The sequence below is a fragment of the Sander lucioperca genome, chromosome 4 (assembly GCF_008315115.2).
Source record: "Sander lucioperca isolate FBNREF2018 chromosome 4, SLUC_FBN_1.2, whole genome shotgun sequence".
Classification (NCBI taxonomy): Eukaryota; Metazoa; Chordata; class Actinopteri; order Perciformes; family Percidae; genus Sander; species Sander lucioperca.
This window is the reverse complement of record NC_050176.1, coordinates 26,083,294-26,155,382: the sequence shown is the minus strand read 5'-3', so window position 1 is coordinate 26,155,382 and position 72,089 is coordinate 26,083,294. Positions and strand designations below refer to the sequence as shown.

The 72,089-nt window shown below is 40.8% G+C and overlaps 3 protein-coding genes across 4 annotated transcripts in view; all 3 read right to left on the bottom strand.

Annotated features, from left to right (window-relative positions):
• The window catches only part of fam114a1 (family with sequence similarity 114 member A1), a 29,785-nt gene extending 25,563 nt beyond the window's left edge, over positions 1–4,222 (bottom strand). The window contains exon 1 of the mRNA XM_035999918.1: positions 4,217–4,222. The gene's annotated coding sequence lies outside the window, so the exon portion shown is untranslated. The remainder of the gene's footprint in view (positions 1–4,216) is intronic.
• The window catches only part of klf3 (Kruppel-like factor 3 (basic)), a 16,406-nt gene extending 10,043 nt beyond the window's left edge, over positions 1–6,363 (bottom strand). Inside the window, exon 1 of the mRNA XM_031285808.2 lies at positions 5,995–6,363. The gene's annotated coding sequence lies outside the window, so the exon portion shown is untranslated. The remainder of the gene's footprint in view (positions 1–5,994) is intronic.
• A 19,138-nt stretch (positions 6,364–25,501) lies between these two features.
• Positions 25,502–66,949, bottom strand: tbc1d1 (TBC1 (tre-2/USP6, BUB2, cdc16) domain family, member 1). Of its 2 annotated transcripts, XM_031285804.2 has the most exons (21): positions 66,337–66,949; positions 64,562–64,651; positions 64,351–64,455; positions 61,221–61,353; positions 60,415–60,506; positions 59,480–59,596; positions 59,087–59,209; positions 58,721–58,869; positions 57,970–58,227; positions 54,423–54,539; positions 53,980–54,102; positions 53,605–53,738; positions 46,049–46,249; positions 39,570–39,731; positions 38,688–38,846; positions 36,881–36,981; positions 36,565–36,708; positions 34,878–35,037; positions 33,752–33,921; positions 27,373–27,549; positions 25,502–27,269 (listed from the first exon to the last, which is right to left on the bottom strand). In XM_031285804.2, exons 1-21 carry the CDS (start codon positions 66,790–66,792, stop codon positions 27,081–27,083), a joined length of 3,360 nt encoding a protein of 1,119 aa, XP_031141664.1. In that variant the 5' UTR covers positions 66,793–66,949; the 3' UTR covers positions 25,502–27,080. The 2 variants fall into 2 exon arrangements, with proteins under 2 accessions (XP_031141664.1, XP_035855809.1); XM_035999916.1 differs by lacking the exon at positions 54,423–54,539.
• Positions 66,950–72,089: the final 5,140 nt, after the last annotated feature.

Below are 72,089 nucleotides of genomic sequence, written 5' to 3'. Positions count from 1 at the left end.
GACACACAAAAAATGGGTTTGAGAAATCAGTGGCCATTGTGGAGGACCCCAGACCTTGTGTCTATCTTGTTTTAATATCTAAATGTTTCCTCTCTGTGACTGAAACAGCAATGCAGCAAGTACTGGAATTGATAAAATACTGCAAGAAACACATCTCTGACTCACAACTAATCACATTTGCAAACAAGGGGACACACTGTCACGGATGGAAAGCACCAGGAAACAGGCCCAATCACAGCTTCAGGCCCAACATTTAACATGTTTGGCTGCTAATAACCATTATTATTGATTAACCTGTCGATATATCGTTTTCAATTAAGTGTAAATGTCAGAAAATAGTAAGAAATGTCCATCACAAAATCCCACAGTCCAAGGTGATGTCTTCAGATACTTGTTTTGTCTGAGCCACAGTCAAAAACCCAAAGATGTTAAGTAACACTTTACTTTAAGTCCCCCTAATTGGCATTTAGAAAATGTTTATTTCATATATTTAATAAAAAGTGTAGAACACATTGTAATGTAGGCTAGTTGTACGTTTATTAATGTATTTATTAACATCTATAATTTTTCCTGTGGGCAACAATAACTGGATGCTGGAGTATAAACAGATAATGAATGACAGAGTAAAACACAGTCGTAATAATAGAAAATATGTTAGTTATAAGTTCACATGCTCAAGAAAATGCCATAACTAGCTCTATCAGTTCAGAGTTCATCTGTGATGAAAACTGTAACAAACCCCTGCAGCACTCAGCATACAATTAATTCCTTTAAAGAACACAAGAACATACCATTCCTCTTCCAGTTCACCTATGTGATCCCTCTCACAGGCTTCACAAGTGTGAAGTTGAATCATGCAGTCTGAGACACAAATACTTATAGATTAGTGGGCTAAATCTGCTTGTCATTGGGTGACGGTTACAGAGATCTTGGTCACATAGTAGCAGCAGCAGATCATTTATGTTATTGTGTTTTAATCTGCGTGGAGGTGTGTATGCCAGGTGGTTAGGGTTTACCACACAGGGAAATTAACAGAGGTTATCAACATGTGACAGCAGGATGGTGAGAGGGGAGATGTCCTTGTGAAAAAGACAAACTTTCCCTCTGGGTGTATCATAACAATAAATACAATGAAACACAAAGTTTAGACAATCACAGGAAATAAATTTAATTTAGCGGCGCAGCGTCTGCCTCAGTACACCTCCACAACCATAAGGCCTCAGGAGACAAAAGACATAGCAACAACTATTTGGATATATTGTTTAAGTCCTTTTTCAAGCCAAAATACCAAACATTCCCTCGTTTAAGTGCCTCAATTATGATGATTTGCTGCTTATTTTGTCTTGTCAAAACAAGACATCTGAAGACATTACAAGAAATTGTAATGGCCATTGTGGCTGGTGAGCTCAGTTGGTAGAGCAGGCGCACATTTATAGAGGTTTATTCATCAATGCAGAAGGTCCAGAGTCCGACCTGTGACAGTTTTCCTGCATGTCTTCTGCCTGTATCTCCCCTTTCATGTCTGAGCTGTCCTATCATTAAAGGCGGAAATGCCCATAAAAAAATAAAAAAAAAATAAAAAAGAAATTGTAATGGCCATTTCCTTTTTACTATTTCGGACATTTCATAGACCAAATTAATAATAGATTAATCAAGAAAATGATCTACAGATTGATTGATAATTAAAATAATCGTTAGTTGCAGCCCTAGTTGCATTGATTCTCCAACAGATTGAGTTTTTTTAATGGGTCAAACTGATCTGACAGAGGACAACAACCTCTTTTAGACAGCTGTTGCACCTCTGCTTCATCAGAGCATTTCCAGGTACTGTAGCTCCCTCAGATGTAAAATCACAGGGCTCACAGTGTGACGTGAAAAAAGCAGTGTGTGCTGCACCTTTTTGGTAAAGTAGCAGTAAAGTAGTAGTTTTTGGTTAAGTAGCCCTACCTGGAGTTGTTGACGAGTATTTTCTCCCACTGCGCTCTACATGTGGGTGTGTGTTTGTGCATGTCAAGTGTGGTCTGCAAATATTGTCCTTCTGGGTCAGTAGAGCTACTGTGTACTCAACCCCAACCAACTCTGCAAACACTTCCTACACCCCTCTCTCTCTCCACCCTTGGACTCACCCTCCAGATCTTCTTCTCTCTCTCCACCCTTGGACTCACCCTCCAGATCTTCTTCTACACCTCTTCTTCATTCGCTCCTCAGCAATCACCCATGTCTATACTAGTGTATTTATCTGAACCACACACCACACTCTTTTTTTCTCTCCCTCTCTATGAATGATATAAAACAACATGACTGAAGGGGAAAATATTGTGGCTTGGAGTCCCTGGCTACTGACTCAACCACACACGAGCACACACACACACACGCATAAGCACACACACACGCACCCCAAGTTTCTGCTAGCTCAACAGAATACACACACTAAATCACTAAATTATTACACACACACACACACACACACACACACACACACACACACACACACACACACACACACACACACACACACACACACACACACACACACACACACACACACACACACACACACACACACACACACACACACACACACACACACGTCTAATGGCAACAGGCTGGAGATGATGAGATCACCAGAGAGACCAGAAACCTCCAGACAACAGCTTTGTCCAAGAACACGCTGCAATAGACACACACACACTTACAGCCTTCAGTTCCCTGCTTCTTTTTCTTTACCACCTCTTTTACCTTGTCAGTCTCACCTCATGTCAGTCCTGTGCTGTCTCATACCATGACTTGTCTTACACTGTCACTTTGAATACAAATCGCCTGGTTCACACAGCACTCGAGCATTGACGCACTCCATCACTTACAGTGTAAAACTTCATGTACATACTGTAGCTTAACTATTTACATTACACCCCTCGGGGAATGCACTGATTTTTCTAAACTTAAGATCCCAATTACATGACTCAGCAAGATGACGAGCTAATACTCCAGCGTTTAACATTTCCTTTTTCTGAGCTCACCTCTGATGTAGTTTCTTCTTGCTCCACGCTCCTTCTGCTGCCCTTGACTTACTTGAATTTACTCCTTCTTTCAAACCTTCACCCTCTACTGTACTTCCCTGCTTCCTAATTTCAACCCCTTACCTCACTTCCTACTCATGACCCCCCTGATTACGCCTCATACGCTCTGACTTTGACTCTTCTCACGTTAAGGGCCCCTACTGAAGTAACATATCCTCTTATTTTGGCTTCTTATATTTCTGCTTATATTCCCTCATCTAAGCTGGCTCGCCCACTCCTCTCATCCTTTTACCCCCACAAACACACAAATGCACACATACACACATGCATGGGCACGTAGCCACTCTCCGCTGCTCTCCAGCAGACTGTGGGGCTGCAGGCCTGCAGACCTCGGGGGAAGTCAAAAGGGGGCCGTAAGCAGGGGAGAGGAAACAGGATCCATCATCACACACACAAGCAAATGCACATTTAAAGACACACCGGAGTTGACATAAGGCTCAAACACTGACAAAGACACACACACACACATGCACGTACCTCAAGCCGCACTTGTCAAAGAGAGCAAAGTTTTGAGGCTTTCCAGACAACTGAGGACAGAGAGGACGAGAGAGGCTGCCAGAGAGAAAGAGAGAAGGAGAGGGAGAAGCGGAAGCCCTCAGAGTTTAGTCTGACTGTTATTATTTCCACACTGCGTGATGGGTCGGGGGGTGTAAAGAAGAGAAGGAGGAGGAGGAGGAGAGTGAAGCCAAATGGGGGGGGTGCTGCTGCAGGGGGCCTGCGGTTTCCTGTCTGACACCCCCCCTACATTGCACCTCCCTACCCGAAGAATGAGAGGAGAGAGGAGGGAATAGAAGGAGAGAAAGGGCAATGAAAACAGCCGCTCTGACCAAACTATGTCAAAATGGAAGTGGAAAGAACAAGGCATAGACAGAAACGAGGAAGAAAATGAAGTGGGTTTTGACCAAAATATGACAAAACTTCAATGAACCTCAAACATGGGGAGGGGGCCTGGGGGTAAGAAAGAGCTACACATACACAGTGGCTCAATCCAGCGGTTTAAGAGCAGTAACAGACACACTGCACAAGTGTGTGTCTGCGCTTTTACATAACTGTGTATGTGCGTGCGTGTGCTGGCACACATGTGAAGTTGTGTAACGAGTTACAGCTTTTTAAGTTTATGGCTGTCTGTTGACCACGGTGTCCTTATTCCCTTAACTTCTAATGGAGAATTTACCAACTCTTCAGCATCCAGGAGTTTAATGTTTAGCCCTAATGTTCCCTCGGACATGCCCTTTGAGCAGTGTGTGTATGTATGTACGCACTCTTGCGCATTTTGTTCCACCAGATAACATCAGCATGTTGATTTAGGAAAAAAGGTGAATAGGTGGGTGAGGTATTTCTCTAATGAGAAACAAATAAATTTGAAATGAATAAAAAAGAGAGGTTATCTTCTTCTTCTTTAAACTTTTCCAGAGAGATTGAAGAATGTAAAGTAAGACAAAGAGACAGAGAGAGAGCGAGCGAGCGAGCCCTCATTCCACCCCCCACATCCACATCCACATCTCTCTCTCTCTCTCTCTCTCTCTCTCTCTCTCTCTCTCTCTCTCTCTCTCTACAGGATAAGGGCTTCATATGCCAAGTGGAATGTGTGACGCAAGCCTCAGCCTTGAAACAAAGCACAGGAAACAAGGAGAGACAGAGACGGAGAAACACAGAGAGAGAAAGAGATGTGAGGTGTAGTATAAAGGATGTAGTGAAACCAGAGGTAAGACAAAGAAGCTCAGGTGTGACTGAATGTTTAAACACAAACACACACCTGCCACATATGCTCCTCTGTGTGTAACACTGCACTCAGCTCTGACACCACGCAGCAACACTGAGGGTCATCTCTCACAGAGCTTGCTTATGCTTGAGCATCATGTTCAGTCTTTACTGATGACTGGTCAATATGATCTACAGCCAAAGTAAAATATCAATCAATCAATAGATCCAGTGACAGAGAAGCAGCAACAGTTTTGACAATCAAGGAATTATTTCAGTTGTTTAATCAAGCAATTTAATTTAATTTGTTGTGTTATTTCAAAATTAAATATCTTTAGATATTTGGACAAAATAAGACACATAAATGTGTCACTGTGGACTCTCATAACCTGTAATAGGCAATCTTCACAATTTCTTTTGGAACTAATGAATCTCTTATTAAAAAAAACTCAAAACAGATCAACTGAGCCCTAACTGATCACACTGATATTTTTTATCTGTAGCCTACTAAATCTCTAAATCTAGATCCTTTTAAACAGATCAAAATCACACTATGGTCACACATTGTTATATGTCAATAACACTGAAAAAGAGGGGAGCCAACTGAACAGATGGAGAGAAAACACTCAAGAGTTTTTCTCCATCACTAGCCTGTATTTGACCACTAGTTTAATTTTATTAGGCTAGTAGTATACCACAATAGGCTACGTTCTATAAAAGTCTCTAAAAGCTATAAATAGCAGACTCTCTGCTGCCATAAGCTGTCGGGTTACACCAGTTATCAGCCACTGTTAAGATCGTTAGTCGTCATGCCAATACATTTTTTTTAAATAAAATTTTCATCTGTTTTAAAACATGAAATAGCCTATGCGAAAATGTTGATTTAACACACAAAATCAAGAAAGTGTCCTAAAAACGAACTTTGAGTAGGCTAATTAACTAATGAGGCAAATTAACCAGACACAAGCAGCTTGATCTCATTAACAAAAGACCCACAGCTTTGAATTTATGGACTTCTTTCCTTTCCCATAATAAAGTCTGCTTTAATACAACACATCTAACCTTTAAAAGACCACCCAGCAAATTACAGGCTTCACCACAGTAGAATAGTAGCCTACATCCGATAGAAAATCTTATTCCCTAAGGCCTAAGAACAGTGTGCCGGGGTCGCCGTATGAAACTGCCCGCAGTAACATAGGAAGGTCAAACTTACTTCTCAGATGGAGTATACAGTCTATTCCAGGAAGAGAGACGATAGTTTCACAGCTGCCTTGCTGAACGGCAAAGGCTGTCTCTTAGTGAGAAACTCAATTAGGCAACTCCGGTGAAAAAGTGACGCAGGCGACGATCAGCCCTCCGCTCTGTCTCTGACACCAAGCTCTGAAAAACACGACAAGTCCACTTATCGATGGCTCCACAAAACTTCCCGAAGTTACGAAACTCTCTCTCTCTCTCTGTCTCTGCGTGTTTGTGTGTGTGTGTGTGTGTGTGTGTGTGTGTGTGTGTCTCAGGTTGTCGTTTAGAAAGTGTTGCTGCTGGCACATGACTCGGTCTGTCTGTGTTCTCCATGGGGTCTGACCGCTGGGCGGGACCAGGGCGGGGCAGTCCAGTTCGTGTGTGTGTGTGTGTGTGTGTGTGTGTGTGCGCGCGCGCGCGCGCGCGCGCGTGCGTGTGAGTGGGTGTTGCAATTTTTCAAGTTTAGAGACAACATTGGTGGAACAAGTTGGCTATAGTCAAGTAGCCTAGTAATACCACAGTGCAGAAATACTATGTTACAAGTAGCCTAATAAGGGTCCTGCAATCAAAATGTTAGGCTACTTTAGTAAAAGTACAAAAGTATTAGCAACAATATTAAAGTAGGCTATATAGCCTACTCATTATGCAGAATGGCTCATTTCAGAAAAATATACATTATATTACTGGATTATAATTATTAATGCATTAATGTGTTTATCACTTTAATGTTGCAGCTGGTGAATGTGGACCTAATTTAATTACTTTAGCCTATATACTGCAGGTGCGTGTGAATTTCCTCCCACTGACCAATACATTTTTACCTTGTCTTTAACCTTTATAATAATAGGCTACATCATCACAAATCATTTTTTTATTATATTTATGATTATTCATCTCAATCTTCAAATTAGGCCTAAATTCTAGTAACTAAAATAATGTAGTGGGGTACAATATAGTATATATTATTCCAATATAGTATATTGTATAGTACAATATTTGCTTCGGAATTGTAGTGAAGTAGAAGTACTGTATTAAGTAGCAGAAAATGGAAATATTCAAGTAAAGTACAAGTACCTCAAAATTGTACCTAAGTACAGTACTTGAGTGAATGTACTTAGTTACCTTCCACCACGAAACAACAATTTGAAACGTTTTAAGCCATTATAATACTAATCTTTAACAACTGCAGAGACTTGTTATTGATAAAACATTGTAGGTATACTGTGTTTTTAATACTAATTAAAATGTTCAGTATGACAAATCTGTCACCCTGACCTGAATGGCGCATTGTTAGTGATGGAAAAAACATATTTGCATCTTTTTTACTCAGAAATAGCAATACCCCAGTGTACTATATACAATTTTACAAGTAAAAACCCTGAGGAAGAGGAGAATGTGCTGGGCGTGACAAGAAACAAGCTCTTCCCACAAGGAACTGCATACTCTTACGAGGGAGGGATAGATAATTATAGGGCACAGCGTAAAATCGGAGATTACTTAATTTCATGTGCAACACCTTTCAATCATCAATACAGGTAATACTTGTTTCTGGTTTACTGACAGGTGCACATTCAAATTTTGTTTCAGGACACCTCAAACAGTTTCTGTCAACAACTCGTGAACCCACTGAGAATCAATACCTCAACTCTACAGCTTATAGTCATGTTTTTTTGATAATTGTTTTGATTTTCCAGTGAGACTATGCAAGTGTGCATGTACACATTGTCACATTGTTTCCACATTAGAATACATATCAAAAGCTGCTAAGTTTAATACAATGAAGACTTTTTTTGCACCCTCATGCTCAAAAATCAGTCCATGCTGTTGTAATTCTCACTGGTGAAACTGACGTAACCATGGCTAAATATGACAAACTAACTTAAAAAAAAAAAAAAGAATTGCACACAGCCTTTGTATTTTACTAGGTCAGTGGCCATGGTATAAAGGTGATGATACACTCAGTTCTCCTGATATTGAAAATCTTCACCTATCTTCTCTGTCCATGTTTTTTCATACCGACTCCATGTTCACTTACATGTACAACATTCATACTGTAATGCAGTTTTATTTTGTAGCCACAGTAAATACTTGTTGATTGATCAGCTGACAGGTCTCCATTATGATCTTTCATCAATCAAACACAATTCCAGTGAACACTTATTCCTGTTCTATCTTTTGCAAGGGGCCATAGTACTCCTGCTCTAGGTATGATTTAGAACATAATGTAGTACACCTTGTTCATTCAATTCACTTTGCATTATCACTTACTTACTTACTAAACTAAACTATCACTTAATGTTCTTCTAACCTTATTCATCCCAAAATAGCTTTTTATGTCACATATGCCTAGTACAATATTCAGTTTGTTAGTTTTCTGTTACTGTTATATTGCTGTGGATGCTTTAGTAGCATATGCACGCACGCACGCACACACGCACACACACACGCACGTACACACACACACACACACACACACACACACACTCACTCTCATTATAGCCCTGTCCTCTATGCTCTTTGTGTAGCGAAGTGAGACAGTCCTGGGTGCTGCTGCAGAGCTGGCTGTTGAAACAAGGCAGCAATGATATGACAGCTGTTATTTCACGGCTGGTTTCTATATTAGTAGAGGTATAAGCCTTTCATGTCTGAATACACATCCACTTAGGCTTAGCCAGCTCCGTCAGTGAAGCATGAGACATGTCGATGTCTTACAGAGCAGGATGGGAGCATGATAGACGGCTGGTCGGGTCGGATAAGTCACTGTAACTGTGTTTCTGTGTCAAAAATGACTCAGAGAGAACTCAATGAGCCTGACTCCACAATACACTGTGAACCTTTAGACAGGAAGAAGAAGTAAGAATTTATATCACGCAGGTCACATACCAGGTGTGTGCTGGTACATATACTCAATTTATAATCTTTCTTTCTTGATCTTTGTCTTTCCATCACGATGATCAAAACCAAAACATCAAATTCCTATGTAGGTAGACACATATCAGGTTGACAAGAATAACAAACACCTGGCACAGTTTTCTGTTCCAAAGAAACTGTCCACAGTGAGGACTGTAAATTATCTGAAGTTACTATGACATTTTCTGTGGAAACATATTGGTTTGGAGTAGCTTTTTGCCACGCCTGTTTGTTGCTGCTGATGAGCTCTTACAGCCGCATTCTTCTTTTCTTTCGTTTTCTTTTTGCCTCTTGTCATGCGTTACTGCATACTTGCATGATGAGGGATTACTGATGGTGCTTTTCACACTATCTCAGGGTTATATGTACCCATGTGTATATCATACGTTCTATCTGGAAGTACACACGCACGCACACACACACACACACACACACACACACACACACACACACACACACACACACACACACACACACACACACACACACACACACACTTTGTATGCACATGCATGAGCCAGCATGTGCATACAGTGGCATACAATGCAGAGTTAACGCCCACTGGCTAAATCTGTAAAAGCTTTAACCTTTCAGCACATTGAGCTCAGCAGACAAAACGGTCAGAGCTCATCAGCTGTAAAGTGCTAACAACTTCACACATGCAAACTTTATAGTTAATTTGATGGCATTTAGACATTAAGGGTTCATGTGTTAAAATAAAACTGTGGCTGCTGGTGTAGACTCCTGTAGCTTACATGTAGCCTACAACAAAATTAATTTTTATGACGGGCTCTGCACTGCTAGCATCTCTGTGAGACTTTACTTAGGCACAGCGGTGCTTTGAGCTAAATGCTAATGTCAGCATGCTAACATGCTCACAGTGACAATGCTGATTTAATGTTTATTCCATCTTAGCATGTTAGCATGCTAACATTTGCTAATTAGCACAAAACACAAGTAGAGCTGACTCTGGTTTGGGTTAAAATAAGTTTGTTACTTAAATTAAGTTAAGCATATATATATATGTGTGTGTGTGTGTGTGTGTGTGTGTGTGTGTGTGTGTGTGTATGTATGTATGTATGTGTATGTACATACATGAGAGTATGCATGCCTGCAAGTGTTTGGTATTGGTGTATGCACAAGTGAAGTATTCAATTTTGGCCTAGGTGGCTTCTCATATTGTACCAACGGTCCAAAAGTCAAATCAGAATCAGAAATCAGAATCAGAATCAGAAATACTTTAATAATCCCAGGGGGAAATTATTTTTGTTACCACTCCAGGTATACAAACAACATATACAAACAACATATATTATCCAGACTTTTAACATATATAATAAAAACAAATATACAGTAATAATAAATAAAATATGAAATGTACAGTGTTAATGTTAATGTGCAAATAGTGCAATAAAAAAGATAAAAAGATATTCAGCTTATCACAAAAAAAAATGACACGAAAGCCAGACAACGACTGATTTGTTGTGCAGTGATTCTGCACCGAGAGGCAGCCTCTGCCCTCATTCATAACTGTAGTCATAACTGTAGGTTCTGACTGAGCATAACCCAACAAGAAATAAGGACTGTAAATAAAATAAGCCGTCATAATTAATATAGACACCGACAATACACCTTCAACTCCTTGAATATACAACTATGTCAAATGAGAACCAGAGCAGGGTAATGTTGGCCATACTCCAACAATAACCAATAAAAAATGTACAATATGCAGGGTGTGTATTGTATTTGGAAACATAGTTCTGTGGAAGGCAGATGGCAAGTAAGATTTCACTGGACCCACATGTCTCTTAACACTCAGGTAAAATGAAACATGATAGTGAAACATGATGATACTTGCATTCTTTACAGGAGCTGCTGCTGCACATGTAAATAATCAGATTCAACTTTTGCAAAATTTCAGTATAAAGAAGATTTGTTTCTCTCCCCTTTTTCTGGTTAATTTCTACTTAATCTTGGCACTCTGATTTTGATTCACAACCTTTGCATTGCAACCTTTGTGTGTGTGTGTGTGTGTGTGTGTGTGTGTGTGTGTGTGTTTGCAATGAATGTGTTGAGAAATGAGTTTTATATATATATATGTGTTACAATGATGATGCACTTTACTAGAGTGGCTCTACAATTTCATTGTACTTAAATGCAATGACAATAAAGGCATTCAATTCAATTCAATTCAATTCAATTGCAATAATTTCTGCTCACCGTCAAAACTCTTCTAATTTAGTGCATTTATTTCTTTCCAAGTTCTGGAAACCAACCACTTGTTAGATCTTTAAATATCGTACACATTTTGTCAATATACAGTACTTGTTTGAGATGAAAAATGTCTGCACAGAGTCAATCACTGGTGATCACGACACACTGCATGTTGGTTAAAATTGTCAGGTTTTCCCCTGATCTAGGGTTACAAACAGACCAAATGCAGCGACGCCTAGAGGTGCCACAGGCACACCTTTTCAGAGCAACAGAGACAGACGTCACAGAAGCTGCAAGTCAAAGGCAGGCTTCGACAGAGCAAAGGCAGAGGCGTCAGTTTCCGTGTCGTGCGGATGTTTGTGGCAATGTATATACATACGTGATCACGGTTCTGTTCCTTTTTTAAAATTAATGCACTGTCGATATCTTCTATAACCAAGGGGGTAAGCCTCTCCTCGGACTGCGAACCTCCTATGGCGCCATTTTAATGCTACAAAGCATTCACCCCCTGTTAGCATTCCATTGACTCCCATTCATTTTGGCGCCACTTTGACAGCGAATAACTTTACATCTGAAGCGTTTAAAGACTCTATTTGTCCATTGTTTATTTCTAAAGAAATACAACAATGTATAAAAGACTCCATTACCTTGTACCTCACGTTGTGGCTCCGTAGCAGACGTTTTTATAAAAATAGGCTAACAATTGTGTCATAACCACGCGACTTACTGTCACATAGCAGAGGATTTACCGTATAGTACAGGAGAAGCGCACAGGCAGTTTCGTCTCACATTAGCTGTTTAAGTGTAATTACTAACGTTAACTAGCATTTTAGATAGCAATAATTAGCCTGTGCCTATGTTATCTCCTTACATATACCTACGCTCTCCGTCTCTGCAAGATTGGAAATTATTTAGATTTCTCTTGGCACAGCTACCAGAAGACTTACAAGTTTCAGACATGTTGCTCACGGCACATTTACGTCGTCTCTCTCAGTTGGAGGCTGCGCAGTAACGCTCAGTGCTCACCGGAAAAGTGCTTCTAACGGCCTTCACTGGTCTCCGTCCAGAGCAACGGGATCTGTTGGTCCATTCTTATATACAGTCTATGTCTATAACAGACGTGATGGCAGCCATCTTTGTTGTAAACAAATTCAACCCAAGCGCTCTTTGGTGATTTGATTAGGTTACTGTTGATCATCTGTCCATCATCGTATAAAGCCCGCCCTGACAATTTGATTGGTCCGAACAGCTCTGGTTCAAGCATAGTTGCTCCACAACGGATCAAGTCCAGACCGAACTTCCCGACTACAGGCTCCACTTTTTGTCAAATTTAGAGAATATCTCCTCACGGTCACCTAGCTCTGCACTGAAAAAACCCTGGGATTCCTACACAGCCCTGACTGTGTAAATGGAAAACAAACAGAAAGGTGCGCAAGAGCCACAAAACACTATTCCAGCCAATCAGCAACAGGTGGCGCAAGTGATGGGGGCGGGGGGAGAGGGGGAAAGCAGCAGCTGGGGCCAGGAGTTATCAACAAGATTTGGCAGAGAAACAGTAAAAGAGGAAAAGGACTGAAGAATACAAATAACAAAATAAGTTGTATGACCGGGAAAGGAGGAAGAGCCTTGTTAACATCGGTGAGGCGTTTCAATGCTGCAGAAACCTCTGTGATTCCAAAGGATGGAAAACTGATGCTCAGGGCTCTCATTATGGACAAGTAAGTAATAACGTTAGCTTCACAGTTTCACTGTTTGCTGTTTTCAATAGGTCAGTTTGACCTCGTCCGTGTGCTATTGCTTGTGATAGCTGCTCCCAACTGGTTGGCTTCACAGCAGTAGCGACAGTTTGCTAATCCACAACCTAACGTGAGCTAATATCCACTCTGCCATATTTCATTTAGTCAGCAGAGACACTGTTAAAACATGTGCGTATGAAACATCCGAAAGAATACGAGTTGTGCATGAAGGAATCTACAGACAGCAGCCGAAATGCAGCAACTTCAGGTACGGCAAAGGAAGGACAGTCACAGCTAAAAACTTGTGTTAACCAGACAGTGCCTCTCCCGGGCTGTCAGCCATTCTCTCGGAGTCTCCCTACAGTGTGAGCGGAGCGACTGCTGCTTGTTAGCAAACGTTAGCTTTCTAATTTCACCAACCCAACATGCCTTCATCATACACTGGTTAGCGAAAATTTGCCAAACAAAATTGTCACTCATCTGGCGATAGCGATGTGCTTTCCTACGATGTGAAAAGAGTGTGTGAATTCAACATTAAGTTGTTACATTTAACTATTTTAGAGGCTGTGGACGTTGTTTACTTCATTAATGTGTTTACTGTGTTAAATGGACGGAGGATGGGAGTAGGATTCAGTATTCGGTTTTGGATTTGGCAGAATCTTAACCAGTGGATTCGGTATTCGGCCGAACCACGAAGTTTTACTTCTTTTATTTCTGACCCAAACTATTTTATATGTCTCGTGGTGGCGCTAGAGGTAGAGTCCGGGATCACAAAAGTCATTAGGATTCATCTTTGGGGGACCACAAATGTCTGTGTTAAATTTCGTGACAGCGCATCCAAAAGTTATAAGAGATATTTCAGTCTGGACCAAAGTGGTGGACTGATTTGTACTTCAGTCCACCTCTCACGTTCCATTTGTACTCGGAAGTTGGATTTTCCGAGGTCAAAGTCAGAAACGCCCCCTGACCTCAGATTTCCGAGCTCGGAACTCAGACAACCTCGCAGTACCCTAAGCTCAAAATCAACAACAACAGTTGTGAAAGCTGTAGTAACATACAGTTATGACCACTTCTGTCTTATTTTTGTCTCACAAAATCAGTCGTACACACAGTCCTGTCCAACTTTTATCTGTGGACATGTTGTTACGCTGTTTGTATGCACAAAAAAACAGCGTAATGCATTGTTATCAACTGGTATTACTAACAATGGCTGACCTAGAGCTCCCCCCACAATGAAAAATCCGACTTGTAAATGAAACACATTCAACTCCGGTTTGACCTCGTTCCTAGCTCCAGCTTCCGAGTTCCAAGGTAAATGGAACACACTATAACAGACCATTTATTGCTTATTGTTATGAATGCAGGTTCTCACACACGTTAAAGTTAGTGTATTTGTTTTTGAAGAGTTACTGCCATTGCAACCTTGACAGAATGACAAAAAGCGACAAGATAGTATCACTTTTCTTCAGACTCTTCGGAAATCACGTATAATCTTCTACTGCACAATGACAAAAAAATTATAAACTGCAGACAGGAGACACCTTTCTCTTTGTGCTTTAACAGTCTACATGTTTTATTAATTTTTAGTTCCAGTCTGATAAGGATAATTATGATGAATCATAAACGCAACAGGTCTGTTTCACTTGATCCTGTAAAATAATGCATAAATGCTATTTAACAGATTGAGTGATACTGTAAATAGAGATAATGAATTTTGGAGAATGGAACAACATGAGTGTGGACTCTGGAACTCTGGATGATTTCCAGATATCTGAGAGCTGAGATACAGTTAGGTGGAGCTCTGGCTACCATAAAAATGGCTAGAAAATATATGTGAGGGAGATTATGATCTGCCTTCAGTACGATCTCTATGTTTTCCAAAGTCACGTTAAATGAATACTGTGTGTGTTTGTGTAATAAAGACAGGTGACTCTGACTCTGAGCTATGTTATAGTATATTAATGTCTGGCTCCCTGGGGAACAAGCACATCTTTGTCTCTATATCCACCACAGGCACTATGGCATAACCGCACACATAACACTGTAAGAACAAACACTGGAATTCCAAACCCTGCTGGGCTTCGAAATTCCTCTGCCGTCCACATTCTCCCAGTACAGATGTACTGGGAGAATCAGGGAGAACAGGTTGTGTATGTGTATGTGTGTGTGTGTGTGTGTGTGTGTGTGTGTGTGTGTGTGTGTGTGTGTGTGTGTGTGTGTGTGTATGCGCCTGGCTTGTCATTGAGAGTAAGTTTGCCTTGTGGCAGCATTTACAGTAAAACATCACTAACTGAGACATGAAGTCAGCCTGAAGGGAAATCAATCTTTCCTAATAAAGAATGTCATAGTGTACACAGAACACACACAGAAAAAGCAGCTATTGTTGTTCACACTGTAATTAGAAATGACGCAGGGCGCAGTCGATCATGTGATCATAAGCTTAGTTTATAATTGATCTGTTTGACAACCTGAACCTGGTTAACCTTGATACAGAGCAACAACAGCAAGCTTGCCACTAATTCTTTATTTCTCCCCATGAAAGAGCACCTAACAAGTTTCTTTGAATGATGTGACCATGGAGGGAAGTTGAAAAAGATCAAGAAGAAAATCTGTCCATCCATCTACGCATGCATCCATTTTTTGCACTTACTTCCTATTTATTTATTTCCTGTATTTTGTTTGTATTTATATGTATTTTTATTGTAACTCATGTTTTTAACGTTTTATTGTTTTTATCAATTTACTTTTTACCATAAAATAGCTTCTTGACCTCTCCTGTTACATGTTTAACTTCAGTTTTTCACATCTGTTTTTAAGCTATTTGTAGCCTATAAGTGCAAAATAAAAATGTCTTTATTATTATTGTACAACTATTACAAGTGAGAAGTGAGCATTTTTCCAACTGAAAGGTACTCAGAAAGTGAAAATCCCCTGCCAGTGCCGAACAATGCAAAGACATTCCTTCACTTCAATCGTACGTCAAATTGCTTCATTAACCCAGAATTTATATTTACTATCAATATTGATTTCTGTTGGTTATGGAGACTGAAAAATGTCATGTAATTGAAGAAATCCCAGATCAACACTAAAACCTCTTCAATAAATTGGTCCTTGATCCAAAGCTAACATCAGCCAACAGACATGATAACTACCTCCTTGAGGAATATGTTCTGCAATTAGAAAATAAAGTCTTCTTTGGAAGAGAAATTAACTCAACGGCTCCTGGGAATTTGGCCATTTATGCTAAGTTAACTTAAAAGAATATTTGCAGAAGGTGAAGGAGATTGATTTGTGACTGCTCAGAGGCTGTCTGAGTGTATACTATAGTTAATTTCACTGCTTTCCCAGACAGAGCAGGACAGGTTAGCAGACTGTGAATCTACAGGTGCAACCAGTCCAGTCTAATGCAAATATTCCCACCTAAAAAACTGCCAGCTGTAAGTAACTGTTGTGTAGCTAGTTTGGTTAGCGGTAACACTCTGTAACCTTGGTTCCCTGAGTGAAGAGACTAGCTCTCCAAGGACCCCTCCGTATATGTGGAATATGTGTGGAGAGATAACCAACAAAACTAGAAGCAGCTTCCTAATGACTTGTTTAGAGTGAACAGGTAATATAAAATATAGTCAAAATATCTGACCTGAAACTTGATCATAATGCTTTAACAATGATGTGAACTTGGAAGATTTTAAATTACATTTCAAAATAACAACCACAAATTTCAAAACTTCATGATTATAATCTCAGACTAAATGACTTAGGTTAGAGAAATAGCATTGGTGACGTTAGTTTAATTGGAGATTTTCCACTCTAAAGTACTAACTCTGAAAGATGTATTTTTACATGTATGCATAAAAGATATAAAAGTCCCATTTATTTTTTCCTATAGACAATGTTACATGACTCACAGTTGGAGCACTTCTACAGCTATGATCAGCTTGAAACTCTCAAATCATCAGTGAAAAAGATTAAACAGTGTTAGAAAATATCAGAAGAGACATCCTGCTAGCAGCATAGCTCTGCAGACATCTTCCTACAGACAAATAAGACATTATAACATTTTCTTATGAAAACTATAAATAAAGCTAGCACCAATCTCATACATAACATCCTATTAAGTTGACCTGCAGTAATAGTAGTTGATCCAGAGTTTGTGAGCCGTGCAGCAGACAGAGCAGGCCTGAGGGAAGTCACTGAGTTATTTAGGGCGGAGCTGGAATAATGCCCGGCTTTATAATAGATGATTCCTTCCACTACACAATTACTGATTCTTGTACAAGAAGGGTGGGGCAAGACAGTGAAAGAGACTTTGGGCGCAAAGATAGCCAGTGTGTGTCTTGTGTGTCTCTGGATCAATGGGTGTCATCTCTGTGTGTGTGTGTGTGTGTGTGTGTGTGTGTGTGTGTGTGTGTGTGTGTGTGTGTGTGTGTGTGTGTATGTGTGTGTGTGTGAGCACCAGGCAGATACAGCAGGCAGGTTTTCTTGAACAATAAAGCTGTCTGTTGGTTATTTCTGAACCCTGGAGAGGAAGCAGCAACTCCCTGCAGGGTGGGGAGACGAATCATAGGGCCCCCACCCAACACACACACACACACACACACACACACACACACACACACACACACACACACACACACACACACACACACACACACACATACACAGAGACCCCCCTCTCCTTTTACAGATCAGAGTAACTGACAAGTAGAGTCTTGGTTACACCCTCACTCTGAGGAAGGAAGGAAGAAAAAGGGTGAGAGAGGGGAGGAAGAATGAGAGAGAGCAGGGGGTAAAGGGAGGGGTTTTGTGGACACTCGATGTGCTGACAGGACAGCGGTGGTCACACCCAAACTGCGGCGCCTGACCTTCTACAACAAACAGAAACACCCTTACACACATACAATGACACACACACACACACACACACACACACACACACACACACACACACACACACACACAAATCCTGTAACATCATCCTTCCCAATTTTCCAGTGAGGACGTCTTGTCTTTGCTCAGCCTGCTGGTCCATGTTAGCAGTTTGTGACTCAGCAGGACGACTACAATCTGCCTCTTTCATAATCTGGGCCTCTTTCACTCTGAGATCACTGCTAGAGACTCTGCAGCTCACTATGCTCATATGTCCTAAATTACTACTCACTAAATGAGGTATTTGTACTTTACTTGAGTAGGCTATTTTAATTTTACGCCACTTCATACTTCTACCAAGTTAGATTGGGAAATATGGTGACATTTTAAAATATGGCCTGCAAATGTACAGTGTAATTTTACATATTTAAATACGATACTTACCGGTTACTACTGATTCTTAAATGTAAGAAAAAGACTATGTGGAAACTAGGGAGTGACATCATAAATCATCCTCTATTTATTATTCTTTTTTGTAAATACTGGGTACCTTTTCATTACACACTAATATACATGGCGCTTGTAATTACATTATTATTATATTATTATTACTTACCTGATTAAATAAAGGTTTATTACCTTTATTTAACCAGGTAAGTTCCATTGAGATGACAAAATCTCCTTTTCAAGGGAGCCCTGGCCAAGATAGCAGCAACGCAGTGTTTTAAACAACATACCTGAAACATAAAACAAAACACACAGTATCAACTCACATAATCATTTGCCAAAGAAGACAGCCAGAAGGAAACGGATCTAGCTTAGGAATTACAAATTGGTCATGATTTGGTCAAGCTACATTTTTACCTTTCAAATTTTTCATAACCGCTGCCCAAACACGTGTCCAGGCATACAGTTGATTAGTGGTGATTCACAGTCAATCTTCTATGGTGATTAAAGTAACAGCAGATTGATGCATTTCCTATGCTATCATGTATTGGCAATAATAACTAACCTGTATTGTATTATTGAGGGTTTGGCCCAATACAGATGATCATATTTTATTGACCTTTGAATTTGTTAGTGTTATTCAGCTCAGATATCAGCAGTCATAAATCATTCTTTTAAAATGCCAGCTGCCTACTGTAACCTCAAACAAACTTTTATCATCACATATTTGATTTATAACACTGTTTACCATTTTAAACACTCACTGACTGTTTTACCTTCAAACCAACATGACATGCAGGACAAATTACAAATGGGGAAATCAATAGAAAAACCCTTTGTTCTTATGTTTACAAAATGCTTAATTGTGTTTATTTTAACAGCAGTTTGTCACTTTTATGGTTTCAAACACCACATGAGGAATTGACAGGAGTGCTGTTTCTGTTGATCATATAAGAAGGAGAAATATACAGAAGGGAGTGTTTTCTTTAATTTGCATAAATTGTGATGTGTCAAACAAATAACACTTAACACACATATACGTCATACAAATGCACACACACACACACGCACGCACGCATGCACACACAAACACAATGTAAGTTCAATTTAGTCAGAATACAGTTAGTGTTATCAACCACTGAACACATCCTTAGGCAACTTAACTAGCAGTTTAGACATGGGGAGCTGCAATGTCTGCTTGGTATGTTGAAACAATGGGACATATGTGCAATTTCCTTGCCAAGACGTTGACGTTTCTTTGAAAAATATCATTTTTTTCTCTTTACAATCAGTAGCTAGTAGCTAATGTACTGTAGCTGACTGACACACCCCACACAGAGTGTGTCGGCCAAAAAAATCAAAATCTTGAACAGAATTTGTGTGAAACTGATTGGATCTTTAAAAGGAAACAATTTAAGTGTTTTTTTCTGGAAAAACAAATGTGACAGGAGAGGCTTGTGCATGCTTAACAAAACAAAGGACTAATGTAAAGGTTTCATTTGCCACAGGCTCATGTGCAATGAAATGCACAGTGACAAACTCTGACAGTAAGAAAAATGGTGTGCAACAACAACAAACAAAATATTAATTAGAATTTGAGTGTAAAATAAGAAATACAAAGAATCAAAATTCAAAGCTAAAAAAATAAGTATTTCATGTCAAGCGTATATTGGCCTGGTGTCTAGGTGGGCTGTGCAATTTTTCTGTATTTAAAAATGTGTCAGTTAAAACAAATACGATTTTGTACTGCTTGAGTGCAAATATAGATATACAGTATGGGTGTTTGTGGTGGTAGAGGTTTCTAACATCGTCCATCAAACAGAAATAATTTAGTTATAATGCTAATAACAACATTGCAGATACTTTCATTTGTGGATTTGTTTGCTTCTTGTAAAAAAATACAACAGACAAAAAATATACAAAAGACACTTAATGTAGACTGCAGCTTCTACTGTTTACTAGTGTTTCTAATATGAAATGCAGTACCTGTACAGTAAAGGTTTTCCCCAAGATTGATAAGCCCAACCATAGGTTGAGTACAACCTAAAAAAAGCTTTCTTCATTTTGCTGTAAAATCACTACTGTTATCAAAACATACATTTATTCATTCTTATTTTAAAGAATCAACAGCTAAGCCTGATGTCAGACTGAAAGTACAGTGAAAAGGGCAGATCCAGTATAATCAGGAGTACTTTATGGCCTCCATCACTCTGAATTAGCCAGGTGCTTCAGGTAAAGTAGCTGCTCATCAAGATTTAGTGCAGCAGTAGTGTTTTATGAGCTGTTACTGACACTGCGACCTTTTGTACTAACCAGTGCACTCTCATCTTAGCGCTTAATGTGCTCTTACGTGTCTAAACACTGCATCATTCATGATTACACCCACCTGAATTACTTTATATACACCACATAAAATAGTTCATTGGTGTGTAAAGGTGAGCTGATAGAGACATCCTGCTAGCAGCATAGCTCTGGAGATGTCTGTCAGTCGGTCCACCACTGTGGTCCAGACTGAAATATCTCAACAACTACTGGATGGATTGCCATGCAATTTGGTTCAATGCAATTTGGTAAATTCATTTATGTTTCCCAGAGGATGAATGCTAGCCTGACATCACCAGACCAAATCACAAATGTGAGTTAGTCTGGACTGGAACTCAGTTCATTTTCAATTTAGTTGTAGACAAAAATGCCTCTGGACACCATTGGATATACCTACAACCAATCAGAGCAAAAAAATATGATTTAGCACTGAGCGATGGACAAATGTAAACAGACTACAGCGTGCAGAGATGGGGGGGCCTTTCTCAAACCGGACCATCCCCACCCCCACTCCGTCGCCGACTGTAACTCTGTTTGACGCATCCTTCATTAAGGTAAAGGGTATAAATACAGCGGGCAAGCTTCGGGGAGAACTTCCCTCTCTCTAGCGGAAACAGGAACTGAAGTAACTTTTCGTAACCATGGTTTCGTGTCAGCATCTTTCGGAAGAGGCAACTGTTGCCTATGGAGAAAAATAAAACTTACTCCCAAGCTTCTTTGGTGGCATTTCTTTTTTTAATTCTGTGTTTATAAGCTGCTTGGGTTTTGCAACACTGTTTTCTAGACAAGAGAAGGGTATATGTGAGTCTAAATACAATTTAACCTTTAAAGCTATAGTGCGTAGTTTCTGTCACCTCTATAAGGAATTCTAAGTAATGACAACACCACTGTTGTTGCATCCACATGACATAAGCCTTCTGTAATCGCGCACACGCCCCCACCCCTCCTCCACACAGTTGCTAGTAGCCAAGGAGGACACGGAGGATTAAAAAAACATTACGGACTCTTCCGAAGAGGTAATTATCTTGTAACAGACGTTCATTGATGTAAAAAAAGTTACGCACTAAAGCTTTAAAGCAATACTAGGTAACTTTTCCCGCTTCGGTCTCCCTACAGGTTGGAAGCGGAATTGTCCATTACATTACATTATGCAAGTTTGCCAGATCAGGTAGCGGATCTGTAGTTCGAATCAATGAACTGGACAATGTAATGTAGGGGGACCTAAGCGAGAAAAGTTACCTAGTGTTGCTTTAAGTTGATGATGTCTGTATGACAATATTAAATGTCTATCTTAGTTAGTCTGTTTTCCATGACAAACCCATGGGGTCAGTAAGTCAGCATCGCTGTAGATCGCTGTTGGAGGGTTGGAGGGCACTTAATATGGCAGCCCTTCCACGTGAATGCGCAATTGGAGTGGAAGTGGGTAGGTAGGGTGTGATTTGAGAAAAGCCCGAGCTGTGATAGTGTAGCATCAATAGGTCTGTGGATGAGTGCTGCTGTTGTTGCTATCACAATTTGAAAATAGTACTTCAACAGAAAGTTTCAAATCAGCTGCAGCCATCTTGTTTTTTTTTTCTCCTCTTTACAAAACTAGGAATTATGCTCGCTGTAGTGTACCCGCTGCAATGGTGTGCGATAACCTCTGATATATATGCCCTCAAACTACTTATTTATAATCAATATGTAATTATCACATCCCCAGCTTGAAATTCATCTCTCAGTCTGACTCAGAGTGTGTTGGATCATGGTTGTAGGAGGTTACAGGCATGTTGTACAGCTCGGTGCAGGGCAGGGCAGGCCTGAGGTGAAGTGTTGAAGGGTAAACAGATGCCAAGTCAAATAAAACTAAACTCTGGGTAGCGGCCTAACCCATGGCAGTCTGCTTGGCCTGGCAGAGAGAGACACATAAACACACACACACACACACACATACTGTAGACCCACACACTGTACTGTACACATATGCTCTGTTTACACACAGTGCACTCTAGACTACGGGTGATCCTGTTCCCTCTTGGTTCACTCAACCAGAGAATTAAGAAAATCTTTCCACAGATGCTGAGTTTTAACCAGTCATGCGAGAAGCTATCACTCTTGAATAGACAAGATATTTGTGCCCTTTTCAACCTGTACAGTAGGAGCTCTGATACAGCAGGTGCAGACACACACACACACACACACACACACACACACACACACACACACACACACACACACACACACACACACACACACATTTTACACTGCATGATACCTTAAGCTTTAAAGTCCCTGAACACCCACACAGGTGTTTTCATTTAACCTAGCCGATTAGACCTCTTCCCAGTACTGCGTGGGTGTGTATAGACTGATTGATTGACATCTCCCTTAACCGCTTATTAGCCTTGTTGCCCCTGTTAGGGCGGGAAAATGACACCATCATTTTTATTAGTAAAAAAAGATTTGTGACCTGATAAATACCCTTCTAAGTTCAGACCCTACTTCAACATGAGCAGAGTCTAATCAGCCACAATAACCTGTGTGGGTGTTCAGAGTCTTTAACAAAGGCACACACGAGAAGGGCAGGGCTGCTCCATCAAAGAGGGTTATGTAGTTTCAAAAATAAATCCACATAAGCATCTAAGAGATCATCACAGATTAGCTGCATCAAGCCTCCATGAAGCCGGTTATGGTTGTGATCTGCAGGGTGTAGCCACATATCAAGCAGTCATGCAGTTTATTCTCATTAGTAGAGGAGGTCGTGTTGGGCCTTTGGGTGTTATGTAAAGAACTTGACTCCTTTTGTTGCTGCTTCATGGAAATCTCCATTCAGCAGGAGTGTTTTGTTTGGATCAAGACTTTAGTTGTCTTTAAAGCAGTGATCTGTGCAAGAGTTCACTGACAGCTTGGATTATGGTTTATGGTTAATAACAATGCAATTATTTTGTTGATCCCTGTAGGCAAAGTCTTTCATTTTGCTCTCATCCATAGGGCAGAGCAGGGCAGGTTAAATGTCAATTATAGAGTAAAACATTTCTGGAGCTGTCAGGGAGTCAGTAGCTAACATACATTTTTTTTTTTTAATTACTTTTGCCTTTATTTGATTGTGACAGTAGATATGCAGACAGCAAATGTGCAACACTTGGTTTTTGAATATGTTGTTAAATGGACACTTTTGTCCCACAATGCAATGCATACAGTACAACGACGCATGCCCCAAGTGACTTGAGAGGTCAGAATATTGTCAGGCCAATCAGAGGCCGCCATACAGCACGTATCAGGGTATCACCGTCGACGTCACCGATGACATCAATGGATTAACTATGGTGGATTTAATTTGTAAAACAACAGAATCAACTGTACCCAAAACTACAGTTAAATAATTCCACAGACACGCCTCTTCCACCCTTACCCTTAACACCCCACGGCTGTGTTTTGAGTCCGCTGCTGTACTCCCTGTACACACACGACTGAACACCATAATCAAGTTTGCTGACGACATAACTGTGGTGGGCCTGATCACAGACAACAATAACAAGGCCTACTTGAAATAAGTACCTGACCTGCTGGTGCCAGGACAGTAACCTACTCATTAATATCAACAGGTCCTTGCGAAGAGTGTGGACAGCTTTAAGTACCTTGGTGTCCACATCACCGAGGGTCTGACCTGGGCGCTGCATACTGTACTGACTCAGTGGGGAGAGAAGCAAGGCAGAGACGGTTTCACCCCAGACGTCTTAGGAAATTCCAGGTATCCCCTCAAATACTGAGGAATTTCTAATCCTGCATCATCGAGAACGTCCTAATGGGGAACCTCACTGCCCGGTACGGAAATATCACTAAACAGGACTGCAAGGCCCTGCAAAGAGTGGTTTCTTCAGCTGAACTTACAATAGGCAGTGCCCTACCCTGTCTAAAGGATATTTACACCAGGCGCTGCAAGAAAATTCTAGGAGAATCATTAAAGATCCCAACCACCCTGGCAGCCTTTTCTCTCTGTTGAGGTCGTGAAGAAGGCACCGGATACACCAGGCCAGCACTGTGAGGCTCAGGAAGAGCTTCTACCCTCAGGCCACTAGGATCCTCTATGAGATCACAGTTCAAGACCCCAGACCAAAAAAACCCACTTAACTATAAAGATAAGTATGGAGTATAGAATTGGGATACAGCAGGGTGGAAATTAGCCAATAGAGAGGCTTTAACCCAATTGCTCTTGTTCAGACATAACCTCTTACAGCAACTGTGTGGAAACTTTTGTCTTTGTAAATGTCACCACTTTGTTTTGTTTTTAAAAATACAAGCTGGTTGATTTACCAGCACTGTAAACTGTATACAATATAATGGCCTTCATCATAGTTACTTTGGTTAGTTATGATTATGTGATCACAAAGAAACATCCTGATTTATAGGCGGCTCCACCTTGATCAGCTGGTTGACTAATGGATGCACTCAGAGGTCCTCAAACAGGTTTAGGAATGTGAGGAGAAAAAAAATCTTGCTGGTATCTGTGTGTGTAATCACATACTTCTGTTACTTTGAGCTGGACTTCAAGGAAACGCAGCCTTCCAAATAACAAAACAAAAAGACCAGTTCACCTTGAAAAACCTGGCCATTTAGCATTGGAAGTAAAAAAATCTCTTATTGCCAAATTCTGTTTCATTGTGTATTTTTTAGATTTTCTTTGGCTGAGGTGCTGTTGTTGCTTTTTTCTGTTGTGTACACACCCACATACATAGATACAAACAAAGCCCCAACTTGCCCCAACATGCCTTTTCCTCAACTTCAGGAGGAGTTTTTGGAAACAAATGCATGTCTGTGTTTTAAATACTGTGTATGGTATATTCCCATAACCTTATATCAAGCCTGTGGCATTCAAAGTGACTGGCGTGTTGTAGACAGGAGGTGGCACAATCTACACCGTCTTTAACAGCCTGACACACATGGGTCCAAACTGTATGCAGGTAAACACGCACGCACGCACACACACCAAAGTGTGACAGAACACAGAAGTGCTGAAAGGATATGAAATGTATTTTAAAGTACAGGATAACAATAATATCAATAATCAATTAAAACAAAACACATGTGCAAGGAGAGTCAGGAGTAAAAGCAAAATATCTTTACAGTGTAAATCAACAGATTTGTTGCCATCAGTGAAGTGCACAAGCACACAGACACACATTTAGAGACTTGCATCCAAACACACCAAGCTGCATCTCAGATTGAAGGAATTCAGTGTTGAATACAGTAAATGACTCATAGCTGACGGATTGTCTCAACAGCAGAGGTTTCCTGTTTGAAGTGTGTTTTGAACTTTAAATCAATTGATCTGTAGCATTCTGTACTTCCCCTCACTAGAAAAGCACAGCTAAAGTGTTCTTTTTTTAAAGATGATTTTTTGGGGCTTTTTCCCTTTATTTCAGAGTGACAGTGGATAGACAGGAAAGGTGGGAGAGAGATGAGGGATGACACGCAGCAAAGGGCTGCAGGTCGGATTCGAATCCGAGCCGCTGCAAAGGTCACCCCACAGCTAAAGTTTTCTGCTTAAACTGCATCTATTTCCCTTTCTACACAGACGGATCGACGTGTATTCAAAGGGGAAAAAACAGGATGTGAAATGGACTGGATTTATTGTGTTACTCTTCCTGCGAGCTACAGCAACTAAAGTTGAAAGTGTACAGGATCAGGAAACAAAACTATGGAAGCCTAGAAATAGGGAGGAGATATCAAAAATAGTTCCCCTTTGACCTCTGAATATGAGCACCACCATTTAAGATCTATCTGACATCATTTAGCTTATATAATAGAAAAAGAAAACAAAAAACACTTCACCCGTCCCTTCATCTCACTTTCTTCTTGCACCTTTTCTTTGGAAACATTTCATCTTTGTATTACCTTCTTGTTATGTCTAAGTGTGATCCATAACATGTTGTTTCAGGATCGGATTCTTTGTTCACGCTTGTTTTATATTGATGACATTCTTTGGCTATTTTAGCCTTGTTGCAGCCAACACAAGAGCATAAAACACATGAGTGAAGACACTCACAGACATTCAAAGACACAAACATACATATAAGTACAGGGGCAAATGTAACTGTTTTGTTTTTACATTAGGGACCCAGTGGGACAGTGCTACCTTTGGGGACTGTTGTTCAAATCACATTTTCTTTTTATATTTGTTAAAGAGCAGGAAGTGGGCAGTTGTGCTTTTTGGGATAATACTCAAGGGTGCCATCCATGTTTTTCTTTCTCTTTTATTTTTTTTTAAATCCCCATTTTTGTTATATTTCCATCCTTCTCCTTTCTGTTTTAGGTCCAACTACCTTAGGATTTCCTCTTTTTATTAAAACATTCTGGAGCTGGGAAGAGGATAAAGGTCGAGGTAGGGAGTCATTTTAACATCTCACTCGACCTTCTCTTCCTGGGCCTTCCACAAACGATTCCTCGTCTAGGTGACCTTACCATTTGGAAAAATGTATGTGCAGTTATGAACCCTCTGGAAGAACCAAAGAGTGGGGAAGGGAGTCAACAGTCCTGCTCGCCACCCCCTCTCTGTCTTCCATCTTTGCTGTCGCTGTGACTGTGTCTTTCAGAGCGTGTGTCCATCAGGGGTGGTGTGTATGCCGAGGCTGGTGAGGAGGTCCTGGAGGCGCGTGACGGTGCTAAACAACTGCTTCTTCTCTTCCTCCAGTGCCGAAACGTGCTCCCTCAGCTGGGCCTCCGACTGGGCCAAAGCATCCACTCGGCTCTCCAGGCTGCAGACGCGAGCGTGCGACACCTGAGGGAGAGTGATGGTTGAAAAATTATAGTAAAATAGAAGGTAACTTGCCTTTATTTGTGTGTGTGTGTGTGTGTGTGTGTGCGCACACGCGCATGTGTACCTGTAGCTCCTCAAGCAGGTCGAGGTTTTGCTGTCGGAGGCTCTGATTGGTCCTCTCCAGCTGTGCGGCTCGCTGCTGTTGGTTGAGGGTCGGGGGCATGTCCAGCAACTCATCCTGCAGGACATGGTACTCCACCTCGTAGGCTTGGAGCTGCTTGGACATGTCCATCTGACAAACCTAATTAACACAGAAAGTGTTTACAATGTGCAGTAACAATATAAAAATCTTGACATTTATATAAAACAAAACTTTTCTTATACTTACATATCAGAAATGTACTGTACTTTACTTACTGTCTCAACCACTAAAATGTGGCTGCATTACCTAATTAACGCCTTACATTTAGAGAAAATGTAATATACTTTAGAAAACCAAGTCATTAATCCTATCTAGACATCTCATCTAGACTCTTTCTTGCTTTTTTTCCCTGCCTCATTTTACATGTTGTTAACTTTTCCTTTTTTTCACTTACTAATTGATGATTGTATAACACATCCTTTGGATTTATAATCGTTAAATTGAGAAACAACTGAACCATTGTTTTCTAAATATGAACAAAAAAATATGTTTGGAACACAAGAACCTTTTTGCTTGTGATATATTGATGTTTAAAGGAAAACTCTGGATTATTAGAACGTATTATAATATATCTCTGTAGACTGGCCATCATTTCTATCCATTATGATAACATTTACCTCACCAAAATAATTGCTGGGATCTAAGAACGTGACAAAGCTACGATGAAGTCTGTCAGGGCAAGAAACAATCAGGATGTAAACAAGCAAACTGTTTAGGTAGATCCAAACAAGATTTAAAACAACGCGTTTTGGCTGAAAGTTTTTTGTCAGGGTTTTGGTTTATAGACAAAATGTGTTGGTGTCAGCTGGGCAATATTAAAGGCTTTTTATTATACTCAGGACTGAGTGCTTTACATTTTTCCTTTTTGTTTGCATTTATCATGGCCCTGGACTCCAGATACCTTTGTTGTTCTTTACTTTTTTAAGGACACTATTTGTTCATAAAGCATTTATTTTGGTATTTTAGCAAGATTATTTTCACCACTTTATATGGAAATAAAAGCCGACATGAGCGAACCAGAAATGTTGGTAACGATTCCTTATTGTACAACTATGGCAAGTACAAAAGGCCAAGGTATTCATACCAGACAGGTAATAATAATACCATGGTGGTATTATTATGATAAGCTTTCATTTTCGTTTTCTCTTCCAAGTAAATTTGGCTAATCTGTGGGTTTGTGTTTCTTTCCTCGTCCGACTTCCTTATACAGTACCAATGTCACCTTGCATTCCGATCTCAGCAATCTAACTTGGTGAGTACAATGTTATCATTACTGATAGGAATGATAGCCAAAACTATAAAGCTAACCCTAAAGTGTTTACTTCATGTCACAAATTACACAGATTTAGCAGATTGTTGTTGTCCTGTACTTACAAATTGCATATGATTGCATATTACAAAATAAACAGCGGAGACATGTATTGCATATAGCAGCGGTTTTACATAAAGATATTTCCATCATATTAATTCAGAAAACGGTAGAAATAAGGGCATAAAAATTCACCAGAATGCATGGAATGGTGTTTAATGCTCAAATTTTTCCGGGGGAGGACCCCCAGATCCCCCACATCATAAGTCACCACACAGATCTGGAAACAAAACCTTGACCTTTGGATTGCCAGGCACGTTTATGAATGCACTTTTTAAAAAGTTGTGGAAATAAAATCTCTTCAAATACAATATTAAAAATATTTACATTTTATCAGTTGTTACTGAAAACTCATTAAACACACAAAAGATGGCATTTACTGCAGAGGCGTGTGTGGGTTAGGGCAGGCGGACGGGATTTTGGGGAAGGGGGGCTCGGCTGTCCTTACCTACTCTAAGGGGAGGCTCATATTCACCCAGTTTGAAAACCCCTGGCATATAGTATAGCTCCAAACATCCTGTAAATACAATACTTGTTTTTTATTAATGTGAAACCTAGAGACAACCTGTTAGGATAACAAATAATTGTGCCATCTTGACATCACTTTACTTTACTTTACTGACTCAAAAACAAGTTTACACAAGTCTGATCATGACTGAGTCATTCAATATGTGTTCCTGATGTTAGTGACATATGGTAGTTTTCCTGTATTTTTTATTATTTTTTTTTAACCACAAACACTGACGCATGAGGTAAAGCTTAGATTACTCCACTGACACTCCACCCATCAGCTGCCATTATCACTGTTAAAAGAGAGGGTGTGGTTCACATTATTATCATCTGTCACTCAGGCGGAATATCAATTTCCATTTTTTTGTCATAAAGCAATTATATTGTCTTTTTATCACTGCCATAAGCTGTAAAATCTGATCTTAAGAGGAAACACATCTGTTTAGTGAACCGAGGTAAGTTTAATAGTTCACCGAGAACATTTAGTAACATCGCATATTTACACAAAGACATACGAGATTCAAGAGTCAGGTCACTGATCCACTAGTTACCGAAACAATGCAAATTCATTCAACCTCCCAAAGGTTGACAGCAGTGTGAAAATTGCTGCTGCATGTGAATGTTGAGCTAAATGATAAGTCTGATTATATTGTATATTTAATGAAAGATGCTGTCAAGTTTTGCTAGAGACAAACCAGAGACTAAAAGTCAGTATATAATTCAGTCTACGCTACTCATTCTCTTTTTAATCTGTTAGTCCCCTGACTTTATGGAAGTGCACTACTAAATCACTGGACTATCCCTTTAATCTTTGGCTGAAAACAGTCCCCAACAAATCCACCATTTACTCCTGTTTCAGTAATATTTGTCTAAAACTGCAATTGCAGTTTTAGGAAATGAAGTAGCATTTCTTAAAAATGAAATTATATATATACAGTGAGGAAAATAAGTATTTGAACACCCTGCTATTTTGCAAGTTCTCCCACTTAGAAATCATGGAGGGGTCTGAAATTGTCATCGTAGGTGCATGTCCACTGTGAGAGACATAATCTAAAAAAAAAATCCAGAAATCACAATATATGATTTTTTAACTATTTATTTGTATGATACAGCTGCAAATAAGTATTTGAACACCTGTCTATCAGCTAGAATTCTGACCCTCAAAGACCTGTTAGTCTGCCTTTAAAATGTCCACCTCCACTCCATTTATTATCCTAAATTAGATGCACCTGTTTGAGGTCGTTAGCTGCATAAAGACACCTGTCCACCCCATACAATCAGTAAGAATCCAACTACTAACATGGCCAAGACCAAAGAGCTGTCCAAAGACACTAGAGACAAAATTGTACACCTCCACAAGGCTGGAAAGGGCTACGGGGAAATTGCCAAGCAGCTTGGTGAAAAAAGGTCCACTGTTGGAGCAATCATTAGAAAATGGAAGAAGCTAAACATGACTGTCAATCTCCCTCGGACTGGGGCTCCATGCAAGATCTCACCTCGTGGGGTCTCAGTGATCCTAAGAAAGGTGAGAAATCAGCCCAGAACTACACGGGAGGAGCTGGTCAATGACCTGAAAAGAGCTGGGACCACCGTTTCCAAGGTTACTGTTGGTAATACACTAAGACGTCATGGTTTGAAATCATGCATGGCACGGAAGGTTCCCCTGCTTAAACCAGCACATGTCAAGGCCCGTCTTAAGTTTGCCAATGACCATTTGGATGATCCAGAGGAGTCATGGGAGAAAGTCATGTGGTCAGATGAGACCAAAATAGAACTTTTTGGTCATAATTCCACTAACCGTGTTTGGAGGAAGAAGAATGATGAGTACCATCCCAAGAACACCATCCCTACTGTGAAGCATGGGGGTGGTAGCATCATGCTTTGGGGGTGTTTTTCTGCACATGGGACAGGGCGACTGCACTGTATTAAGGAGAGGATGACCGGGGTCATGTATTGCGAGATTTTGGGAAACAACCTCCTTCCCTCAGTTAGAGCATTGAAGATGGGTCGAGGCTGGGTCTTCCAACATGACAATGACCCGAAGCACACAGCCAGGATAACCAAGGAGTGGCTCTGTAAGAAGCATATCAAGGTTCTGGCGTGGCCTAGCCAGTCTCCAGACCTGAACCCAATAGAGAATCTTTGGAGGGAGCTCAAACTCTGTGTTTCTCAGCGACAGCCCAGAAACCTGACTGATCTAGAGAAGATCTATGTGGAGGAGTGGGCCAAAATCCCTCCTGCAGTGTGTGCAAACCTGGTGAAAAACTACAGGAAACGTTTGACCTCTGTAATTGAAAACAAAGGCTACTGTACCAAATATTAACATTGATTTTCTCAGATGTTCAAATACTTATTTTCCTCACTGTATATATATGTGTGTGAGTATATATGTGTGTGTCTGTGTGTGTGTGTGTGTGTACATACATACATACATACATACAGTGCCTTGCGAAAGTATTCGGCCCCCTTGAACTTTTCGACCTTTTGCCACATTTCAGGCTTCAAACATAAAGATACAAAAATGTAATTTTTTGTGACAAATCAACAACAAGTGGGACACAATCATGAAGTGGAACGAAATTTATTGGATATTTCAAACGTTTTTAACAAATAAAAAACTGAAAAATTGGGCGTGCAAAATTATTCAGCCCCTTTACTTTCAGTGCAGCAAACACTCTCCAGAAGTTCAGTGAGGATCTCTGAATGATCCAATGTTGACCTAAATGACTAATGATGATAAATAGAATCCACCTGTGTGTAATCAAGTCTCCGTATAAATGCACCTGCTCTGTGATAGTCTCAGAGGTCCGTTTCAAGCGCAGAGAGCATCATGAAGAACAAGGAACACACCAGGCAGGTCTGAGATACTGTTGTGGAGAAGTTTAAAGCCGGATTTGGATACAAAAAGATTTCCCAAGCTTTAAACATCCCAAAGAGCACTGTGCAAGCGATAATATTGAAATGGAAGGAGTATCAGACCACTGCAAATCTACGAAGACCCGGCCGTCCCTCTAAACTTTCAGCTCATACAAGGAGAAGACTGATCAGAGATGCAGCCAAGAGGCCCATGATCACTCTGGATGAACTGCAGAGATCTACAGCTGAGGTGGGAGACTCTGTCCATAGGACAACAATCAGTCGTATCCTGCACAAATCTGGCCTTTATGGAAGAGTGGCAAGAAGAAAGCCATTTCTTAAAGATATCCATAAAAAGTGTTGTTTAAAGTTTGCCACAAGCCACCTGGGAGACACACCAAACGTGGAAGAAGGTGCTCTGGTCAGATGAAACCAAAATCAAACTTTTGGCAACAATGCAAAACGTTATGTTTGGCGTAAAAGCAACACAGCTCATCACCCTGAACACACCATCCCCACTGTCAAACATAGTGGTGGCAGCATCATGGTTTGGGCCTGCTTTTCTTCAGCAGGGACAGGGAAGATGGTTACAATTGATGGGAAGATGGATGGAGCCAAATACAGGACCATTCTGGAAGAAAACCTGATGGAGTCTGCAAAAGACCTGAGACTGGGACGGAGATTTGTCTTCCAACAAGACAATGATCCAAAACATAAAGCAAAATCTACAATGGAATGGTTCACAAATAAACATATCCAGGTGTTAGAATGGCCAAGTCAAAGTCCAGACCTGAATCCAATTGAGAATCTGTGGAAAGAACTGAAAACTGCTGTTCACAAACGCTCTCCATCCAACCTCACTGAGCACGAGCTGTTTTGCAAGGAGGAATGGGCAAAAATGTCAGTCTCTCGATGTGCAAAGTGATAGAGACATACCCCAAGCGACTTACAGCTGTAATCGCAGCAAAAGGTGGCGCTACAAAGTATTAACTTAAGGGGGCTGAATAATTTTGCACGCCCAATGTTTTAGTTTTTTATTTGTTAAAAAAGTTTGAAATATCCAATAAATTTCGTTCCACTTCATGATTGTGTCCCACTTGTTGTTGATTCTTCACAAAAAATTACATTTTTATATCTTTATGTTTGAAGCCTAAAATGTGGCAAAAGGTCAAAGTTCAAGGGGGCCGAATACTTTCGCAAGGCACTGTGTATGTGTATCTATCTATCTATCGATCTATCTATCTATCTCTCTCTCTCTCTCCATCGCCATTTAAAAGTATTAAACTAACACATTGCTGGTTTTGGTATCATAGGAGTTGGTGACAATATGAAAAATATAAAAAGTAGTGCCAGACTTATTCTTTAGCAATTGCTCGATTAATTATGCTTGCTTACCCAGGATATTACCAACAATAGGAGGTAATGCAATTCAAACATTTTACTATAATCCCCAAAATGACAATAAATAACATCAGGTCCATACAAACTTTGTATTGTATTCCAGTTAGGCAGTCCAGTGATTAAAGGGGAAGTTACACATTACTGACATTACTTTCTTATTCTAACCTGGTTGATGGTTTTCTCCATCTGCACCAGGCCCAGGTTGGGCAGTGTGGTCTTGATGAAGTCCACTATGGACTCCAGGTTCTCATGCTGCAGGATCAGAGGCTTGTGGCTCCCCAGCAGGCTCAAGGCCACCTTAAAGATGACCTCTGACCCCTGCAGGAACAACATATCTGACAGAAGACAAAGAGGAGTCAAAAGGTTACAAAAGAAGAAAGACAAAATAATCGGTTAGGCCCTGACGTGACAGCTTTTTTTAAATTACACAACAGCAAAATAAATAATGACAGAAGCTCACAGCACAGTTTACTGTGTTTTTTAAATGAAAGATGCTTTGACGTCAACAAAAAGGTTTAAGCAAACATATAGGCCAGAGACAGAGTAGGTGTGTGTATTTTTGTGCATGCTTCGAATGTATTAGGGTGGGGTTAGGGTTTGGCAGGACTGCATGAGATCATACAACAGATTAAGGAATGGGAGCGCCGTTGTGGAGCCCCACATACTGTATGATGCTATGATGATGCACACACACACACACACACACACACACACACACACAACGTTATGCTCAGATAAGCACGAGGAGCCATGGAGTCTTGTTGGCTGACTGAGCACCATGTAAGAAATTAGGCATGAAAACAACAGTAAGAAAGGAATGAGGAAAGTAAATATATGCAAGAGAAAGACATATACCAAAAGGCACAACACACACACAAACACAAATGATAAAACAACAGCCTGTACCTGGCAAAGAAAGATTAAATCTCAAATGTGTCTGTGTGTAAATGCCTCACTGTTAGATACAAAGATTCCAAAGAATCATTATCATAAAATTTCAGTTATACGTTAACAATATAAAATGCCACTCCCATCTTCTTTGCCTCGCTGCCAAAATGATTAGATTCCTTGTGTTGTGCGTTCTACAACCTGTATTTCCTCTTGCTTTTTTTATCCTACTCCAACACTCCCCCTTCCATCACTTTTGGTTCAAGATCTAATTAGAAAAGTTGATTGGGAAGTGGAGACAATCCTCCCCAACATCCTGCTTCTGTCCTACATCTACAAACAGTGTGGCGGCCGAGTAGAACAAGGTATGAGTGTAGATACATACGCAGCTCCCAAAGCTTACCGAAGACTCTGGCCACGAAGCCGAGGGGGAAGTGTGAGGCAAAGGCGGTGAGAAACCAGGGGGTGGCGTATAGGCTGGGTCCAATCTCCTGCTGCTCTAGGTGGCTGTAAAGATCCCGGTGGTAGTCGTGGAGCAGCCGCGACAACTGGTACATCTGAATCTAACATGAACATACCAGAGATTGTTTATGTTTGTCTGACTGGGAGCATGTGGTGAAGAGTACATGTGCTTAGGGCTGTGACGATTACCGCATCACCGCAATACCGGCGGTATGGAATTAAATAAATAAATTTAAAAAATGCGGTGATGATGTGATCACCACGATAGTGTCACATCATCACCACATTTTTTAAATTTATTTATTTAATTCCATTTGTTTTGCTGGTGAAAGTTACAGGAGTGCATATGTTGTGTGATATGAAATATAATGAACAGAATAATCATTGTTTAGTTATCATCATTGACTGTCTTCTTTCCTATATTCAAGAGATTATTAAGAAGAAAAAAAACTTAAGTTGCTTGTCACTTCAGCTTTGCACAAGCTGTGATGGTCTATTAAATGTATGGGGGATTTTTTTTGTGTGTCTGATTTATATGAATTATGTCTAGGCTTGAGTACTTATTTATTTACAGGTTTGGTTTAATATAGTACATGGTAGAGAAGGGAAAGACTCAGCCAGACATTTCTCCGTTCTCAGCTGAGGCGGACACATTACCGCTGCAGTGTTTTACCAATACACTTACACTGCATACATTATAGCAGCTAGCAGAGCTTCCTTCTGCTTATAGCTTAATCTCAACAAAACAGCAAGGTTGAATTTTAGCCTGCATGCACGTTTTTGTAGCCTAAAACAGAGCAGCTTATATTGGTAGAGAGAGCAACAAGTTAGTGGACTGCCGAGTCGCCCTCTTGACTTTCTGTTTGCTGCTAGACCACTGTCCTGCTATACTGCTGTGCTCTTGGCATTGTGTTTGCTATCTCATTTTCCTCTCGCTTTTCCTCACAGCTGCACTCATACACTGCTCTCACCGCTCGCTCTTCTTGCGCGACGACACGGGCACTGACATCACTCACTTAAGGCACCCAGCCATTCTCGCTCTAACTTACGCTACTCTCGTAGTGGGGTTGCAGTTAACTGCCATATCGCGGTGATACGTTGCTTTCCTTACCGCGGTAAGAAAAGATCCATAACCGTCACAGCCCTATATGTGCTTTTATTATTTTATACATGGTTTATGGCAGAGCTATGGAGCCTATGCACGACATGTACGCATGTGTTGCATGACCTGCTCAAAACTATAACTACACGTTGGTGCTATGGCAGGACTCGTGTTAACTCCTTGCATCAAGTATGAATCTAGTAACATCTCAACGAAACCAATGGTGTCTTTTTGTTAAAACATGAAAATGTTTTCTGAAATTCTGAAAACAGAAGGGAGTGATGAGATGCATCACATTTCAAATATGAAATTTGAGATCAACAGACTGATTGATGGATGGACATATCTAAAAAGATAATGACCTGCAGTCCTCTCTTTGATGCAAGTTAAGTATGTGAGTAAGAAAGAGAAATGATCAAGATTAAGGTATGTACAGGGGAGTGACAGATTCTGTAAATGTGTCCTATATATGTGGGACAAAGAGACTCTGAATGTGTGTGTATGTGTTTGTGTGTGTGCATTTTACCTGCAGGATTATCATGTCAGGCCTGTACTGTTTGCGAAGCCCCACGTCATACATTAGAAATTTGAGCATGTTGAAGGCGTCTTCTTCCCCCATGTGTAACAGCAGCACTCCAGCAATAAAGGACAGGCCCTGGCAGTAGCCCACCTGCAACAACAACATTAACAAACTTGACGTCTACACAGACAAGGTAGGGGGAAAAGGCTTAAGCCTAAAAACCAGTTGACAGTTCCATTTTGTCCATCATCAAGGGAGGGGGAGAAAGAGAGACATGCAAAAAGAAAGTGAAAGAAAGAATACTAAAATGATCCAATGATACCTCAGGGTCCAGCAGTGAGTAGGCTTTCAGTAAATTATACAGAGACAGCTGTCCTGCCCCCAGCTGTGCTTGGAAATATGGATGAGTTGGAAAAGTGCGCCCTGTGACAGAAGAAAAGAGTGATATGATCTATATTACAGAAACATCTGCACTGTTTATATTTAGTATGAAATGCTGCGCCAGACCAAGTATCTATTTGATGTCTGAGATCAACCTGATGAAACTTTTAGTTCCTGGCAAGAGTGAACTATCTATAAGAGACCAAAGCATCTGGGTGTGTACATGTGTTTTGCCCTGAGGATGCTAGACTTCACACTTTGCTGTTGATGTGTAAAAAGGAGCTCAGTGCATGAGCATGTGCAGACCCATTCCAAGTTGTCATGCTTACAAACATGTTCATGAAAACACCCAGCTTTAAGCAAAGACCATCCTTCAGGAGCCTATCATGGGGGACATGGGACACGTGCCTTTCAAGCATGACAACATAATGACCTTGGATCTGTAAAAAAATGTATCTGCATTACGTGGATGGGCTGTTGATTGGCAGGTATAGGTGTTTTGGGACTGACTGACTTCTTGACTTACAGTGTGTGACAGTGAGGCTTTGGAGAAGACAATGACGATCAGTGTGTAGGCGTTTAATGTGCTGTAGGGGCTCTGTTTGTGAACATAATGCCAAGACTCCCTCCCCTGCCTAAAGGAAAGTTTCTATGTGTGTGTGTGTGTGTGTGTGTAATGTGTGGGAGTGCTCAACTTTACAAGCCTACATTGTTAACCTTTTGCCTAACTTATATTAACTCTTTACTACTACTACTACATACTTATAGTAGACGATATTGAATTACCCTGCATTTTCTATGTGCAAACATTTTTGCTGCTTCAGTATCATAAACACTGTGTTTTTATCCTACAGCACATAACACCTTCATATCTGGCCATGTTAGCAACTGTGTCACTGTGTATGCCGTTACCTCCGTCCCCACCCAATTTGATGTAGAGTAAATAACATGATAGTCAGATGAAAGACTCAGGGTCAACAGCAAAAACAGGGGAGGTTACGTGCTACACAGATGGATGTGTGGGTGGATGTGAATGTGGGTGTTATGTGGGTGGGGTGTAGGTACTGTATGTGTGTGTGTGTGTGTGGGTTTTTGGGTGGGAGGTGTTGGGTACATTTAAGGGTGAAAGCGTTAAAATGAGGTTTGAGTCATTGTCATGTACTCTGTGCAAGGTTTCTGCAGAGTTCACCAAATTAAAGACTTTTAAAGATCTTTTTTTAATACTAAAAAAATTAATTTAATAACTTTTCCATAATCATACTAGTCAAAGAATGACAGAAAACCTGTAGGAACCATAAGGTCTACAAAAAAACTCATATTTGTCAGTACTTCCCAGCTTCCCAACAATAATTTCTAGTAATGGATGGATGGAAGTTAAATAATAATTTAATGTAAGTTTTTGCTCAAATTGACCCATTATGAGTTAATGAGCTTCCTAGCTGCTGTAGCTAGCAGTTTGTCTCTCGACAACCACATGCAAAAAACAATTATAACTTTGTAAAGGACACTTTCATTTTTTAATACATTCTAAGGCCTTTTATTAACGGAACTGAATTAAACGTTTTAAAGACTTTTCAAGACCTGTAGATCGTCTGTAAAATCTCAAATGTGTGAGTGAATATGCGTGTGTTTGTGCACAGGGTATCCTGTACATTCTTTTGTTACCGTACAGCAGAATAGCTTTAAAATTAAGCAACTAAGAATGTGTTAAAGAGAATATGAATATTTTCTATGTGTGTCTGAGTTACCCAGATCTATGAGGATGGCATGTTGCTGTGAGGTGAGCTGTTTCAGCAGCTCTTTGTATGGAGTATGATTGGCAGGGGGTCGGGACGGGACCGTCTGCCTGAGTAAATATTGTTCAGACAGAAACTTCCAGATCTCGCCTCGATGTTGTCTTGGGACACCTGCCAGAAATGACAAGAGGGTGGGGTAGTACCAAGGTAAAATTACATGTTTACATGTTGTAACTGAACAGAACTCAAACTGTTGTTTAGGTGAAGAATACTACAAATAGTATGCAAACCATGCATGCAGTATGCTAATAATGAGGGGATCTGATGTCAGGACTTGGTGAATTTCAGTCTACTCAGAGGAGCCTTACCTTGCCTGTAAAAATACTTGTCAGCCCAGTAAGTAGTTTGACTGACTGACAGACAAAGAGGAGTTTGTTAGCCGATAAAGTGTTCTACAGTATTTTCCCTTGAGTGTGGAGAATCATTCTTGACCTTAGGAACACATATCTGTGTGACCACCATTTTAATGTGATGTCATAATCTTGCCCAGAAGCTAGCTCTTGAGGCTACTTTAGTAGATAAATGAAAGGCTGCTATTCATTGGCCACTGCCAGTAGCCTTTCTGTGTGCATGTGTGTTCTGAACTTTAGATCTCCCCTGTTACGTTTGAAGCCGAAAGAAGAGGAGATAACCTTCCTGTGCTGGATACTAGAACATGGACAGAACAGAAAGGCCACGGCTGATGATAAGGAGGAATGTTACAATACATATTTTCAGTTTTGGAGCTTTATACATTAAGCTTTGGTCAATATTTGCTAATACCTGGTGATTTTAAAAAAGAACAAACAATTCCAAGTAGGACTGATATATGTATTTATGGTGCCAGATATGTACCTTGTTCAACAGCAGCGTGTATGGTCTCTGTGTCAAACTTGACCTTTGCCCTTGCAGGAGTTCCCAGCATCTTCTCCCAGACCAGAGTGACATCCTTCAGACACGGTGTGATTTCCTCGTAGTCCAGCTTCAGACGCTTGTTCTGCAGATCGTTTTCTGAGGCTACGAACATAAATACACAGACAATACACGACAATAATGTGACACCCCTTTTAGCCCTTTGTCTTGGTCCTGTGGTGTGTGGTGTAGGGGTGGAACGGTTCATGTATTCGTATTGAACCGAAACTGTACGGGCGTCACGGTTCGGTGCATGAATTTACACGGAGAATACACGGTATAAAAATAAATAAAACTTGCGTGGAAATTAATTAATGTAATGCAGAACTACTGTTAGATACGCGGGTTCTTCAGGGACACCTAATCTGTAGCCCCGCCTTAGCTCTGAAGCTCTGATTGGTGCGCCGTATGTAGCCCAGCTCCGCCTATGTATAAAGTTTTAGTGAGTCAGAGATAGCAGCACTGGCAGTGTTGCCAACTTAGTGACTTTGTCGCTAGATTTAGTGACTTTTCAGATCCCCTTAATGACTTTTGTTCAAAAAAGCGACTAGCGACAAATCTGGCGACTTTCTGTAGAAAAGACGCCAATATTGTCCAGCGAGCACGCAAGGTATTTCTCTCTTGTGGCCGCCAAAACAGTCTTCTGTTCTGTAACTGAGGAGCAGCCCTTCCTCTCTGCTCTCTCCTCATGTTTAGCAGCACCGTGCGGGCAGGTAGAAGGGGAGAGGGGACAGGGTGCAGGAGCCAGAGTAGGTACGAGAACTAACTAGCACTGGTCACTGCTGTTGTCTGAAAAACAACACAGATGGGAAAAAATGTTGCGTTTACTGATAAACTGGTAAACCTCGCGACGACTTATGACCGACTGCTAGCTATCGGTTGTGGAATTTTCTTCACATTACTCTGTCCTCTGTAACTGTCTACATCTAAACTAAGCTGCGCGGTGCAGGGAACAACTCTGATTGGCTCATAGAGGCACGTGATCAGAGAGTGGTTTACGGAGCTATGGAAAAAAAAATACTTTTGATACAGAGCGTTCTATGAACGGAATAAAGCATTTTAAATATCGCTCGATCACGTGAATTTGATCGTGGGAAGCCAAAATTGTGATCGTGATTAAAATTCGATTAATTGTGCAGCCCTACTTTACACACTTCAGGCTGTTGCAGCTAGCTCAGGGGAGAGACTATATGACACTAGGTGGTACAGCCTGAGACATAAACAATACAAAATCATTGCCTTCTGCATTTTTGTTTTGCTTGTCCCTCCATTGTACCGAACTGTGACGTCTGAACCGAGGTATGAACCGAACTGTGACTTCAGTGCACTGTTCCACGCCTAGTGTGGCGTGTGGAGCTGAGGCGCCACTGTAGCTGGAAACACCTGGCCAGATGCCAGTGTGTGGCTCTCTTCACAAAGTACATTTTGCGTTGTCTTTTTAGTTTCGTTTCTGCACTCATGCACTTTCATACATTACTGATATAGACTTCCACACACTCTTTGTTGTGGCAAACTAGTCATCACAATAAAAACTGGGTGGAGGAGTAAATGTAGCTGTGACTGCAGCCAACAAACTAATTTAATGACCAACTCCATTTAGGTCAGAAGAAGACATTAATAATGTTTCATTAAATAAAACCTTAACTTTTAGATAAAGAGGATTTTAAACAGGTCAGGCCAAATGGATTTCATGGGTGAGGCTGTCATCATCTAGTGACCAGAAAAGACACAATGCTCACAGAATTTGTTTTAGACTTAATTAATTAATGAATCAAAATAAGCATGTCATACTTTAAAAATAGAAAACCTTAAATAGTCAGCAGGGACTGTGTGAAAAATAACTGCAGGAACAGAGCTGCTGGTTAATCACCATCTTTAACTTTGCAATTACTGTTTTTATCTTCGACCACATTAGGGCAGCAGAAACAACTTGTGAACACAGCACTGACATCAGTCTCTCATTGCCAGACCTTCCTCCACAGCGCTGCGGAGGAAGGTCTGGCTGGTCCACACAACATTCCGTGATGGGAGAAAAACGTGCTCTGGTTTATTGGCATTTCTTTAAACCAATCACAATCGTCATGGGCGGCGCAACGGTGCCTCTGCAAAATAGCAACTTGTTTTGGTGGAAGATGTGTACGCTCAAAAGTTGTTTTGGTCGTATAACAGAAAACTCAGATTGGACAGATAGTCTAGCTAGCTGTCTGGATTTACCCTGCAGAGATCTGAGGAGCAGTTAACCATAGTCCTCATAAATCAACCAGAGTTTAGCATGCCAACACAAAAAAACAGGGGCACTTATAATTATTATAACACATTCCCCTGACATTTTTGGTTTGCGCAATCAAATTTGTGACTTTCTGATTAACACAGCCTATAAACTACACAGAAAGACAATTGTGAATTTTGTTGCAACATGTTGAAAACAGTGATCAAAGAAGTTAAGGGCACACCCAGTACCCCTCATCTGTTCCTCTCATTCTGATAACACCCTTTCTCTCTTTCCTTCCTAATCTCTTAACCCACAGCCTTTCTTTTCTGCTCTTTCTCTTTACTCGCTACACTCAACTCTTTCTTCTCATTCAATTCCACATTTGTCTCATCCATCAACCACACTCTCCCTCTCCCTTTTATCCCTCCTTCCACTTGTGGACTTCTCCACCCCTTCCACTCATGTGTGGTGTTCACCTAGACTGACCAGTTGCAACTTGGCAGAGCTGGGGAGAGTGACATCATCACTACGGGACAGGAAAGAGACAGCAGTCCATTTCCTGTTCCAACCTGCCCTGACACATTCCGGGAAACAGAGGCAAAAGGTGTGCAGCCAACAGGGGGAATGCATGTATTTTCATCAGCAACATTTTGCAAAACGTAAACTGGGGAAATTATAACACCACCACCACAGCGTTAATGAACAAATTAAAAATATGTTAAATTGGTGCTTTGTAAAAATAGAGTGCTTTGCATAGAATGCACACCAAAATCCAGGGTAAACACATTATAAAATACCTTAAACTTAATAAAATGCTGTATATCATGGCCTCAGCAATCAAAGACAGAGAAGTAGCGGGAGTGACGTGGAAGGCGTAGTCTAGTCAATAAAAGAAGAAAACTTGGACGGAGCAGATAGCTGCCACACCCAGAGTAAGAATAGATGCTGCTAGAGAGGCCTTGGCTCTGTTGTCTGTCTTATCAGCTGTCTGGAGCAGAGTGTGGTTAGTCAGGACCCGCTCATTGGCTTCAGCCCAGCAAGCGTTCAATCTCTCCACTCTCTAACCTCTCCTCCCGCTCTGTCTCTGGTAACCTCTTGATACCCACCCATGAAAACACACAACCAGATAAGATACCCCATCCTGGAGCTGACGAAGATATGAACACACTGATGGAGGCACGCACATGCACTAACATTTTCGCAGTTGACACATAAAACAGGCAGCAGTGTGAGAGATAAACAGAAAGAATAGATGACAGGGAGTTGAGCTCCACCCAGACCAAAACGGATAGAAAGGTGGAGCCCACCCTGTGGGAGGAATAAAACACAATTGAACTATAGATGATCGAGAAAGCGCCACAGGCAAGTACAGTAGATGTGTATGTTAGTATGTATAGTAAGAGTGCAGCGAGTCCATGTGTCTGCGTTCGCTGCCTGGACTTGTTTTTCTTTCAATATTGACCCACATTTTCTCCATCCACACCCTGTTATGTAGGCAATTATTTCTAGCTGTGTGATGAATAAAGTGTTGTGTGTGTGTGTGTGTGTGTGAGAATTAAAGGGTTGCCTGTAGTTAGGGTGTGGCGCATAGCTAAGTGTGTGTTGACATGTGCCAACTGGGTCAGGAAAGAGGTGGTGCACTTTGCACACCCTTACTGTGCAGAAGCTCAGTCCACTGGGACTTGACTTGGGAACCGCATGGTTGCCTGTTCAAATCCCCGCAAAGACCAAGTGCGGAGTGTTGACTGGTAGCTGAAGAGGTGCCAGTTCACTTCATGGGCACTGCCAAGGTGCCCTTGAGCACTGACATCTCTCCTTTTAATGCATGTGTATAGGTCCTAGGGGTGGTACGGTTCATGAAGAAACATCTGAACCGCTCGGTTCGCTTGTCTCGGTTCGGAGCGTGTGTGCGTCGCACGGTTTGTCAGTACACTGTTAATGTGCACTAACCACTTACTGCCATAGTGCCCACTTTCGACACCCATGTTTCGAAACATTACAATACTTACTGGAATCGACAAGGGGGATGAGCGTGACGAACGCAACACATGGCAGCTGATTGGACGAACATGTCACGTGGTTCTTGCTGCTCCTGAATTTCAAAACAGACTCTAATGGCATCTCGTTCTGAATACGATCTCGTATTTTACGAAAATAGTTCACCGAAAAGTGTTTCTGAAAACATTTTAAGCGAGAAATAGGCCATACAGTTGCTGAATCTGTCTGTTTTTTTGATCGACAAAGGTCAGTTTAAAATATTTTCGTCAGATTTTGAGAGGCGCCGAGCCGACCGCTCCTCAGGTGGAGTATGGAGTGCTGCAGGTCACGTCACATGCAGAAATGTCAAGTGGGAGAGATGAGGAAGGCTGCCCGGAGTTGGAGGATGCGCCAGCATCGTATATAGTCTGGTGTGTGGGAACATTTTGGATTTCATGTTACCTGTGATGACAGCGGAAATAAAACAATAGAACTGCCACTGTGTGCATGTATTGTGCAACATGCATTCAATATGCTAATTTTAGCTATATATCATATGCTGAAGTATATTTCTGGAGTGTTAAAGATTAAAAGAAAAAATAACAAGAACCGTACAGAACCGAAAACCGTGACCCTAAAACCGTGATACGAACCGAACCATGGATTTTGTGAACCGTACCACCCCTAATAGGTCCTGTTTATGTGTGTGTATTTCGGGCCTGTGTGTGTAAAGGTATAATAACAGAGTGACATTTTGTTATTTCCCTCTGGGATTACCAAACTATGTCTTCTTCTTCATCACACACACCTATATATTATATAACCTGTTTATATGCAATGTGTCTAAATATATATTTTTTAAAACAGGTGTGCACTCGATTACCTATCCTGAGTGCGTGTGCACACCTAGAGAGGCATGTTGCCAGAGACGGATTAAAGCTTTAGTGCCTAACTTTTTGATATTAATGAACGTCTCTATCAGCTCCACACAACTCTCTCTGTATTTCTCAGTATGGTTATGTTCAGAAGATTGTGTCGTTCAGTGACTTTCCCGCTCAGAAGCTTGAGTGAAGATAACTACCTCTTCTGAAGAGTCCATCATGTTTTTTTAATCCTTCGTGTCCTCCTTGCATACTAGCAACTGTGTGGAGGAGGGGTGGGGGCGTGTGTGCGATCACGGAAGGCTTGTATCATGTGGACGCGCCGACAGTGTTATTGTCATTACATAGAATTCCTCATGGGAAAGACAGAAACTACGCACTACAGCTTTAAAGAATGACTTGCTTATCTTGCTATATAGCTTCTAGAGAATCCAAATCATCATGTAATTCAACAGCGTTACCAAGTGAGTAGTCAATATCCTTGACGTTCCACTTCCGGGATTGCTCCGGTGCCGCAGGAAATTCCGGATGCATGTATTTTCACTGATGTCCGTTTCCTTCCGCTTTCTTTGTGTTGGAATTTTAAACTCCGGTGGATTTATGAGGACTATGGTTGACTGCTCTTCAGATCTCTGCATGGTAAATTGACTATCTAGTCTATATAGACTATCTGTCAAATCTGAGTTTTCTCTCGCACAGCTATTTTACAGCGGCTCCGTACGGAGCTTAGCACCGCCCATGACGATTGTGATCTGTTTAAAGAAATGCCAATAAACCAGAGCACGTTTTTCTCCCATCCCAGAATGCTATGTGGACTAGTCAGACCCTCCTCCGCTCCGCAACGTGTGTCTGGCAAAGCGAGACTACCAAGTGAGTGATGCCAACGCCACGTAACAAAACAATGCTGGCTGCTGTTCTAGCGATCATGCGGACATACACTAAATTCAATCCAGATACAGAGTATAAGAATATTTCAAGTGACTCTGTATTATGTGTATTTACATTTTAAGTATCTAGATGCAGTGCTTGGCTTCAGAAACCTGGCATACATTCAAGTCTTTAATTCACTTTGATAGGACACATTGGCTGTTACATGTATTATGGGACAGTCACTTTTCCCCAAACACAGTGCACTGCAATGTTTGTGTTATTGCTTATTATAAGATTAAGTGCGATTATACTAATCATTGTAGTAAATCTTATTTTCACTAGTCTGTTTAGCATATGTTTGAGGATGTGTGCACAAATATAATAAGATCTTTTGTTTATGAACATGTGAATAAATTACAAAAAAAGGCTATGCAGACTCCTTGTATGTGTGTGTTTCAATCCTCTTCATCCATCCAACTTACCCTGTAGTTTCTGGTTCTCCCTTTCCATCCTCTGCAGCAGGATCTGCTGCAGGATGGCCTTCCTCCAGAGCTCCCTCAGCTCCTCTTTGCTCCTTTTCGTCCTCTCCTCAAGCACCACCCTTATGGATGAGTCCCCACTTCCTCCACCTCCCACCTGGCCCACGCACACTCGACCCCCCTCAAGACAGGGATCCCCCCGCTCTGAAAGATATCAGATAGTATGACATAAGATAAGATCAGATCACGCTACATTAGGTGCAGGATACAGCAAAGAAATACCAACAGAGATAACACTATACAACAGTGTTATATTATAATAAGTTTTAGTCATAATAATTATAAGCAGGTATTGTGAAACAGCAAAGCTTGTTAGGATAAAGGAATATTCTACTTTTTATCAGGGGGAAACCTTTATTTATTTATTTTTTTACTTCGTTTATTGACCTACAGTCAAAAAACCCAAGTCAATTCAATTTGCAATCCCTTGGACACTCATGCAAAATAAAATGAAACATGCTAAACATAGATATATTCGACCCAGTTGGGTAAAAAAAAGTGTGTTTGTGTGACTCCACCCCAAAGTACAGGGTGGATCCGAAACCTCAAAATACCCTGTGTTGTTTAGAGGAAGGACATAACAACTTTCCAGATAGCACTTCTCTTTTAGTTCGTAGGAACATCACGATTCACACACACACACACACGCACGCACGCACGCACGCGCACGCACACACGCGCGCACACACACACACACACACACACACACACACACACACACACATACCTTAGCTTAGGTACAGTATGTGAATTTGATATTTATCTTTCCAAGCACTCTTCTGAGGAAAATTAGAAATAGGTAAGATAGGTTACCATTTCAAGCAACAGATACACTACAAAGACAACTACTTACAACAATGTACTGCATATCAACACATTACACACACACACACACACACACACACACACACACACACACACACACACACACACACACACACACACACACACACACGCATTTGTGTCTGTGTCAGGGAGACTTTCCAAGACGTGCTGAAACTAGCAGAGTCACTATACAAACAAATGGCTCTTAAGTTATAAGTGTGACATACACAGACAGCGACTCTCTGAGACTTGTTAGACAAACACAGACTACACTGCTTCAACAGAACACAGCTGAAGAGTTAACCTTTAGGTGTGAAACACACGCGCGCGCGTGCACACACACACACACACACACACACACACACACACACACACACACACACACACACACACACACACACACACACACAGCAATCATTGAGGGGACTCTCTACTGACCCTTACCCTAACCTTAACCATAAGAGTTACCGTACTGCACATGCCTAATCGTAATGCTAATGACCATGTCTTAACGCCAAAATAAGCACACACACACACACACACACACACACACACACACACACACACAGACACACACACACACACACACACACACACACTCTTGCACAAAGTGGCATCATACACTCCCTGAGCAAACACTTCACCAGAACTATGTCCCACAACACACACACGGCATGCAAAGTGGGTAAACAAGGCTGGCGCTTGCCTCTGGAGCTGTGTGTGGACTGTCAACATGACCTTGAGACACCGCCATCCCCTCCAACAGAGACAGAGACACACACAAAAAACACACACAGACACACATACACACACTAACTTGACACACCCATGACCTCATGTATGCAAGCACACACATAAATGCAAATATACGCCCAACTCAACCCAATTTAGCACTGCATTCAGTCAGAACAAAGCCCATCTCACTGACGTGCTAAAAGCACTGTTATCCTTTACTTCATGGCAGTTGACTGTCAAAATAAACTTCAGATGAAGACTTCATTAATTTTGAGGAGAAATTTCTTACGTGATGTTTACCCGTTTCATTTGAAAGGGAAACTTAGTACACAATGACGGGCCTAAACCTCTCTAATCCCTTACGAGCAGCATGTTCAGTGGGAAGGTTGATAAAAAAGGTCAACTTAGTCCCACATTCATTCATTAGACCCAAACACATAATCCAGAGGGGTGTGTACAGAAGTGAACAAATTAATTAATCTTTTGTACAGCTGCCTTTGTAACTGTAATTCAATTACAGTACTTCAAAGTTAGTATTTTTTCTTTTGTGTTTTTGTGATTTCACTCATTTCCCTGGAAAAAGTCACAACTGAAATGGAAACTACGTAGGACTCGTATAAAAAACACCCCTATTATTTTTGGTTTACATCTCTATTCTAATGATAGTAATTGAAATAACACAAAAAATTCTGTAGCTCTTCCAAGCTTTGTTTTATGTGTGCAGGAGGTGTTTTGAAGTTTGCAGTGAAACAAAGATAGTTGCTGTCTGATTTGTTGGTGCTATACTGACAAAAATAGTGAAATTTTGTAATGTGTCAATATGGGAAAACGCGTAACAGTGGAATAGTGGTCACCTCTAAACTAGGGCTGAACGATATGAGGAAAATATCTAATTGTGATTATTTTGACTGATATTGCGATTGTGATATGCTTCATGATATTGAAGGTAATAATCATTTTTGTATCATTATTCTCATTTTCATCGAAAAATATTAAAATTTAACAAATTTAAATGATGATAGTGGGATTTTTGCGAGGATCTGTACCAAACAAAGATTTTTTTCTTTAGTCTGTAGGATATGCTTTGTAGGCCGGAACGTCTCTGCAGCACCACAGTGCCTAATTCAGAATGGTTTGACACATATTTTGCCTTCAACAAATATTGCGCAATTGTAATTCCAATGAATCACACTGAACAATGGCTGCTGTGTGACTATTGTTCCCTTGTCTAAAATGATTTGGCGGCTGGTTTGACCACAGAGATGAGAATGACGAACGGTGAGCTTGACTGCTGTCTATTTTTTGTGAGAGAAACATTGCATGCTGCTACAGTTTGCATGTTCTGCCACATCGCAGATTGCAAAGCACACCTGACTACAGGAGCCATTTAGCTCAGACTTGCGGAGTACACTGCAGAGTACGCAGTTGGTGCGGTTCGAGGTTGGGTCACGTTCTCACCACAAACGAACCACTCCAGAGTTCGTTTGAAAGCGTACCAAGACCACCTCATCAAGCAGGTCCCGGTACGCTTGTTTGGTCTGCTTTCTGTGCGCACCCGAGTATGATTGCTGCTTTCTCACCTGCCCAAACGAACTGCACCAGTGGGGCAAACAAACTCACTTTTCAACTGAACTAAATGAGGCAGGTGTGAAAGCTCCCTTAAAAACTGTAATAAGCTGATCAATTAATACAACCTCCTGCTTTAGTAGGTAAAACAATTAGTCAATTAATCTATCATTTTTTTTCTTGAAAAAATCGATTAACAGAAAATCTATCAACATTTTTACTAATTGATTAAGTCATATATAAAGAAAAAAAACAGCTTCTCAAATGTGAGGATTTGCATTTTTTTTCTCTGTTTGACATCATTGGTAACTGAATATATTTGGGTTTTGGACTGTTGGTCAGACAAATCAAGACATTGGAAGAGGTCATCTTGGAATCAATTTTCACTATTTTATGACATTTATTGATTATTCAAAAAATAACTAATAGATTAATCAATGTGAAAATAACAGTGTTGGGCAAGTTACTTTTAAAAAGTAATTAGTTACAATTACTAGTTACTTCTTCCAAAAAGTAACTAAATTAGTTATTCAGTTACAAATTATGAAAGTAACTAGTTACTTCAGAAAGTAACTATTGTGTTACTTTCAAGTACATTTTTAAATGCTCAAATGTGACCCCACCTCCACCTCCACCCCTCTTTAACAGAGCTTAAAATACATGTGCATGTTCAATTATTTATGATAAATCTGAATATTATAATGAAATGGAACTTTAATACAATACATTATTAACAGAAACAATGTACACAAATCTAAACTATTTAAATATTGCTGTGAGACAAAGTGAGACTAGCCTCCAATCAAATGCCATGTATGTAGATATTATGTTTATATAGTGGATCGATACAAATAACACAACACCTCAACAGGCCACAACTGGGCAAAATTAAATTATGCTTATTAAGCACTATACCAAAAATAAATAACAAATGTATACACTCGTTGTAGTGCAAATAACGTAAGTAGCCTGATGGTTATACTTGTGCGCTGGTGTGTGCGTCGAGCCGGCATGTGTGTGTGTGTGTGTGTGTGTGTGTGTGGGGAGTAGGTGATAGAGCGAGGGAGAAGTGAGAGAGTGACGGCGATTAGCTTTCGAGCGAGTACCGACTCTAGAGTCATATAGTGAGAGAAACAAAGTGTCTCCCCTGTTCTTTCTGACCAAGGTGGAAAATCTGTAGCAGGAAAAGTTAACCCTCTCCTTGATTTCATAACGCCATACCTGTCTCTCTCTCTCTTGGACTGACTCGCTTGTGTTGTTCTTGTGTGTCCGACTATGCGTGCTTTCGAACACCCGCCCAACTCTACCTCTGATTGGCTTAACATTACATTTTACTCAACCTCAGCCAATCGTCAGCATGTATGTGCTTGCGTCGTGCATTGCCCACTAACCAAGGAAGAAGAGTAAAAAAAGTCTTTGCCTCTCGGCTCAGACTCAGAGATCTAATTGGTCTGATGAAAAAAACAGGTTAGTGGGCTCTTTTTGGCAGTAACGGTAACGGCGTTATTAAGATGGGAAGAGTAATCAATTAGATTACTTGTTACTGAAAAAAGTAACGCCGTTAGTAACGCCGTTATTCCCATCACTGGAAATTAATGGTTGGTTGCAACCCTAATACATTTCAGGCCGGAGTTTAATGCATTTCACTGAAACAAACGTAAATACTATAAGCTAACTGAAGTGTTTAAAAGACTCAAAAACATTTCCAACACAAAATATAAACACCGGTATAATAAAGTGCAATAAAGAAATACCTCTCTTTTGCTAACTTAAAAGGTAATGTATGGACGTTTATATGTATGTATTTCACTCAAGGAGGTTGTTTCTTTTTTTACTGGGTTTGATACAGGAGTTAGAGTGGAGCTACAGTGTGACCAACCCAACTATCGTAACTGTCAACACTTGTTCTGTCACACACACACACACACACACACACACACGCACACACACACACACACACACACTACATATAATTATCAAAACACAGGATCTAAAGACATGCAAGCACATGCATGATTTCTGTGTCTGCACAGGCAAACACACACACAAATACTGTATTCGTCAGGGCTGTAAATCTCCACAAGTCTGTATGAAATCAACTTGTTTTAAGAAAAACTGGTTTTATTCGCGATGTCAAGGAGAAGTACTACACTACTTACAATCCAAAGCGTAACAGCGACGTCTCTGATTGGTGGAGCTCGCCGCTACCATGGAAATGCTTACCACTACCGCAAACCCGCAAACAGCTAGAGAGCTGCTACCACTGAACTCTATGATCGTTATGTACAAAGTCTTGTACCTTTGCCTTTTTTCCATTTTCAAAATGTTTTTTTTTTGTTGCGCCAAATCAAATGTTTTATTGTCACGATTCAGTTTGTAGTTGGTTGGCTTGGTTGCAGGCTTAAAACTCTTTATACAAGACTTTAATGAAATGACCATTGAGCAATGGGGAAAATCACTTCTGGAAATGGAGAGGTTGAAAAAAAGTGGGCGGTCACTATAAAGCTCTATAATGCAAAATTCTAAGCTCCAAAAGCACAAGATGCCATAATAACATGTTCATTGCAATCAATCACTGCCAGATAACAATGGAGAAATATGAGCCCCTTATGTAAGTATATATTCAAATCAATGTTCCTTCAGCATAGGAATTTAAATTCCAACAAAGTTTTTTTGAGAATAACATTCTCAGGAACATAACAGAAAAATAAACAGAAATATATTTACATCTACTTTGCCATGTTAATATTGTTTTATGCATTTCTAGACTGGGATTTCAAAAGGAAAGATAATTAGCAGTGGGTACCATATTGGCCAAAGCTAGTGGTTTGGTTGGCACTTCAAAATAAAGAAAATCAAAAATTCTTGAATGAACATTAATACGAGTGTATTGATGATCACCTACAAAAGAGGGAATAGCCAATTCAAGTTTATACAGTAGAGAAAGAGCTCTGGTAAAGTGATTTATTTTCATTCCCTTCCTCTTACACATGCACCATCACATGAAATGAAAGAGTGACACAGAGTGGAAAGGCTTTGTCACTGCACCACTGTCTTTACGTTGGGACCTAGTATATCTGTTTTAAAAAATAGCACAAGTGACGAAGCACATGTAAGGTGTCTTGCTCATGCTCTTATTTTGGTAGGATTTTAAGCAGCATGAGTGTACTCATATGAACATGTGTGTTTACACAAGTGGCATGGCCAGAGACTGCCTTCTTCCTTAGAAGAAGACATGTTAAAGTTTACAACTGGAGCATGCAAAGTAATCCAAGAGTGAAGATCTCACCTGCCAGAGCACTTTTATACACACAGACATGCTTATACTCACCATGTGCACAAAGCAGGTATATTTGTTACTTTGGCAAGTAATCTAAAAGAGACGTGCCATACTCCATGGTGACAGTAAGAAAAATATGTGCATAACTCAGTGAGATAAACTGACATTGAAAAATGATTCACTATATCAAACTCTCTTACATGCAAATTCCTGTGTCAGCATTTTTGGTTCTGATGAACTGGAATAATGTTTAAATTAATGTGCAGTCCCTCTCCATAATTTGTCACGTTAAAAATAATATGGAGGATTTGAGCCAAATACTTTCGCCAAATTAGCAAATGTATTGACCCAATTTGCACTATTTAAAAATATACTTTATCTATATCACAGTTGTTGCTGAATAATTGTTAAAAGTTTATTTTATATTTGATGCAGCATCCTGTGTAGGCTACAGCTTAATGTTACCCATTCAAATTTGATCTAATTCTTCTGTTAAAAGCAAAGGTGGTATCTTGTCCTCTGAATATATTACAAAAAGACACATAATATGCAATTCCACAGGTTGATGTCATGCTTGCCTTGACTCTATGAGACAACTTGTGATACATCCTTCTTTCCTCCGCATTTCTGTCATCTTGCTAACACAGGACCTCAGTGTGACTGCACTGTAAAGATGGAAAAACGCTAACCGACTCTTTAGTGTCTAAAAAAAGTGTGACACATCCTTAGTAATTTTCTCTCTAATGTGCTGTAGATTTTTGTGTTGGTGTAATTAAATGATATGGCAGCATGACTGCCTTCTTGGACGAATTGTAAAATACTTTGTGGGGACTTAGTCACCAGTTTTAATCCAAGGAAACTGTTACTTTTTAAGGAATAAACTTATCTTAGTAACTAAGTTACCAGATCATTGATCAACACTAATGGGCCTCCTTTTTGACTAAAAATACAGAAAAGAACAGAAACAGCAAATTGGCCAGGTGACTCTGAACTTTCTTTAGGACTGATACATAAGTAAGACATTGACAGACAATGTTAATGTCTTACTACAAAGGCCACTGGTTAGACTTTATGGGGAGCCTTGCATTCTTACCATTGGTTTCTGTGTTCTTCTGAGGTGTGGCGACCCGTAGGAAGATCTGCTGCCTCCATGAGTGACGGTGACTGCGCAGAGGGCTTTCCCCTACTCCATATGCTGCACTTTGTGTAGACAGAGCTGCTACATCACTGAAACACAAACAAATATGCCATGATAAACATTCAGTAGGTTGTATAATATACTGTATACACACGCAAACACACACACACACACACACACACACACACACACACACACATTTTTACAGTATATCAATATATAGAGACATAAAATCAGTTTAAGTGATCCATGAAACAAAGATTTAACAGATTGTAACTATGCGGGACACACTAACATGGACGTGACTGTTTGGTGTAAGTGTGTGTCTACCTGCTCTTTGGCTCAGGACAATCATTCTCTTGGACAGGGGCCAGAAATGAAAATTTCAGAAAATTAGGAACAGAGGAGGAGGAGTGGAGACGAGCACGCAGACCACCCAGACCACCCAGAGGACTGAGATGGAGAGATGAAGGTGAAAACAGGAGGCAGAAAACAGATGAAACAAGAAACGTAGGCCTTGTTCACACAGAAAGACACATGTCTTTTGAGAAATGGTTTTGAACTTAAGTGCTGAAGTGAAAATAGGCTGAAAATAGTTCAACTTTTGAAGAGACACAGCTTACATCTCTTTTCAAACTATCAACCAGTGAGTGACATGTTTGCATTTCTCTGTCTGAACGGGGACATAGGATTGAACAATTCACAAGTGCACATAAAACAAAGAAAAGGAGATACTGCAAGAGTTGAACAGAAAACCAACGCTGGATTCTCACCCTCTTTTATTGAGCCGGGCTCCAGTAGAAGGTGAGGAAGGATGATGAGGGAGGAAAGGAGAGGGAGACGAAGGGCAGGGAGGAACAGGAGGAAGGGTGGAGTCGGTTGGGACATGTCTGGGAAATATGGGAAATAAAGAAAGAGAGAGCAAAGAGAAAGAAAGCAAAGAAAGCCAAAGACACACAAAATAGTATGAAAACTGAAAAAGGGGAGAGAGAAAGAGTGTTTTGAAGGTAGAGGTGGGAGATACAGTTCATGAGTAGACATAGAATTTTGGTTGATCATCACAAACTCCTTGGTAATAATATTATTATAAACTGTAAATATTGTCTTTTCCTGGTTTAAATGGCAACATTACAACTATAACTGAAGCCATTCAATATTCTCTATTTTGTTTGACTCTTCTAGCTGAGAGAAATTAAAAGAGTACTCCGTAAATGTAGCATTGTTTTCCTATAACATTGTCAGAGCCACCATGGACAGTTAAAAAAATAATTATATATATACAAATTGATACAGTAGCAACAAAGATATTGTCTTTTTTGGTTCACACGTTCTTCTTCATTGTCAATGACAGACTTGTGATCTTCAGACCATGCTGATGCTTACTTCCTTGACAAAAAATATTAGATATCACACAGCTCCCTCTGGAGCCACAAAAGGCTTCATACTTTTTTTTTTTCACTTATGCAGTAGCACTCGCAAAACCTGTTAACATACTTTGATGTAAAATGGTGGACTTCCCCATTAACTGCAAACTCTCCCACTTGCTTCATCCTATCCACATTACATGAATTATATTTCTCAGATAGCTAAAAGTAGTTTTTGGTCACCAGGCTCCATTTTATGTCAAGAGGTTTAATGCACAGACAAATAAGTGATTAGAAGCAGAGTTTGGGTCAAGAGCAGAGGAAACAAAGTTGGTAGCAAAGATTTTAAGAGCTAGAGCACCAATTTACTGACAGGAAGTCAACTACTTCATGCATTGAGCTGGCTGAATACTCCAATATTTAGTTCTTTATAGATGATCTACACCAGTGGTTCCCAACCTGGGGTCCGGGGACCCCTCAGGGGGGCGGCAAAGATCACAGGGGGGGCGCAAGTCTTTATCTGGTTTGAGGTTGAGGTAAAAAAAAATATGTGCACGTTAAACAAATTATGATAATACACTAGAATATATAATGTATACAAAAGTCGGTATAAATACTATATATTTTTGTTCTCGCTTAAAATTGTAGGCAGGCTACTTAATAGGCCAAACCTCCGGGACCTCTTAACTTGTGACCCTTGCTATCATCCCGCCACGGCATCACTATTTTATGAATGAAACATGGCGGAGAAACGTAAAAGTGCTGATAACTGCTCTCTATCAAAAAAGAAAGTAAGGCTCTATCTCGAGAGTTACCTCCACTTTGGTTTCGGGAGGGGGGGCTCAGCTTTTCTTAGACATAAGTAGGGGGGCGCCAAGGAAAAAAGGTTGGGAACCACTGATCTACACTGTCCTGTTTCCCTTTGACAGAGATACACCTGCCGTCATAAAGGAAACCCTCTACTAAATGTGTGTTCAACCACCCATGAGACTGCCATCACAGGATTATTCCTCACCTCTGCTTATGTGATCTTAGATCTCACTTGTTATTGGATAACTGGGCTTACTGTTATATTCTACTGAATAAATGATCAAGCAATTATTAAATCTTCTATTGTTTCCTGGTTAGTGTTGTCACCAAACTCACAATGAATACAATCGCACATTTACTTGTCTCCCTGTACAAACGCTAGGGTTGGGTACCAAAACCTGGTGCTTATACGGCACCGGTGCCTTAACAACCGGTATCTACTGGACCGAATAATAACGCAGATTTCGGTGCCTCATTTCGGTGCTACTGAAATGCCAGCACTGCCCTCTGATGCTCCGAAACGGACGTTAGAGGCAACAGTTCGCATCGCTGCATGTGACGCTAGTTAACATAATAACTTGGAAGCAGGTAACGTTAGCCTACCGTTAGCTAGCAGCTGGATTAAACACGGTTAAAATGCTGACAGCTAACGTTAAACGGTGTGACTGTATTTCACTGTAGAGGATTCCAACTCCAGCTGCCGTTGTCGGAAAAACAACACAGACGGTGCGTTCACTTGAAACTCGCCTCGCCAGCCTCATGGTGCATTCAAAGTTATTGTAAAATACCCTTTTTCCATCTAGTGGTTGTTTTTGTCTCCCACTTGCTACAACACCAAACGGCACTTCTGATTCATAACTTAATAACTTTATAATTGTAACTAGTAGAAACATATGGTCTTTTGGAGCTTAAGGCTAACAGTCGCCCCGTTCTGCTGATGTCTTTGATGTCTTCCTAGCCCTTACAGAAGGTTTTGCATCCAGCTTAGAAGTCCAGAGTTTTTCGGGGTCTTTGTGCAATGAATCCATACTGTTACATCCAAGATTGATAAACTGTATGTAAGAAATGTAAATAGTTGTGACGTGATGCTCGTTCGGCATGCCGCTCTGAGGCTCTGTACCAAATTTAGCGAAGATCGGCCATTAGGGGGCACTGTATCTAATGTAGACCAGTTTCGGCCCTTCTACTCAATCAATGTTAATGAGATATTTGCAACGGCAGAGTACCGCAGACCTTGCGGATCAAACCTCTTGATATTCACCAACGTTTGCTTCCCCACGTAACGCTTTAGGGCCCGCTTTGGCGCATCTCCCCGGGTCATCGGGGGCGACTGGCGCAGTTCAATGGGGCGTCAGGGGCGACTGGCAATGGAGGCTTGGGCCCCGTCATAACTGCTTGCAGTTGTAGTTGTTATTACATTTTTAATAAATCATTTAATTTTGACCAAGTATCAGTTCAGGCACCGTTTTAAAAGTATCGTTTTAGCACCGGTATCGGAAAAAACCCAAACAATACCCAACCCTAACACGCGCGCGCGCGCGCACACACACACGACTGTGAATAGCTCTCCGTGCAGATTAATTAATGACATTGATTATTCTACACACGCCAATACAGTAATGTAGGTGGCGGTATGAGCCTTAAACTTGGTTTGCGATCCGCAAATTAACACACAGAAGAAGAAGTTGCTTTTTCCCACATCGATCTTTTTCCCGTGGAGAAGACAGCTGGAGTCCATCCGGAGTTTAATGTATTATGAATTTATTACCGGTATTTATTTAGGGTTTTTACTGCATAGATAAAGTTTTGGCACCCCTTAAAAAGGTTTTAGCCAGCGCCAAAGGAATATCTTGTGCGCCAAAACGTCTGATTTTCAGCAGCCAGCCAGCTCTCTCTCCCCTTTCATTTCTTCTGCTGTCATATCAGAATAAAGGCTGAAAATGCCCAAAAAATAATCAAAAAAAAAATATATATATATATATATATATATATATATATATATATATCTCAGTTCAGGCACCGGCACCATTTTAAAAGTATCGTTTTAGCACCAGTATCGGAAAAAACCCAAACGATACCCAACCCTAACAAACGCGGACACACACACAAACACAAACACAAACACACACACACACACACTCCTTACTTGCTCTGGTGTGGAGTGTCGGTGCTGACGGAGTAGTGTCTTACGAGCTTGGGCTTAGTAGCTGCAGTAGGGTCCTGTGGTGTGTGAGTTAGCGTATGCACCGGTGAGCACTCTGCTGAGGAAGGGGTGGAAGGATGGCTGAAAGTGTTGGCCCGTCGGCGGAAGCCCTGTGGCTGAGCATCACCGGGTAAAGAGGAGGAGGGAGACAGGACGAGAGAGGAGTCAAGGCGCTTCAGGTCTCCTGTTGAGTTGTGGCACCTGAAGATGATGAGGAAAGTATGTGAGGAGAAATACATGGTGTCCACACAATATCATGACCACCTATACACATTTGTGTAGTCCAAGGCAAAAAAAAAGTGTCAAGTGAAATTGAAGTTTATAATTTGCACTACCTAGTTTTGTAATTCATAGGAATTCCAAGAATGTTTAGGATTATTTAAGCATATTTTAATTATGCATGATTATATTCTGACTTACAATGACGGCATTTCTGGTTTTGCAAGCAACTAGCTGCTAGCTTTAAAAACAATTTCAAAACGCATTGAAATATCAATCTATTCTGGAGGCTGGTCTTTCCCAAAAACACAAACATAGGTCTATAAACTACTACTTTGCACTCAGGGTCACATAAAACCCTATAATCATGAAATCCACGTAAAACAAGTAGAACAGCTCTGACCTTTAAATCATGAACTGTCTGCCCAAAGAGATGAGTCAGTGTGTGTGGGCTTGTGTGTTTAAGTGTGTTTACCTGAGTGGGCTGGTGGGTCGCAGCTGGGAGAAGGCAGGCAAGGGGTCATCTAGACAAGGCTGGTCTTGGCTGCTGTTGACGGTACAAATGGAAGAGCCGCTGTCACTCCCTACACTGTTGACCCTCTGAGCTCTGGCCTTGCTGCTCCCCTGCAAAAAACACACACGCCAAGGTTATATACAATACTTAGCTTTTACCAAAGCTCGCAAACCAGGACCCTTATTACATGAAAACAAAAAAACTACCATGTCCTCCAAAATGCCTGTTTTTCTATGTTAGATCAAAAACAAAAATACTGACAACATAGCATATGTAAAGTGAATACTTGAGCATTATTGAGTACAAAAAAAGAAAGAGCATTATTACCTTCCAGATCCCCTCCAGGGACTCAGTGAGAGAGCGCTTGGCTCGGCTCTTGAACTGCTCAAGTCGCTGCCGACTGCTACTCTGCTGTGCCTCAACTGGGACTGGAGCTGCCTCCTCACACACCTACATAAACAGGCAGAGATACAGGGAGACAGAGACAGAAAGCAAGACAGTGAGTGAGTGAGTGAGTGAGTGAAAGAGAGATAGGAGGTTCTCACAAGTATAGTATGACACTCTGTGTAAGTTGTGTTTTCTTGGTGAACTACTCTGTAATATAACTGTGGATAACCTTTGGAGGAAATGTAGGACATAAAGACAGGAACGGGGAGAAGAAGAGAGAGCTGGCACAGTGGTGTATACAGTATGTGTGCATAAGAGATGCCCAAAAGTGACCTGTTTTCTGTCTCCAGGCAGAGTGTGCTGATGGCTCCTCTGCCTCTCCTCATACAGATTCCTTAAAGAGGCCATCACCAATTCATTCTCTTCCTGATCGCTCTTAGGACGAGCCCTCTGAAACACACGGACATAAAATACAATTAAAAAAAATGACATGTTTTGTTCAACCCTGGCAAATAAATGACATGTGAGGAACATTTTGTAAATGATGACATAAAAATAGCGTCTAAATCTGAAGGTTTTTGACTGGACAATAGCTACATTACATAGCATGACTCTAGTGGATACAGTGCACTGTTTTGCGTTAGAAAAGCAGTGATTTGCTGATCTCTGACAGTTCAGCACTGTTGTAGTGTTACAGTTCAGCTACAACACCAGCAGATGTCAGCTGAGTCATAGAGAAATATTTGAGGGCATTCGCCTCTAAAGACTCCTCTTTAACTGTACAACATTCTGTGAAACAACAATAAACGATAAATAACATCAACAGGCCTAAAGATCCACGTCCAACAGTTAAATGGATGTGCTTTATCAAACAATCAACTTGTGGGAAAAGAGACTGAAGTGTTGAGAGAGCCACAGAGCACGATAGACCACCAGAGAAACAGAGAGATGAGGTAAAAAATACTGAATACTAAAAGCAGATCAGTATGTAAATGCGATTCCGTGGTGATGAACTTAAAGGAATACTTCACCCTCGACATGATCATTTGTATATCAATTACTCACTGGGCCATGTCCATGCAGCCCCCTATTACTATTTATTATTCTCAGTTTTTGGATTCTTCATTCACTGTGGAGGCATGTGAGAAACAATTCAAGGTGATGAAATTGAAGACCGACTGGTTTGCTTCTAGCTGCATTCGCCTCAAAGGGAACTCTAGGAATTCACACATTGGCCTACAGGTGCACAGACAGAGTAGACACATTACCATAGTGTTTTCAAAGACTGATGCTTGCTCCTGGTTGTCCAGAGTGGCCAAGTGTCTCTGAAGCTCCAGCTTGGTTTTAGATGGGGGAAGACCTGAAAAATATGTAAATACAGAATAAAAACACTGCAAAAAAGACTAGTCTCATGTCAGATTTGTTTCACATATAGTACGTGTTTGTTTATACGGTATGTAGGGTACTGAGGGTCAATGGTGTGGCCCTCTCATATTGCAAACTTCCTAGTCCTGGTTTATTCTTCGCCTAATTCCGCAGCATAATATGCCCTTATACCCATTGGGATGCAGCTATTTATATAGATAAATACACACAAATATAAATACATTTGTGACAATTGAACTAAGACAAAAGTGAAGGCCTCATCAGAATTGTGGGCATGTAAACATAAAATATAAGTATAATTAAGTAAAATATAATATAAATATAAGTGTGTTGGGTGTCCAGCTGTTCTTCACACAGAAGCACATTAGTCCTTCTCCTTCTTTTATACATCACATTCAGATGAAGTGTCAACTCGCAGAACACATTTAATTCAATTATCAAATATTTATGAAATCCACTGCTAGGTTCAGCCTTTTGCTACTATATTTAAATTATTTAGAGAGGTAAATGTGATGTACACTGGCCGAACAAAATGGCATGTTAAGCTTTTGATTCTACTACCGGTGTATACAGATGTGTACAACTGTGTAAACTTGACCTATCAACATTACTCCAACCAATTACAATTTGAAAATGCTTTTAATTTTCTGACATGTACTGTAAAAGGAGCCCAGGGACAGTTTTCTACCTTCTATCCTCTCACACAGTCTGTGGAGCTGCTGTATGGGGCAGCTGTCACACTGCTGACTCTGGGTCTTTGCATTCTGCTGCAGGGCTGCCACAGAGAACGCCTGCTTCAAAGTCAGCATGATCTCATCCACCTACAACAGCAAAATACAGTCTTCTTTAGGCTTTTTTTTAATCCATCCATCATACAGCCTTTCAATAATTTGTCAGTGCATCTATGAGTTCGCTTCTAACTCTTTACAACTGTATTTTATGATAGAGAAAATTATTAGAACAAATTCACCCCATTCTTGACCAATGGACAAATTATTATTTTTTTTTTATATTAAGTATCCATTCTGTATCTGTTCCCATAACTTCCCTGTTCTAATTCAAGGTTAGGTTTAATAGATGAGGAAAATCTGGGTCTTTGCAGATAAATCTCATGCAGTATAAAACTGGTAGAAGTAAAAATAAAAGTAAACAGTATACAGTTTTTACTAAATGTTGTTTTCTAGTTTACTCTGGCAGCAGTCAAATACTGGCCCAGTGACTCAGTGTTTCAACAATTACTGTCAGTATCTAGTATAAGCAAATTACAGTGCAACATTAGCTGACTATCATACAACAGAGTTCATCCGTCTAATGACCAAGGGGTTTTATCAAACCCCACCATGACTCAGTGGAGCACAGATGCACTGAGTCATATGTCTAAGGATTAGAGCAGAATTTAATCTTGACTGAAAAAAAAAAACATCAGCTTCATGCACTGTGGCACTCAAATTTAAATCCAAAGCAGACTTGCAAGGTGTTAAATTAAACTGAGTGGGATAATCAAATATGCACAGTGAGTTGGAGGCACTCAGTGTTTCCCATACATTAATATATTTGTGGCGGCCCACCCCACACACACACACACACACACACACACACACACACACACACACACACACGACTGTGAATAGCTTCTCCGTGCAGATTAATTAATGACATTGATTATTCTACACACGCCAATACAGTAATGTAGGTGGCGGTATGAGCCTTAAACTTGGTTTGTGATCCGCAAATTAACACACAGAAGAATAAGTTGCTCTTTCCCACGTCGATCTTTTTCCCCGTGGAGAAGACAGCTGGAGTCCATCCGGAGTTTAATGTATTATGAATTTATTACCGGTATTTATTTAGGGTTTTTACTGCATAGATAACGTTTTGGCACCCCTTAAAAAGGTTTTAGCTAGCGCCAAAGGAATATCTTGTGCGCCAAAACGTCTGATTTTCAGCAGCCAGCCTCCCTCTCATCCACAGTCACCACTGTATATACACATGCGGCTGGCACTGATTTGACTGGATCTGAACGCTCCGCTGTATAGCGCTGATGGGATCTCCGTTTGCAGAGTCAGACTGTACCGGACTCTCCAGGTGACCATGCTGCTGTGGGGACCGGTGGCGCAGCGAGAAGCCGCTGCTGTTGGACGCAGAGCTCTCCGTCTGCAGGAGCTCCGACTGCTGTCTGTCTGCGCGGCGGGCTACGCTGCCGTCTATCAGTATTAAATTGAGACAGTTTCATAACCTGTAAAAATAAAAACGTCTCCTATGTTAAGTCATTCTTTCCGTGTTTTGGTACAGTTCATTTTAACACCTGATGCGAGCCATATGGGAGTAGCCTACGCATGAAACTCAAAGTTTTGAGTGCTTTATCGGCATTGACGTGACTCCGTGAACGAGTTGGAGAGACGTTGTCTCGATCCGCCTCTCTGCTGAGCCCCGTTCACGTAGCAGCATCAGTTAAACTGTATTTCACACTATGATGGTTACATTTACAATTAATCCGCGGTTGCCTGCCGAACTGTTGGGGCGGTCCGTTACACCACTGTAGGCCTATAGGCTATTCAACATCACTGACAATTTATTTATCAATATTTCAAACTAGAAAATATTACACTTCATAATGTTTTGTATTCATAACACTATTGTATTATTGTACACATTAGCTACAACAATAAGAGCAGTTACCTTATGTAAGTCACTCCTACATTTTTCAAGTGAGGAGCAAAACGTGCTCCATGGGAAAAAGATACGGTTAAGCCCTGTTCATACTAATCATTTGTTGTCAGATGCGAAAGCCCCCTTCCCTTACTGCATTATATACCATTACATTTAACATTTTGAATTGTTACCTGCAAAGTTTTGTAGTTTCCTCAACATAAATTAAGATGTTTTCACCATAAATTTGTGCCTGAAAATATATCCGATTGCAGTAAATGACGTTTTTGGCGCTCAAAATTTCCTGGGGGAGGACCCACAGACCCCCGCTTCATGTGTCCCCTAACTATGAGCCAGGAAAAACCCTGGTTTCTCCAACACGGATGCATGTTATTAGTAATGTAAGACGCCTAACTTTAACATTACCTGCTAATCAATATCGAATTATGTGTGAGAGACACAAAACAATCCCCACTAGGATAATTAGGTAAGTTGCAAACATTTTGTTCACGTTCAAGTGTTCAAGTTAACAAGTTAACAACATATACAGTAACATTTAAGTTTCCTTTTTTTGTCTTGCATGCAGAAGGTCACAAAGAGGTGAACAGCATCTGGCTGTTAAAAACAATTACAACGTGTAGTATCTTTTGTTTTGTCAAAGAGCAAATTTGTGTTTTTTTTTTTTTGTTTGTTGAAAGATTACATTGTGTGCTGTAACTGCACCTGCACCCTTATAGCCTTGAGGATGGGACTGTGGGCAGATTGTCTATTTAAGCTGTTATACAAAGTTGCCAAAAATATTTGCAGTACAATTAGATTAAGAATTCTGCACCTCTTTCCGCGCGTGGACCCCCCACCCCCGGGTCAGCTACCACCGCAAATAGAATCTAATTCTGTGGGAAACACTGAATATGTGAAATTAGTTACAGGAAAATACACATAATGCTCAACTGTGCATTGTGTTCGCATTAACAATTATACAAAAGACGTTTCTACGTGTGTAAATGTGCATTATAAATAAATGAATGAATGCATTGTAACAGAAATGTGCCCATTTGGATTTCTGGAGACAATGTACAAAAAGGGAAAAACGCGTGAAATATCATGTTGTTTTTACACAACAATATGTCCTATCCTTTTCTTGCCATGGTCTACTATCTGTCTCTCACCAGTGATTCATCGGTGCACTGGAAGACATAGCAAACAAAGTGGAAGCTTCCTCCTTCCACTGTCTCCCTGCAAATGAAGCCAAAGTGATCCACGTGATGAATACCCTGAAAAGAAAAGATCAGGCGTTTCAGGATTCAGGATGGGTTTAAAAAACAGACACACACACAAGCCTAAACAGACAATTATGTGTAGAAGCGCAGTGCTTCCTACCTGTGAACAGAAGGAGATTTCTCTGAAACTCTTCTCTATGGCAACTTTCTTAGTGTCTGGACTAACCAAGAAGATCTGAGACCTGCCCACCTAAAACAAAGAAAAAGACAAAACAGTTAGACTCCTGAATCTACTGGAAGTGTCTCTGTGTGTGCATGATGCATATGCATTTCGGGGGGGGTGTCCCCAATATTTAGAAGAGGTAGATTTGTCCCCCTCAAATAATAATGAAGACAACCCACTTCCCAAAAGAGGTAAAAAAATATCCATTCAGGGGGCTCAAAACATGTACAGAAAACGAGAATTGTGTCTACATCGGGGGGTTAAAGAACACAACAGGGCCGTGAAAAATAAAGATGTGATTTCTTGTGATTTCATGTCTTTTATGTAGATTCAAACTTTGCAACTTCTGGCTTTAACAAGGTCTCATTCTCTAACAGATATGTTGTTTGACGCTCAAAATCTTATGGGGGACGACCCCAAGACCCCCGGTTACAATGTGTCCCCCCAATGTTGAAACAAAACCTATGCCCTTGTGTGCGTGCGTCTTTGTGGCTTTGCGGTCTGTACAGCAGAGTGTGCTTCTGTGTGTTTGGTGAGGTTTGTGGTGTGGTGGCGACAGCAATAATGAGTCTCACAGACTTAAATAGATATGTGCCAAGTACTACATGTCTCACACTTGTCTTGAAAACTCACACATTTTTCTTAATGATTTTGTGAGGCAGCCTAAAAATAATCTTTTTAGTTTCATTTGTTCTCTTTTCAAAAAGTACCAATGAATGTTAACAGTTCTGCTTTATGGGGATATTCCCATTCATACAATCATTAGGACATGAGTCACTATCACTCCTAAACCTCAAAAAGGGACTCAGTGGTTCATAATAAGCAAGTGATCTCATGTCTGTTAAATCCCAAGTCTTCACGCTCTGTGAGCACAGCTATTCTTTCTGTGAACAAGTTGCCCTTTCGCTGTTCTACTGTATCAAACACCAATCACATTATCAGACTCTTTCTAGAGGAAAAGGGAGATTTAATCTGTTCATAATTTAGGCGATGATGTCACCAGAATGAGGTAGTTCTGTCTACTACCCATATCAGCAGCAGGATGTATCATCAGTGTCAATAATATGTCTGTATTTGCTGTGAGGGACAGCAACAGGCCCCGGTGGTTCCTGTGCCAGTGGTCACCATTTCCTGTCTAGAGGACAAACAGGAAGACTGTTGGCAGCAGGTCACTGAGGTCACATAAAGGTGAGTAAGGGGAGCATGACTGAGCTCATTTTGAGCGGCAGTCAGCATTTGCTCTTGCTGAGTCATTAGGGGATTTATATTCTTTTCTCTCTTTTGTTCTCTCCCTCTCATGGGGTCATTTATGAGCGACTGAGTATGAGGATTTGTTATTTAGGGAATCAAAAATTGCACTTTTCAGCACTACAACGCTCTCTTCTAATTCTCAACAAAGACATCTGAGAAAACCAGTGTGTGAGCTGGAAGAACTCACACTGAAGAGTGTTTGTGTGATTTGACAGTTCCATATTGTGTATATTTGTAGACAATGCATTAAAGACTGATGTCAATGCAGTATATACTGTACAGTTTGTATTGTCCCAATGATTGGCACATGGCTATATCTCGAGGACAGATATCAAGATTTAGTTTGATTTCTCGAAAAGCAGTTATTGTAACGGGTTCTAACGATCAAAGAGTATAAAAATGGGAATTAACAGAGCATACTTGCTATTGCTTGTGTGTGCGTGTTCATTTATGAAAATTACCGTAAACAGCATGGTCCTGTTCTCCTGCAGGCTGGTGGGCTGTACTCCAGCAGAGTGGGTGTGTGAGTCTGTAGTGTTGGTGTGAGAGATCTCAGGAGAGAGTCCATTCTCATCCAGGGCCTGCAGACAGGGAAAGCTGGGGTCTCTTTTAAACAGGACAGGATGCTTCCCAGTGGTTGGGCTCCTTGCAGCACCATTACCATTGTCACTTCTCTCGAGTCCATTGGATTGAAAGGCTAATACCCTCCTCAGCCCACCCACCAATCCCCCACCATTTCCTTCTTTATTGCTCGTCCCTGAGCCATGCAACCGGCTAAACTTTTCGATGCACTCATCAATCAGTGCCGGAGGGGCTTTCTTGTGAGCAACACTCACACGGCCGCAGAACAGCACCTCAAACTTCTTGGAAAAGGCTGTCGGAGACACAGCAGCAGACAGTGCTGCGGAGGTTGTCATTGTGGAGAGAGAAGAAAAGCTGTTTTCTGAGGAATCGCTGCCTCCAGTGGAAGTTTTGTTGGAAATGGTGGTGATGTCATCATTGCGTGCGGAGCTCTTGCCAGCTTGTCTCAACGTACTGATGATCTCAGGAACCTGGAGGGGTAGCAAGCAGGAGATAAGAACTCATAACTACTGTAATAAAACATTTTGTAATTGCATGACAGTTAAGTCAAACAACCTTGAAAACTTTCGGAGCCCATGATACAACAATGAAACCTTAAGTAAAGCTGAAACTACACCAGATACCGCAGCCGATCTGTCTTTATTCCCGAACAAAGGGAATGTCTCCAAACTTAACTGCTAGGGTTGTGCAAAAAAATCCATTCAAATTCAAATCGAGATTCAAGCTCTACAGATTCAAAATCGATTCATAGAATTCCAAAAATCGATTCATATTTTTTTTCTTTTATTGTCCTGAAATGACATTACCTCGTCATTCCCATAGATGGCGCTGCGTCGAATTCACACTGACGCCTGGGCACTCTTGTCAAAATCAGAAGAACGAGTGCAGCGGAGGTAGTTTAGTCGGCGCAAACAATGGCAAACCTCACAGAAAGAATTATTCAACCTGCTCCATCCCATGGATGTATTAAGAGAACGCTCCATCCTCATTGAAGGCGAGAGTTTGGACACATTTCGGCTTTTATAACCTCGAGGGGAAGACGGAACTTGATAGGAATCATGCTATATGCAGGCTTTGCGAAGCGAAAGTTAAAGGTGCAATATGTAATACTGACAGCTAGTGTTTAAAATAGTTACTGCAGTACAAATTCAAAATACTGGAGAGAGTCGTCTCCCCCGCCCCCTCCTCCCCAGACTCGAAGTTCACGGAGGTTGCCAGGCTGATACAGGAGCATCCACAACAATGTTGCTAGACGCTTGTCTCACATAGCCAGACATTACTCCACAGCACAGCGGAGTAGCTAACGTTAGATGCTGGCTATATTGACAGTCATAAAAGCCCGTGCTCACATGGAGCTCTGTACCCAACTGACAGACACACTTTTTCGGCTTAGAATTACAGTAGGAACTGCTAAAAATCCCACAACCTCGCTATCCTCTCCACACGCCAGACAGACACTTCCTCGGCTTAGAATTACGATAGAAACCGCTAAAAATACCACTACCTTGCCGTCCTTTTCCACCCGACTGAACACACTTTATTGGCTTAGAATTACGGCAACAATCGCTAAACACACTGCAAACTCAAGGTCCTCTCTTTCCGATTTACAGCCCCTCTCTTGGCTTCAAATAACTCACCGTTGTCGGCTACAGCCGCTTACACGTTGTAAACAGCCGTGGCTGCTTGCCTGGTCCTGGTAACTATTAGCAGTTAGCAGGGTTAGCATGGCGGCGTTAGCCAGGACCAGTCGGGATCACTTCACTGGCTGTGTCTCAGTTGTTTTTGCGAGTAACCAACTCAGGTACTAAAGCTATAGAATTCAATGTGAGTAGCTACACAAATGTTGAAATGACATAAAATGCCTGTCCCTAGTAGCTGTGACAAATTAGCCTGAAGCTAATGCTTACCTGTTCAGGAGGATATTAGCCAACTCTGCGTCCTTTTGGGCTCTAAGCTGTCTCCATCTTTCAAATACATCTCCAATATTTACCCAGACGGGTTTGTTACATCTCTGGTCACGCAACTATTAGAAACATGCTGTTTTTTTTGTAGGGTAAAATCAATCTCCGTTGATCCTGTTCGTTTGTTTGCTGCTTTTATGGCTGTACTAACCTTACAGCTGTAGCGCGCTGGGTTTACGTTTTTACAGGTATATCTGGCAACCGGGCCTGGCTGACAAACTAGGCAGTTGATAACAACAAACAGGCCAAAACACAAACAGAAATTCCGTCACGGAACGGAAATTTCAAAAGGAGAAAATACTGGCATTAGCATTGTTGTCAGAAAAGATAGTATTTCAACTTAGCATGTTTCCTTAATATCTGATGACACATTGGGGTCATTTTTGGATTTATTACAGTAAATATATTACATATTGGACCTTTAAGTATTTTGGAAACACCACAAACTTGAGAACTCACATGGTATGGCATCACCCAGAGATTAACATTAAAGACATGGACAAACAACAACCTAAAGTACCTCCTCCTAACATGCCAGTCAACCAACGCACTCTCTTTCAATGCTCTAAACTCCCACCGTTGCGTCAGAGAGAGTGTTCTCAACTGCCGGAGACATCGTAACTGCACAGCAGAGCATGCTCACTCCAAAACACGTAGACCAGCTTCTGTTTCTGCAAAAGAATACAGATTCCAGCCAGTGGTGGACTATGAACTGGTTACACACACATACACACATACACCTAAATGTGTATCCATTATGTGATTCTGACACATCACAAAAGTTCTGTTGAATGGACTGTAGTTACCACAGTTCTAAAAAGAAAGGGCCTAATTTTAGGAAGTTCAATGTGCCCAGTCGAGTTCACATTTCAACAGTCAACCTGGTAGCTGAAGTACTCCTTAAACCACATTTAGCAGTATTTTTTGTTTGATCTGAGTACAGCACTTTAAAGCTAAATGTAAAAGCTCTTTTTATTTAACAGTTTTATACTTGAATTAAATGTATGTAAAAGCTGGCCAAAGCTTGGCACTTTTGCAGTTTTTAGTTGCAAAAGTTTTTATTTTTGTATGAAGACATATAAAGTAATATCAAACTACATTTATTTGTTGTGTTTCTTTTCTTTTAAATTGTATGTCTACCTCAATAACGTAAAGTAACTACATTTACATACTGTGAATCGTTTTTTGAATCGAGAATTGTTTTTTGAATCGAAAATCGATATTGAATCGAATCGTGAGCCTAAAAATCGGAATCGAATCGTGACATCTTCTGAATTGTACACCCCTATTAACTGCCCACTCCATTTCTATAGGTGGTATTTGACTGGGTGCTCATACAGGTGGCTTCCTACAGTACTAATGGTAGGTAAACATAGAAATAAACACCAAATACATACTGCATGAACCACAGATTAAACCTTTTTATCAATGTAGCCTAGATGCTACACCCCACTATGAGCTAACCTGCCACATGGTGTAATGTGTGTAATGGTTCCCTGAAATAGAGCAGCCCTTGTGACGTCTTCCTGTGTTGAAAAGAAGCCGAATTGGGACCTTTAGTCTCAAAGCAGGCTTTGTACTCACTTTCCCTTTATTTGATCCCTTCTTTCCTTTCCTCCTGACCCCTCCTTTGCTTTTTTCCTCTTTACTCTCTGTCAACACACTTTGGTTACCTATTTTTTCTTTGTAATGTCTAAAATTTCTCATAAAACTATTTAAAGCTGAATGTTTACCAGTATCCTCATCTTGATGTATTTGCATTGTGCGTATTTGGGATTTTTGTGTGCAAGCTAAACGTTCTCAGCACGCCACTGTTTGTGTATGTGCGTGAGTGAAAGAACGAGCGACAGACCGACAGACCGACAGACCGACCTTTCCAAAACGGATCTATCTATTCCTAGTCTGCTCCGAAGATCCATGAACCGTGACCATTTCCATCATCCACACGTACTTATCATTGTGCCATTAAAATAAAAATGCATACTCAAACAAGGATACACACTAGCACACACCCACATACACATTGTAACAGAGACTCAAAATGCAACTGACAAAGAAACGCAGAGCAGAAATATGATTAACTCAAATGTAGGGTTCGACCGATATGGATATTTTAGTGCCGATGCTGACACTGCTGACACTGCCTCAGCCTTAGCCGATGACCGATATGGGCTGCCGATTTTCTTGAGCCGATATTTGGAGCCGATACTGCTTTTGCTCCCTCAATTTACATCATAAAAATGTAAACCCTGCCACACTGGATTTGTTTTCGGAATCTGCTCTGCCATTTCTTTAAAAAATAATAAACAAAAACACAGATCAGTGTAACTTCTGCAATCATCTTACATTCATATCACCCAAATTATGTGCGCAATGTGCATCATATGGATGGGTGCACTGCATATGGTTAACTGTGCAAGGGTAAAAGGCTTTTTTAAGAAAACAATAAACCTGAAAAGTAGCCATTGAAATAAAGTGCTTGATTTGTAATTTAAGACTGCCATGGTGCTAGAAGCCTGCCAGGCTTCCAGCACCAGCACTCTGCTAGTGGGGGAGGGGCAGTGCATGGTCTGCACGTGAACTGTAGCGTCTCCAGCAACACAGAGCTGCCTGTGGACGCCTGTCTGTAAATAACGCCGGGAAAAAACTATCGGCGAACGCAGCAGCCGCGTATCGGCCAATGCACGTAAAAACGCAAATATCGGCCGGCCGATAAAATCGGTCTATCACTACTCAAATGCTCCAAAACACATATTCTACACACTAACCAGTTAACCTGTCAAGTGCTCTCACAGAACGATCATGAACACATATGATGTGACGAGGCCTTAGTACCTGATGAAAAACCAACCTGGGCTCCAAACGTTGTACTCTTGCTAAATTAATTTAAAAAAAGGGAGCATTCTACAGTGTTGCGAGTCATTGTGAAACAAATATTACCTACTTTTTGGACTCGACACCTGGACAAAAAAGAGGTGCATGTTTTGTTTTTGCACACTGATTGCTTCACTTTGCATCAATCAATTAAAGTTGAAAGTTTCAATGTCGGGGAATATCAGATATAACTTGCATTGTTTTTGGGAAAGGCTCAGTTAGTCTCTTTCATCTTGGGATGCATAAGGAATAAGCAGTAGGACACAATCAGCACTGTTGGTTCACCACGTTAAGTTTTATGTTATGTTTACTCAGCAGCTAAACAAGTCTTTTAATATCAACTCCCCACTGATATCAACAATTGCAGTTGCATAACAGCAGAGAGGACCACAGGGCCACAGCTCTTCCTCTCTGTCCCTCCAAACACTGTGTCTCTGGCTGAAATCCCAAATGGATACAGCAGTCAGGATGTAGCAGTTCGTTATAGAAAAATGGAGCATGCCGAGTTGAAAACGTTCACTTTCTTTTGAGCAAGTATACACACTCACTGCCATCCATAAACTTTATCCAGGAAACTGCAATAAAGATTATGTGTACTGTTATACTGATTTTGTATTACTTGGCTGTGAATGTAGTTTATATAATCTATGTAAACACTAATTTTCATACTTAACAGATGCAAGCCTATCTGGTAAAAAAACAATGAAAAAACAGCAGCATCAGAAGCAGAGCAGCAGCAAATGTCTTGTTGTTCATGTCCGGCTTCCTGGATATTTATATCCAGACGAGGCTATTCA

Excerpts from the sequence above, each read along its gene's own strand:
- tbc1d1 (XM_031285804.2), bottom strand. The coding sequence starts at position 66,792 with ATGACAACCTCCGCAGCACTGTCTGCTGCTGTGTCTCCGACAGCCTTT. Across the intron at positions 64,456-64,561 it reads AAATCTCCTTCTGTTCACAG|GGTATTCATCACGTGGATCA; the intron begins GTAGGAAGCACT and ends TTTTCTTTTCAG. Across the intron at positions 61,354-64,350 it reads AGTGCACCGATGAATCACTG|GTGGATGAGATCATGCTGAC; the intron begins GTGAGAGACAGA and ends TTGCTGTTGTAG.